This window comes from Ammospiza nelsoni, chromosome 20, assembly GCF_027579445.1.
Source record: "Ammospiza nelsoni isolate bAmmNel1 chromosome 20, bAmmNel1.pri, whole genome shotgun sequence".
In the NCBI taxonomy this organism is placed as follows: Eukaryota; Metazoa; Chordata; class Aves; order Passeriformes; family Passerellidae; genus Ammospiza; species Ammospiza nelsoni.
The window spans coordinates 9,787,060-9,857,183 of NC_080652.1; the positions used below are offsets into that span (position 1 = coordinate 9,787,060).

Consider the following 70,124-nt stretch of genomic DNA (forward strand, 5'->3'; position numbering starts at 1 on the left):
TGATAGCCATGTGCTGCCATAAGGACAGGAAAATTTCATGCTTCAAGGACTGTAGCTGCCCTGCAGAGAGGACAGGAAGGGGCTGGCAGGAGGGGGAATGAATGGTGGGCACGCAGGGAAGGGCTGGAGGAGTTTTGGTCTCTTCCTTCAAAGCACCAAAGCAGCAAGAACCAAGATCTTAACCTCTGGTTATAACTCTGTGTAAATGTCTAATTCTGCTGCAATCAATGGCAAACTCTCGGTGCTTTCAGCAAGGTCAGGGTTTCACCTTGTTTCCTCTCAAACAGACCTGCCTTTTCTTGGGGAAATAAATAAGCCAGTTGAAAGCAAAGCCTGGAAGGTCAAGTTGCAACACTCAAACCTACAGAAGATGCACAATGTTTGTGTCCTGTGTCACACAAGAAATACGAGGGCAGACCCTGAATTCCCTCATTTCAGGCCCCTTCTGTGGGATTTTTCACCTCCTCTGCTGTAATTCCTGGGTTGTGCCCCTTCCTGGCTGGTGCAAGGGAGCAGCCTGGGATGGGGAGAAGGTGAATTTGCTTTTCCAATGTCAGGGGTTGAATTCAGCCCAGGCGTGCAAGCTGCGCCTCCCTGGGGATCCAACAGCCCCCAGCATGATAAGAGAGTGGTTTGGAGAAACCACCCCAGTCCTGCAGGCCCTGCTGGGCCCCCAACATGGCTTGAGCTCCACACTGGTGACAGAGTGCAGCGAGGCCACCAAGGACAGAGGTGGGCAATGAGCAGCTTTGTTCAGGAGGAATTTCTGCACAGAAAGGGTTGGAAGAGGCTGCTCAGGGAGGTGGTGGTGTCCCCACCCCTGGAGGTGTCCAAGGAAGGGCTGGATGAGTCCAAGGAAGGGCTGGATGAGTCCAAGGGAGGGCTGGATGAGTCCAAGGAATGGCTGGAGGTGTCCAAGGAAGGGCTGGATGAGTCCAAGGAATGGCTGGATGAGTCCAAAGGAGGGCTGGATGTGTCCAGGGAAGGGCTGGAGGTGTCCAGGGAAGGGCTGGATGAGTCCAAGGAAGGGCTGGAGGTGTCCAAGGAATGGCTGGATGAGTCCAAGGAAGGGCTGGATGAGTCCAAGGAAGGGCTGGAGGTGTCCAAAGGAGGGCTGGATGTGTCCAAGGAAGGGCTGGATGTGTCCAAGGAAGGGCTGGAGGTGTCCAGGGAATGGCTGGATGAGTCCAAGGAAGGGCTGGATGTGACACTCAGCGCTCTGGGCTGGGTGACAAGGTGAGGAGCACTCCCAGGTTGTCTCTGCGGTCTGGGAGGGCTTTCCCAGCCTCGGTGCTGCTGGGATTCTGTCACTCTGCTCACAGCACGCCCATGACCTTGAGCATCGTTGCCCTCCTTGCAGCGCATGATTCGGGGGAGCGCAGGGGCGGGGGCGGCGGCACCGGCACCGAAACGTTTGTTCAGCAATTGCTGCAGAAAGAAAAACTCGCTTCAATCCGCAGAGATGCCAACTGAATTTTTGTTTTGTTTTGGCGCTCTGGAGGCGAGCCAGGAGCGGGATGTTGTGAAGTCTCCGGCAGCTACTGCCTGCTTGTTCCATACCAAGCATAACTCGGGCTGTATTTTTATCGGCAAACTCGGTCCCACGCGCGGGGATGAGCGAACGGAGCCGGGGCCGCTCCCGGGGCTCATCCCGGGGCTCATCCCGGGCACAGCCGGCCCTGCTGCAGCCACAGATCCCTCCGGAGGGTATCCCCTTCCCTGCCAGCTCCAGCAGGAACAGCGGGTGGGTTTGTTGGGAAAAGGGGAGCAGAAGCAGCTCTGTTCCTATTGGGTTTGTTGGGAAAAGGGGAGCAGAAGCAGCTCTGTTCCCACTGAGGTCCCTGATCCCCTTGAGGTCCCTGTTCCTGGGTCTCGGGGCAGGCTGCGTTTATTGGGAAAAGGGGAAAGGGAAGCAGGAGCAGCTCTGATCCCATTGAGGTCCCTGTTCCTGTTGAGGTCCCTGCTCCTGGGTCTCAGGGCAGGGTGGGATTGTTGGGAAAAGGGGAGCAGAAGCAGCTCTGTTCCTATTGGGTTTATTGGGAAAAGGGGAGCAGGAGCAGCTCTGATCCCATTGAGGTCCCTGCTCCCGTTGAGGTCCCTGCTCCTGGGTCTCGGGGCAGGGAATTTCTGGGATTGCTTTTCTCGTTCCACGCGGGCCGGGGCTGTTTGTGCTTTGTCAGCAGAAGGGCCCCGCTCTCTCCCTTTCACAATGCAGTATAAATAGCCTTTCCTGGCTGTCACCTTTACCAGCCATGCCCTGATTTATCCCTGCGTCCGTCCGGAGGATGCTTCAGGTGTGTGTGCGCTCCCCCCCGGGACCCGAGGCGCATTTCAATGAAACAAACGCCTGTTTAAGATGCTCTGCTGAGCACCGGCACTCTGAGCCCGGGGTTTTAGCGTTTCCCAAGCCGGGATGGCACAGAGGGGAGAACCGAGGCTGCTGCCGCTGTTTAAGCGCTACAACTGTTGCCTTCACAAAGGATCAGCGCTCAGAACGGGGAGACATCTTAAGGATGTCTGACAAATATCAATGTACATTCGGGGACTGTGAGCCTCGCAGCCGGAGCCTGGTGAATGGAATTGAACATGACAGAGCTCCAGGGGGATGGAGCCGATGCTTTACCTGCCTCCAGCACCTCGGGGGTGGGACAGAAGGGAAATGGGGGCTCTCTGCTGTCCCCCTGCCTCTGTGCCCAGCTCCACACTTGCTCTCATCACTGTTTTACACACCACAGCCCCAGCGTGGCCTGGGATCAGACAGTGTTATCAATATATGATTTATCTCAGAGCGTTGCAGAATCCCAGCGTGAGTGGCAGGAGAGCTGTGGTGACATCTGACCAGGTGGCCCCGTCCATGCCTCACCCCTCGGCCTTGCCTGCGCCCTGGCTGCCCCTTTGCTCCCAAAGAAAGCCCCCGAGGTGACTATGGATGCCTTTTGAAATGCTCATCGGCACATTATCCATCAGATACATATTTACAATCATTCATTAAATTAGGATGTACGTTTCATTCTTCTTTCTTAGAATATTAATGCCTACTCCTGGCTGAAATGCCATATGAATATTCATTAAAAAATCAATCAATTCCTTTGCCAGGAATGATGTCATTTGAGCAATAACTGAAGCTGTAATCGAGCATGCTATGAAAAAACGATGAATGCCATCAGATCTAATGTTTATTGAAGCCCGTGTGGGTAAATCACAGCAGGTTTTTTCCCATGCTTTTGTGTGCAGCCACTGAGTGCCAGGAGCCCAGCCCGGCCCCAGCAGGAGCACCTGGGAACAGGTGGGAGAATCCCACAGGGATGGATGGGGCTGGGGCTGGGCAGGACATCACATCCCTGCCCAGCTCCTCGTGAACAGTGCCTCAGAAATTTGTGTTATAACAATGGGACACAAAAGCCTCCCAAAATTGTTGTGGGAAATCTGGGAAATTCATGAGCTGAAGGTTTCTTTCCAATAGATCTTTGGCTGGCAAAGCTCTCTCCCCTCTCTTGTAGCGCTGTCCTGGGTGGGCTGAGGTGGTGGCATTTCCTGGGGTGCCCTCTCTGCTTTAGAGGTGCAGCCACCAGGGCAAACACAGAACAAAGAGTCACAATACGCTTCAGGGGGGATCATTATTACTCTCAATTTCCTCAGACCAGGACTTTCTCAACAATAGCAAAGGAGCTCTGCCAATGCACAGGCCCGACTGCAGCTCCTGTGATAAGATCACACTCGAGTTCTGTGGGAAACATGAAGAGATTTGGCTTAACTTCAGCACCAAGAGTCACTCAATCCCTCACAATAAAAACCCCAAACCGCTTTGTGTTCAGGAACAACATTCCAGGAGACATCTGGGATGCTCCATGCCCTGCCTGGTCCACTGCAGTGACCAGGACAGGAGCTGTGCTGGTTTGGTGAGCGAGGAGAGCCCTCTCTGTGCATGTCACCCGCTTCCCAGCGGGGACAGGGACAGCAGCACCTGCCCGTGACACCGGATCCGAGGAGGAGGAGGAGCAGGAGCCAAGGTTACCCGCTCCCACCCCCAGCACTGCAGCAGACTCGTGAATCAGGCTCTGACAGCGCTGACTCGCTGCATCAGTCACATCACAGACACTTCAACCCAAAATACTCCTCTACAGAAAGGAAGGGGAAACACAGACCGATTATGCCAGTCTCATTTACATGCTCAGCTCGGAGGAATCAAACGCCTGACTCTGTCTCTGGCAGTTTCTCATCGTCACCTGCAGAGCACACACGTGGCCGCCTCCTCCCCTTTCCACCTGGCCACAGCGACCTGCCCTGCAAGGCTGACCTGAGCATCTCGATTTAAAGGCATCTTGCCCGGGAGCCTGAGCACCCACATCAGAAACAGTGAGGGGTGTAGGAGGGAGAGCCTGAGCACCATTTGCTGCCTCAGCAGTCAACTGAGTGGCCAGCTTTAAATGTATTACAATTAAAAAGTGGTGGTTGATCATTTTCTCTGATCAAAAAAGCGATCAGAGAAATGAGCCACACTCTGTGAGAGTCTGCAGGGAGTTTGGGCTGAGATAAATCCTGGGGTGTTGCTTCATGTCCCCAAATCCCCCAGGCTGGCGCCTCCACATTACAGAGTTGCCCAGAGAGCAGCTTTACCTCTCTGCCAGACCCAATTTTCCAAACTCTTTGGAGCAATCCCTGACTCCAGTGCAAAGCTGCAGCAGGAGTGAGTCCCTTAGCGCTGCCCCAGGGCTCCTGGATCCAGCACTGAGGGGATGTCTGCTCCCACAGCCAATGCCAGAGCGTTCACATGGGGAGCAGAAACCACGGGCAGAGCCCAGACAGGGAGCAGGCAGCCAGAGCAAGGCTGGTGGTGTGCTGTGAATTGCGCCAGCTCGGCTTAAATACCATTTCTGAGCTTCAGAGGCAATTAAATGTCAGCATCATTTACCAGACGAGGCTCCATCCACCAGCATGTGGAGTCTTTAAGATGAAAGCAGATACTTTTATGGAAATTTATTTTAATGCTGCTCCTGGGAGCACGGTCTGTGTCCAGGGAGGTCAGAGGCTCCCAGGCCTGCAGCTCAGGCTGTGAGCACCTGCCACCAATTAACACAGGCAGAAAATCCTCCCAGGGCTGGGCTCTCTCCTCTCCCACTTGCACAGGCACCACAGCATTATATAATAAATAATTACTAAAACAGGCCAATGATACATGATTTTCTGTTGTTGTCCTGCTCTCACCTCGGGGGACCCAGCTGGAAACAAGCAGTGCCTTGAGCTTCTGGAGCAATTCCCCAGCAGGATCTGAAGGATTTCTCTATTTACTAACAAGCAAAGCCTTTTTACACACAGCCTTGTGCCAGTTTGGGCAGGACAATGCAGCTGCCTCGGAGACATCTCATTTCTGTTTGTTTTAACTTATTCCTAATCATTTTAATGTAAACCAAATAAGCCTGGCTGGAGTCAAAGCAATCCACATCTGCACCGTGTCAGCTGCGTGGCACAGGGCGATGCTTGAGCTTGTGTAGAGGCTTCATGTGAAGAATTCAGAGATTTATTAATGGTATTCATAAAAAATAACAATTTAACTTCACCCCATCCCTGGAAGTGTCCAGTGCCAGGCTTGGAGCAGCCTGGGATGGGGGAAGGTGTCCCTGCCTTGGATTGGGGTGGTTTTTAAGATCCCTTCCAAACCATTCTGGGATTCCAGGAACATCTGGGTCCATCCCATCACCCCAGGGGTGACTCCATGGTGCTGGTGATGGGGGAAAGCCCTGCCCAGAGCAGGGGGGTGGCAGAGGCTGCCTGCAGAGCTTCCCTGTGCTGGCTGACATCAGGAGCTGGAGGATGGAGGGCTGGGAGAGCTGGAGCCGTCACACCCCTCTCAGAGCTGGGAAGGAGAAAATGACAGAGCTGAACAGCCACCAAAGACAACAAACAAAGGCTTTCATGGCTAAGGAGTCATCCCCTGGGTGCTGTGGCTTTGGCTGAACAGAGATTTCAGGGGCTTGTCCCAAAATGTGGTGTTAGCACCTCATCCCTTGTCCCATGTGTGGCACTGGAGGCTGTGGGGGACGTTCACTGTCCCAGGTGCAGTGGCAATGGCTCTTGTCACCAGAGACCCCTCAGGGTCACAGCCAGGTCCGGAGAGCCCAAACACCATCAAAATGCCAATTCTGAGCCTCCCAGGGGAGCTCTGGGGGCTGGCATGGAAACATTGCTGGGCTGGAATGAGACCCCCCGTGACCCAGGAGAGATTTACTGCAGCAGGGTTGGAGCTTTCCCAGTGAAATCCACCCCAGGCAGCTCCTGATGGGAGCACAGAGAAATCCTGCAGCTGGAGGAGATGGAGACACCACAGCAGGGGAGGCAGGGCCACCAAACCTCTAATGTCCATTTTCCAGGGGGAAAGGTGGTGTAAGAGCTGCCTTCAGCCCTGATTTGAGCTTTGTGGCTGACCTGGAGGGTCCCTGCTCTCAGTGCCAGAGCCTCTGCCCTGCTGGTTGCCACAATTCCCCACAGAACCAGCTCTCCCCTCACTCATGGTGCTGTTTGGTTTTAAATATTGTCTCTGTTCCTGCAGGAGGGAGCACCACAAGCAGAACTCATCACCTGGCAAAGTTCACTGGGCTGCTGTGAGCACAGAGGAAAAGGCAGATCCCTCTGGCATGAGGTGAAGCACAGAATGGAGGGTTCTGATACGTTTAATTTTGTTGTTTGCCACCATTCTGGGTGTGATGCTGACCCCTGTAACAGAGCCCTGTGTCCTCTCCTCCCTCCATGAATATCAATTGTGCTAACTGGGCCATCCCAGGGAAGCTTTCTGGAGATCCTCTCCACCTTCCTCAAGGCCTTGCAGCTCACAGCCCAGCACAAATATTGGTCACACCTTGGGCTGGGGACCTAAAACTTATTCTACCTACAAAGCAAACTGCAAAAATCCTTCCTAATGTGGCAGTTGAGGTCCTCTGAAGGAGTGCTGCAGGATAAGGAGTCTCTGGAATTTTTGCAGGTCTTGCAGCACCTGCTCAGGGTGATCCCAGCACCACAAAGTGCTGGGAATCACTCCAGGGGCATTCCCACCCCAGCACCTCGGGGGCAGGAAGATTAGAAAGACCTTTTTGCTTTCCAGAGTTTGCTGGAAAGTCACGTCCCTGCACAAAATAAATCAGAGATTGGTGCAGCGATTGCTGCTTTGACATGGGCTGGTCCCCAGCCAGCCTGGCTCCCTCACCCAGAAATCCACCTGGAAATCAAGCTATAAAGTTTATTTTAGCCACCTGCAGTGGCCTTAGAGCCCAGAATTTGGAGAAGGAACAAAAATCCCTAAAGCTTTGCAGGGAACAGCGAAAGTTCAGCTGCAGGCAGAAGGGGTTAAAGGGACGTGGGATGCTGCAGGATTGTTTCTTCTGCATCACTAAACCACTGTTCAGATGGAAAAAAAAATAAAAAAGTTAGCTGTTCTCCTGCAAGAATGTAAATGTTGGGTATTTTATCAAGTGATTTCTTCAGCCCTCAAGCCATTCTTCAATTTGAAATGCTAGATTGAAAAAAACGCAGGCAAGAGAGAGAGAGAGAGAAAGAAAATATTTCCGCAGCCCAGGAACACTTTGCAGACATTATGGAAAATGTTGCCTGGTTTGTTTCCTCTACTCACTGAACCAATCTTTCGCATTAAAATCAGCAGAGTAGTAAATAAACATGTTTTCTCTAGCCCCGGAGCCATTCTGAGACATCAAATGGTACTTAAGAAATGTTTCTTTCTCCATCACAGAACATTTTTAAAATGTCCATGGCTGAAGGGAGGGAGATGCTCCTGCTCTGGAGCATTAAGGGCTCTGCTGCCTCTGCAAGCTGGGGAGGCCCTGGGTGAGCCTCAGAGCTCAGAGCTCCTCTCCTGTTGGAGCACTGCAGGAGGAACTGGAGTTTTCCAGCTCTGCATCTCCCTGCGGATGTCTCTGGATTTTCTGAGCCCCTCAGGGATGTGCTGGGTGCTCCCAAACCCCAAATCCCTGCACTGAGCTGCTCAGTGCAGCACCTTGGGGCCACAGGGGCGCCCTGAGCCGTGTCCCCGCATCCCGTGTGACACAGGGATGCTCTGATGTGGCTGTGGGGCTCAGTGGGGGGACAGGGGACAGTGCTGTCACCCCACAGAAGTGCTGTGCCCCACAGGGTGCTTTGGGGCATCTCTTGGGCCAGGGAACTTCTTGCAGGAGATATTTCTCATATTCCACCTCTCCCTATGCCAGGTGGCTCCAATCCCTTTCCAGGGACACTTGCAGGGGTCCAGGGGCAGCCACAGCTGCTCTGGGCATCCCCACCCTCCCAGGGAAGGATTTCTTCCCAAAATCCCACCCAACCCTGCCCTCCCTCAGCCGGAACCATTCCCCCTTTTCCTGCCACCCCTTCCTGACGAGCTGATGTGGAGATGCTGCAATGGAAACCGAGGAAGAGGAGCTGGGCTCTCGCGCTGCTCTGCTCAGAATGCAGTTGGGGACATATTTCTCATGCATCATTTCTAAAAAAAAACCCCGAATTTATCTTGAGCAGAAAAGCAAAATGTGTTTGTCCTGACCTGACACTGTTTTTTTAAAGTGTCAAGTGCTAATGAAATTCCTCAGCCTTGAGCAGTTCTAGGCATTCAATGCTGATTTTTAAAATATGGGGATATTTTGCTGCAGATTTTGAGGCAGCCTCGAAATGATGAATGTTGGTGAGAGTGAGAGGAGAGAAACTTCCAGATCCAGAGAAGTTCTGACATAATCTCGCATGCAAAGCAGACAGCAAGAGGCTCCTGCTTTAAAGAGGTTTTTTGTTACTCCTTTGAAATTCCTTTAGCAGACGTAGGGCCAACGCTGCACACTTTCATCATGCAAATTTGCTGATTTTAATATTTTGGGCTTAGGGAGGCAACAAAGCAAAAGGACTTTTTAAAATTTTTTAGGCTGTAGGATGAAATTTGGAATGGAAATGTGCCCACAAGGCTCGAGCAGTCCCACCTCAGATTACTCTGCTTTTTGTGATGCTTGAGAGGCTTTTTCTGCAGGAGGAGGGTACGGAAAAGGGGCAGCCCTGGAGCTGGGGTTCAGCACAGGGCACCTCCCTGTGACATCCAGTCTGGGCTGGGATAAACACCAAAACTGGGGATGGAAGCTCATTATATAGTGAAACAATTAAGGTAGTAAGTGTAATTATAACTAACTAACTAAATAACTAACTAACTAACTAAATAAATAAATAACAGGAATGAGATTAAATGAAAAATATATTAAATGAAGCGAAAAATAAAAAAGAAAAAATAAATTATCAGGTAAAAGAAAATAAATTAAAAGGAAATTAGGAAGGAAATAATGAAATTAATTAAAAAGAAAAATTAAAGCAAATAAAATATAAACGGACAAAATAAATGGAATTTAAAAAGTGAAAGAGGAAGAGGAAATTAAAAATATAAACAGCAAAAAAGAAATAATATAAAATAAAAAAAGGGCTAAAATGAGATGAAATATTAAGCGAGAATAAAATAAAATAAAAACAAAATAGACTAAAGTAAAAACAAAATAGACTAAAGTAAAAACAAAATAGACTAAAAATAAAATAGACAAAAAATAAAATAAAAATAAACAATAAAATTTTAAAAATAGAATAGAATAAAATAGAATAGACAAATAGAATAGGATAAAATATAAAATTTAAAAAATAAAAAATAATATTAAAATAGAATAGAATAAAATAAAAAATAAAATAATATCAAAATGGAATAGAATAGGATAAAATAAAAATAGAATGGAATAAAATAAAATAAAATAAAATAAAATAAAATAAAATAAAATAAAATAAAATAAAATAAAATAAAATAAAATAAAATAAAATAAAACAAAGTAGAACACTGGGAGCCGCGGGCAGCAGCCCGAGCCCCGCGGTTCCCGCCCCGCTCCGGGCCGTGCCCGCCCCTCCCGGGCCCTGGGCCGGGGGTTCGGCCCGGGGGGGTCGCGGTGTCCGCGCCGGTGCCGCCCCCCGCGGCTCCTCCCGGGCCGGTGCCGCCCCCCGCCCGCCCCCGCCCCGCGGGCGGCCCTGGCGCGGAGCCGCTGCCGGTGCCGGTCCCGCCGGGCCGGTCTGTGCGGCGGCTGCCGGCGCTGCTGGGCGAGGTCAGGGAAAGTCCATGTGAGGAGCGGCTGGAATCACTTCCTGCCGCCGCCCGGCCCCGCCGCGTCAGGCCCAGGGCAGCCTCGGGGGCCGGCGCCCCGCAGGTGAGCGCAGCCCCGGGACCCCGGACCGGCCCCGACCCCCGGCCCGGCCCCGGCCCCGGCCCCGGCAGCGCCCGGGGCAGCGCCGAGCCCGCATCGCCCCCGGGCCGGGCTGTGCCGTGCCGGGCTGGGCTATGCCGGGCTGGGCTGGGCTGGGGACGCGCACATCGCGCCCTTTACCCGCGGGTCCCGGGGGTCCCGGCCGGGGGAGCGGGAGGGGAAGGGCAGGGCAGGGCAGGGCAGGGGGGACCGGCCGGGCTGTACCCCCGGTACCCCCGCGGGAAGCGCGGTTCGGGGTTCCTGGCGGTCCTGCGGCAATGCGGGCTTGGGCTGTGCGGGAACCCCCTCGGGGGCTGCGGGTTAGGGGTGAATGCAGCCGCAGGCTCGGACTTCGGCTCGCAGGGGAGGGGAACGCTGCGAAACGGGAGAGACTGCAATCCAAAACCCGGCCGAACCCCGAGACTGGGGTCTGGGGATGGACCCCGAGCCGTGGGGGCTCAGGGGGTCCCCTGGCACGGGTGGGATGTGCCCCACGGCAGGGGGACCCCTCTGCCGGTGTGCGGGAGCGGGGCCGGAGCGCTCCGTGCCCGCCGCAGCCCTGCTGTAGTTACAGCGCTCAAGGACTTCTGCAAACATCTCCCCTGCCCTAGGAGAAGCCCGCGGTACATCGCGTGCTGCTCCGCCGGCCCGGCCGACGGCGAAGTGCACGATCACTTCCAGCCAAGTCTCCATTACCCGCCGGCTCATTAATTTGAATATTCCCTTTTTTTTTTTTTTTTTTTTTTTTTTTCCCTCTCTCTTCATCTCTCTCCCCCCTCCTCCTTTCCGGAGGCATTTGCGAAGCTTGTGGGCAGCTTGATGTGCTCGCTGCCTGCCAAGTGTTTGCCTCTCGCCCTGCGTAATTGAGGGGCTGGCGTGCCGGCTCACCTTCTCCAGCTGAAATATTAAACAGCAGGAGAAGCTGGGATCGGTAAACAAAGCGGGATGATTGCTGCTGCTGCTGCTGCTGCTCCGTGGGGACGCTGCCCCTGGGGTCCTGGGCAGAGCAGAGCTGCTCCAAACTGCAGCATCCCAGCACGCCTCCCCCCCAAACCTCCTGCCAGATTCACAGCCTGCTCTGAAATTCTGAAAGCTTTTAACTAAAAAAGAGCAAAGCTGAGCTGTTCCTCAGCAGCTGACTTGCTGTGGCTTGCCCAGCTGAGGACAGCAAGGCTGTGACCCCAAGGTGAGGATGATGGGGGTGATAATGCTTGGATTTGAAGTAAGTGGCAAGTAGAAAAAAAATTAGGGATCTCATCCCTCCTGAGAGTAAATGTCCTTCTGTGGCTGTAACTGCTGTGTTTTGGGGTTTTTCCTCCTGCAGAGGCCTTTTAATTAAGGCTTCACTGGGTAAAAGCTGTCCTGTTGGGACAGAGCAGGGTGGGGATGGATTTCTGAAACTTTAAATTTGTCAAAAAAATCTCTCCCAAGGCGGCTGGAATTACAGAGAGCGGAGTAAAGCCAGGCATCAGGGCAGGAGCAGGGGTCCCACGGGGGCCAGAGGGTGGTCTGTGAGTTTGTTGGGCTGTGGCTGTGCAGGGCAGTGCTCCAGTGCTCCCAAAATGTTTTCCAGGGCTCCCCAAGCTTTTCCCAGAGCCCCCCTCTGTTGTGAGAGATGGATGCCATTAGCCAGGATGCATGTGCTGATGCTGGATCACTTTGGAGGTGATATTTTTGGAGCCCTCTGGCAATATAAAAGCCTTTTAGCTCCCCCAGCCATGACTGTGCTTTCCTGAGGGAGCCTGCTGGAACTGGAGGCAGATTTTGGCTCCTCTTGGCTGGTGCCAGTGACAGGGCAGCATCCCCACGCTCGACGGGGACACGGAACATCCTCACTGCTTGTAAGTCCAGGAAAGGAAAATTCCCTTCTCCTTGAACTTGAGCCTGGCTGGAGCGTCCAGGTGAGTCCCTTGGGCTGGGCTCTGGCTCAGATCCCAGCTGGAGGTGTCAGGAGGAGCGAGGCCAGGGGAGAAACACCAGCAGAGCTCCTGCCAGGGCCTGATCCACCCGGGGAGATCAGGGCTGGCTTGGGAGGAACCTCCAGACTGTGCTTTCCTGGCTGGGGACGTAGCCCAGCTCACCTTGGAATGGAAATATTTATTTCAGGCTGTTGCACAGCCCCTGGTCCTGCCCAGCCTCCTGGAGGGCTGTGGGGTGGGCAGGGATGGGGTCAGAGCTGGCTCTGGGGTGACAGGGATTGGGCACAAACACCATGGAACAACCCGGGAAACAGTGCTGGGACTCAGCTTTGCTCTGTGTTTAAAAATACTCTGACAAAATGGGGTTAGAAGGAGGGTTCAGCCATGGCTTTTGAGTTTTTCCAGGTTTTCTGAGCCAGCAGCTTTTCAGGTGGGGAAATAGGGTGGGATGTGCTGGGCCAAAGGGAACTGCTCCGAGACAGCTCCAGGGATGTGGGGAGCAGGGGGGGCTGCCCTTGAGTGGCTTTTCCCCCCTTCTCTCTTTTCTAACCTTTGAGTTTACTTGAATGCAATGAAAGAAATAAAACCCAGGCATGCAGCTGGAGGAAATTAAAGGGAATTGTGAGCTCCCTGCCATACCTAATGGCCAGAGCGAGCATCGAGCATCGGATCTTGCTGCAATTAGGCTTCAAATCGAGCTGAGCCTGGGCTTGGCATCCAAAGAGCAGAGCAGCATCCCAGCCCATTTATTCCTCATCCAGGGAAGTGGCAGCACATCCCGTGGCCCTCAGCACCCACTGGGATGGGCACACCTACAGGAGGGCGTGTGGGGTTTTTGTTATTTTATTCAATCAAGCCTGTAGAGCAATTGAGAAATAGGTGAAGCGTGCTTAAAAGAGGGTGAGGCTGTTGGTTTTCTCTACCTGACTTTATTTGCGGAGTGACAGGAATTTTGACAGGCTTTGTGTCTTTTTTAGCAAATCAAGTGTCATGCCAGGTTTGCCTGTGGATGAGATCATTTGCAAAATATGTTTCCCAGCTTGCTTCAGGCATAATTCATTGTGTCAACTGCAATTGCTCATTTGCTAGGAACTGTGATTCATTAGTGGTTTATTTTTTGTTGGGGTTTTTGTTTTTGTTTTTTTTTTTTAAGTTCAACTCGTTTGTGAGCAAATGTTTGGCGGCAGAACAGGCATCTGAAAAAAAAAAAAAAATTAAATCTTAGCAGAATTTGTGGCTACAAAGAATGCTGTGAAGGGAAAACTTGCTAAAATGCTGTGTTCCAGGGGAGGGAGAGGCAATCCCAGGCGAGCTCCCCGGGCAGGATTGCACTGGGCTTTGTCATGTGGTTACTCCTAAATGGGGATGGAGGTAATAAAAATCAGAGTGCTGGGGACAGAGGATGGAGGCAGAGTGTGGAGCTTCCTTCCTCCCGCTCCCTGGGGAGGATCCCATGGATCCAGGGATGGGGGATGCTGGTGCTGTTGGGATGCTGGTGCTGAGAGCAGTTCTGTGGTAGCTGTGACCAGGACCCCCTGAAAGCTGCTGGCTGGATGGATAAAATGAAGATAAATTGCCCTTGGCACAGGTTTTGTGCTGTGTGTGTTCCCGGGGCTGCTCGCAGCCGGCGCAGTTTGGCCTCGGGCTTTTCAGAGGTCCTCACGTCAGACTTTTCGCAGAATTTTGCGTGTCAAGTACATTTTTTGGTGTTGCATTTCCTATGAAGACAAGTATTTCAGTGAGGTTTTTTTTCCCCTAGGTGGGTGGATGGGGAGGGGGGGGGCAGGAATTGCAGCCACAAACTACCCAGCACTAACAGCCTATGTGGGCTGAATAAATTGATACACTTTTCACCAAAAGATTGAATTTATATATTTTTTTTTTCATAAAACACCTAAGTGATTATGAAATGTACATTTAAGCATAACTAACTTGACAGCTTGTTTTTTTTTTTCCCCCGTGCAACAATTCTCTATAAAACACTCTTAAATAAATGTTTTAGGGTTGGGTTTTTTGAGGATCTGCGCATTCTTTGTGGGTTTTGACTGATAAAAGGCTTTTTACAAGCCAGAAAAAATTGGGAAAGGGGGAGAGAGAGCACAGGAACGTGGTGAGTCTGCTGACTTGTGGCGCGCCGGCGCCGTGCCCAGGCCCTGCCAGTTTGCTGCGAGCCCGGTGCCAGCAGCCAAGGGCAGCAGAGCGTGAGCTCGGGGAGGTGGCTCCATCACAGTGACCATATATAGGCACCGGGACGAGATTAAACCCTTCACCTCCCTGGTGTCATCCCCAGGGCCGTGGAGCCGTGAGCAGGATCTGTGCATCACTCACGAGAAAATTCCTTTTTTCCCTCTGGGCGGCGATCAGGGCTGCTCTGTGTGATCAGGGCTGCTCTGGATGGATGGGCAGGGGGACAAACAGGTGTTTCTCATCCTGGGGGCTGGGTTTCAGCAGCACAGCCTGTGCAGGGGGCTGGGGTGGGGATACAGGAGGGTCCTGGCTCTGCTCCACGCAGCATTCCTGCCGTGGTACCCACTGGGAAGCATATGGCAGCCTGGGATAAATATATACATTTTGTGTGGGGGGACATGTTTTACATGCCAGTTCTCCCTGTCATAGGACAAACATTTACACTTGGATTATAGGAAGCATTAGGGAAGCAGGAGAGAACATCAAGGCTTGCAGGGAGGCTGGGCAGTGGTGGCAAAGGGGTGATGGTGTTTTGGCCCTCCTGAGCTTTGTGGGGTTGTGCTGCACAGAGGTGAAATGAGAGGCATCAACAAAGGGCTGGTGTGTCGTGGTGTGCCGTGCAGAAGGCAGTGGCCACGTGCCCAAAGGAGATGGGAGTGAGGGTTTATCCATTTGAAGGTGGATGAAAGGATTTGGTTTCCAAGGGAAGAGGCAGATGGGGCTTGCTGGGAGGATTCCAGTGGGATGCTCGAGCCTGGCTGCCCCGTGGGATTACAGACCCCTCCTGGCACAGGCTCTGCTCCATGGCTGAGATCCTGTGGGATGAAATCCCCACAAGCAGGAGTTACCTCTGTTCATAGCTGCCCCTTCACTAGAAACTTCCTTCAGCACCTCAGCAGCTGCAGAAACCTTAAAAGGTTTAAACCTGAGCAGGATATTGTGCATTTTGGTTATTGTGTTGTGGCTGGAGTCACATCCTCATGGCAAACCTAGGGATTATGATTTCCTCATGGACATAAGGAGGCTTTGAATCCCTCTGACTGGGTTTTCTCCCTTCTAAGAAGTTCTGATGGACTGGGAAGGAAAACTTTGTAGTTTTTGCATCACCCCTGCAGCTTGTGCAGGTGACAGAGCCGTATCTATCACTTATTTCTACAAACCAAAGTTGTTTAAAACTTCATCTGTCTGCTCCCCAATTATCTGCTCCTTCTGTGCCTCCATTTATCCATGCTAACATCATCAATACACGCCCATGCTTAATGAAACATTATTGCTAAGGTTTAATTGTCTTCTAATTAAGTAAAATAAAATTTTGCACGGCAGTTGCAGCAGCATCTTTCCTGTCTGGGAATTCTGCTGTGGCTTGAGGAGCCTGAGCCCAGAGAGTGGTGACAGCCACAGCAGTGCCATTCCATGGAGAGGGACATGGACAGCAGCAGCATCCTCCCCTGATCCTGCTGCTCCTCTCTGTCACCCTGCTTAAATCTGATTAATTGCCAGCAGTTTTTTTTTTTTTTTTTTATAAACTTCTGCATTTGGTAAAGCTGCTGGGGTTGTTGCTTTATGGTTCTTTTCATACAACTTGTAAGTGATTATGAAATGTACATTTAAGCGTAAGTAACTTGACAGGTTGTTGTTTTTTTCCCCCCTGAAAGATACAATGTGGGGTTGTGCTGAGCACCTGGGGAAAGGTGCCTCTGTTCAAAGGCAGGGCATGCAAGTGTAGGGCTGAATTTTTGACTCTTGTCTGAGCACAGTTTCTACTCTTAATGCATCATTAACATGGTTTTCTGCATTTCATTCAGTTCCCATTACAGCACTCAGTTCCGTCTGTTAATTTTGGTATGTTGATATTTTTGTTGTCAGCAGATTTTTTTTTTTTCTCTTTTCTTTCTTGAAGCATATAAAAACCATTAGTGTGAAAGAAGATTAAAAAGATACATTACAATTAAAATGTTAATGAAATCAGCATCATACAACTTTTGAAACCATTTAGGCATTAATCTTTCTTGGTCTCATGTCCATTAACTCGGGCGATTCTTATTCCACACTGACCCCTGCTGAGAGAGTCGTGCTATAATTGGATTTTAAGAACTGGGGGGAAGAAGAGCAGGGAGAGAGAGAAGCCTTGGAGAAAAGGGGAAGTTGGGAAGGTTGCCTTGGTGTCCATGGAAATGAAGCCAAAAGCCAAACCCAGCGCTGCTGCTCCATCACTCCCCAGTGCTGTGTCACACCTGGAAATGTGGGAATGTTGGGTCAGGGGCTGGGACAGAGCCCTGGGAAGCTCCAGAAGCTCCAGGCTGGGCTCCTGCTGGGCTCTGGCTGTCTCGGTGACCTTGGGCAGGACACGAGCACCAGGCTCAGCTTTGGTTGATCCCAGTGTAACGTGAGCAGGGCCAGGGCAGGATGGTGAGAGGCCTTTTTAAGGCCCTGGGAGGAAGGGAATGGCAGAGCAGCAAGGAATCGTTTGTCATTGTTGCTTCAGCTTTCCCCAGTTCCTCCCGAATAGTATTTCTGCATTTTAGCTGTTTGGGTTTGGTTTTGTTTTTTTTTTTTTTAGAGGCTCTCTTTCAGCTTACACAATATTTGAATTGGGACCAGCCCCCCTCCCCAGGCGAAAGAGGAGGATTGACTAATTCACAGGCTGTGTGTAGTGAATCCAGCATCAGGAACATCAGGACTTCTTGAGTCACCACACATCTCCAGGATCTGTGCCATGGCTGCATCAGGGCCATGGGCTGTGCTCAGCCCCTCATCCAGAACACTCTGTGCTGCTCAGTCCCAGCCTTGCACACTCCTGGACGCCTTCTCCAGAGCTTTACACCTCCTGTGGGACGCTGGATCAATTGAAGGGCAGGTCCTTTAGGGAAGAGCAGTGTCCTTGCCAGCACGGGAAGGGTTTGGGGTTTTTGGGAGCGTGGCTGTGCTGCTGTCCAGGCAGTGATGCACCTCAGGACTGGCTGAGCTGCGGCTCAAGGGATGAGCACATCCCGCCCGGGGAGGAGTGGAGTGCCAGCCCAGCTTGTGTTTATGCTGCAAGCATGAACTTTTATTTAGATATTAAAAAAAAAAAAAAAAAAAAAAAAAAAAGAAAAAAAGCTGAGCAGATTTGTGCAAGCCGCAGAGCTGCTGCCTCCCAGCAGGAGAACTCTGGGCTGGGGAGAGCAGAGCAGGAGAAATCTGAGTTGGGGAGAGGAGGAGAACTCTAGGATGGAGAGAACACAGCAGGAGAACTTTGGGGACAACAGAGCAGGAGAACTCTGGGCTGGGGAGAGCAGAGCAGCAGAACTCTGGGCTGGGGAGAACAGGAGACCTCTGGGTTGAGGAGAGCAGAGCAGCAGAACCCTGGGATGGGGATAGTAGAGCAGAACTCTGGTTTGGGGAGAACAGAGCAGCAGAACCCTGCTTTGGGTTGAACATAGCAGCAGAGCTCTGGTTTGAGGTGAACAGAGCAGCAGAGCTCTGGGATGATAAGAGCAGAATTCTGGGCTGGGGAGAGCAGAGCAGCAAAACTCTGGGCTGGATTGAGCAGCAGAACTCTGGATTTGTGTGAACACAGCAGCAGAACCCTGGATTGGGGTGAGCAGAGCAGCAGAACCCTGGATTGGGGTGAGCAGAGCAGCAGAACCCTGGATTGGGGTGAGCAGAGCAGCAGAACCCTGGATTGGGGTGAGCAGAGCAGCAGAACCCTGGATTGGGGTGAGCACAGCAGCCCAGCTCTGGGCTGGCAGAGGCCTGGGGCTGGTTCCTGCCATGGGCACTGAGCTGTGCAGCACAGAGCTGCTGCTGGCACCTCATCACAGGGACCAGCCCTGGGCACCCCGGCTGGGCAAGGGCTTCTTGGAGCTCTGCAGTGCCTCTGCACACACAGCACAGCCTGGGCTTTAATTGTTTAGCTCCCTTTTTATGTGGGTAGGAAAAAAATATAATAATTTATGGCGGTGTTGTTTGGCTGTCGAGGCGTCGCGTGAATTTATAACTGGAGAGAATTGGGGATGGGGATCCAAAATTGTCAAATAATGGCAGGGATGGGGGAGCCATCCTTGTCCCAGCTCAGCTGGTCAGATGAACTGGGGGTGTATTCTGCACCTAGGGGGTGGTTTGTGCCTTTGGGTGAAACCAGCAGCATTTGTGACAACTAAGCTACATGTCCTTAGGGGAAAGGAAAGTTTAGGCTCAGGAAAAGGGAGCCCTGGTCATTTCCAGTGAATTTTCTGGCCCAGCACACAGGTGGGATTTCTAGCAGGGTGAATTTCTGTGCTGCAAGCTGAGTGAGAAGCACACACCAGAATCAATATCTCAGTAGTCCAATAAAACCTGTGGGAATTTCATTTCAGCTCATTTCGAGTGATCTAATAACTGGCCTTTCGGATGACTGCTGGGTGTTTGGTTTCTTTGTGTGTCTGTAAAAATGTGGATGGAGCCCAGGGTCCTTGCAGTGCTCTGGTTTGCCTCCATCCCAAGGTTTGCTCTGGGGTCAGCAGTGAGGGCTGGGGCTTTGGCTCTGGGTGGTTTCAGAGGCTCTGGTGGGTTCCAGTTCCAGCTTGCAGCACTGATTTAGTGTCCATCCCACCTCTGCAGTCCCTTGGGAGCCAGTGGGAGCTTCAGCAGAGCAGCTGGAGGTACCTGAGCCTGGGGTACCTTCATGAATATTTCTGCAATCGAGTTTAGGAAGTTTCCTCATTTACCTTCCCTTTCAGGTCCCAAGCTGGCTGTTGCTTTGTTCATGAGTGCCTTAGGAGAGGTGTATCCTGCAGTAGTTGCTGACTAATCTGCATTTGGCAGGAGAAGTGATGCAGGAGGGAGGACTTAACTCTTTGCAGGGGGACAGGAGGGCAGCACAGCTTGGAGGGGGTGGAGGAACCAGGAGAAGCTGCAGCCTGTGTGTGTCTGCTCCAGGCTGTCACCCCAGCACAGCCTGGCAGAGCACTGAGCTGAATTTGTTGCCTGACCATCCTGAAAACCCAGAGAACTCCACTGGCACACAGTGATGTCCACAGTGCAAAGTGTTGCGGGTGATTTTAAACAAAAATACTCCAGTGGCTTTTACCACTCTTCTCTGAGGTTCTGTAGAGTGAGAGTCGTGATTTCTTGGTTCTTTTTCACTCCTCCCAGGTGGTTTTTCCCCACAAAAATCCTGGAAGCAGAGCTCAATTGCAGTGCATTTATGAAGCATCACAAGTGATGGCGGGTGCTCCTGCAGCCTGCCCTGGCTGTGCCTGAGGGATTGGTGCTGTTTGGCTGCCTTGGTGTCCCCTCCCCGCCCTGCAGCCTGCTCCTGACCTCTCCTGGGTGCCTCAGGAATGCTGTGTGAGACCCAGGGTGCAGCGTTAGCAATGGAAGTGTTTGGGGCAGGCGGTTCCCACACCCTGTGCCCGCCCCAGTGCACCTGCTGGGAGCTCTGGTGTTTACTGGGAGGAGTTTCCCCTCCTGCTGGCCAGGTGATGGCTGCCCAGGTGACAGCAGCTGGGTTGGGAGCTTAGAATTGTGTCTGGTGGTGGTGCCACCCACCACTGTGGATGGATGTGTCAGTTTGGGGGGAAAAAGGGAGGGATTTGCTGGCGGTTTTTGGAGGAAAGCCCAACCAACCTCCCAATGCTTGCAAACCCATCTGAGGGAGCCTGGGATGAGGTGTAGCCAGGAGCTGCTTGGAACCTGTTTGGAAAGGTATGGAAAGGGGATATGGGATGGATTGAAGGATTGTTCTGAAGTCCATGTGTTGGACAAACTCGCCAAGTTATCAAAGAATGATCTCATGGCTCTGGGATGGTTCCATAGCCAGGGCAGTGTCTGAGCTGCCTCAGCGAGCCCAGACTGACATCTCAGAGGTTTTTTCCTCCTTGCCTTGGCTGCTCAGATCTGGTATTTGAATTTTAGGCTTGGTTTTGTAGGTGGGACAAGAACCACCCACGGCAGAGGCTGAATGCTGCCCTGTTGTGTGTGTGACAGCCGTGGGTGGCACTGACTGAGCGTGCTGCCCACTGTGCTCCTGGGGCTGCCATGGGCACTGTGGCTCTCTGGGACACTCTCTGCTGCTGGCACTGCCCTCGGGAGCACTGCCCACCCCCTGGGTCCTGCTCCATGCTCCACCCCAGATCTGAGCTCCATCATTTGTGTGTTTGGTCCCAGAGCCCTCATCCCACTCCTGATTCCACCTCCTCCCATCTCGGGAACCTCCCTCTGTTCCTGTCACTTCAGGGAGGCTTGGCTCAGGCTTTAACCACTTGCCTGTGGCTGTTAAGGCTCAGTGACATATTAAGTATTTAATATCCAAGTGCATTAGCTGCCCACCCACATCCCCCTTTGGAGGGAAATCGCCCACATCCAGCAGGATGCTGCCCAGCTGCAGAGTTGTACAAATGGCTTCCTCCTGCTCCTCTGCTTTGATGTCGGGTTCCTGACCTGGTTATTTACCATGAGTGATGCTGTGAGCAGAGATCTCCTGGCTGCTCCAGCACCTTGTTCCTGTCAGGGATTTTGGGGAGATCCCTGTGGGGTGTCACAGCCTGAATTCCAGTGCTCCATCTGGGAGGCAGCTGGGCCAGAGCAGGAGTCACCCACCTGGTGGCAGGCAGGGCATGCCCTGGTGCTGCCACCTGTGCTGGTGGCACTGTGACAGAGGGGACAGTCCACCTAAATAACCACATCTGATGGCGTTACAGCTTCATTTCTGGGCCCTTGCTTAACCCCTGCAGCGCATCAGAGGCTCTTGTGAAATGTAAAGTGCCGGAGCAGCAGCGCAGGAAAAAGCTCTGCCTTCTGTGAAGCCAGACTGTTGCAGTGTAATTTGTTTTGTAAGATTTTGAAAGGCAGTGTTGCAATCTGTAACAGTAGAATAGTGGGAAGATGGTCAGGTGGTTCTTGGGACTTCAACAGACAGATTTCATGTCTGTGTGTTTTTGCAACACCTTTCTATAAAGGGAAACATAATTTAAAATATGATTACTTAGTGTTGTAACAGTCTTCTCAAACGTTTTTGCATTATGCAGAGATCATTATCAGAGGCTGATATTAACTTGCAAAGAATATTATGCAAATCATTCTCCTGTTCTTCTAAAAAGAAATTTCCTTCATAATGCAAAGCGTGACAAAAAAAATTGTGCAGAGGCTTTTGGCAAAATTACATTCAGAAGATGTAACAGTTTTTCTGCTTACTAGCACAATCCGTTTCTGCCTTTTGACTGGATTTGCTCAACTCAAGCTGATAAAGGCTGAATTTTAAAAGCAGGCTGGGGCTGGGGGGAGTGAGTGGTACCTCGTGGGTTCAGGGATGGGCAGGCAGGGGTTTTGTGCTTGGATCTTTGCTTCCAGTCTGCACTGATGGCAATGACAGGCTCTGATGTTCTGTTTGGTGCTCTCTGGAATTCCGTGGTGGTGCCTCATGGGGTGGGGATGCTCAGCAGCAGCTCCAAGAGCAGGACTGGGATGGACCCCACAGGGACAGAGCCCCCAGGTGCCCAGTGCCACCAGTGTCACCCTCTGGGTCACTGGGACCCGTCAGACCACCTTGCGTGGGGTTGGACCCATGCGATGGGGGTGGGATGGGTGCTCCTGCCCCTTGCAGCCTTCACTGAGGCTGGAAAAAACCTCTGGGATCATTGATCCCATTGAGCAAATGTAGCAATTATTAAATCATTTTAAAAGAATCAATCATTGAGTGCATCCTGTGCCCCGTCCCCACCTTGTCCCCGTGCCAGGCACCGAGTGCCACATCCAGGCCTTCCTTGGGCACCTGCAGGGCTGGGTACTCCTTGGGCAGTGCCTGGCCACCCTTTCCATGGGGAAATTCCTGCTGATGTCCAAGCTGGCCCTCCCCTCTCTCCTGACCCTGTTCCCTGGCCTGTCTCCCCTGTCAGGAGTTGTTGAGAGCATTAAAATCTTCCCTCGTCCTCCTTTCCCCAGCCTTGGCATCTCCCCTGTGTTTCTCCAAGCACGTTCCTGGAGGTAATCCTGGCCCAGCTGAAGCCATTGAGGATTTTGCCACTGACTTCATCCCTGCTGTATGTATTTTTTTTTTTTTTGTGTGTTACAAACTGGCTGTGTCAGTTCAGAGCTGCCCCTTTCTCAGATTGTGCTGAAATCCAGCTGATTGTTTTATGGGTATTGGCTGTTCTGCTCTTCTTATGGATTGATTGACAAAAATAGAGCCTGATAAATATTGTAAATGACTAAAATGCTTGCAAGCTGTGCATTCAGTCAGCTTTGGAGAGGCTCTTTTGCTGCAGAACCCCGTTTTCCAGGCACTTAACACCACTTTGAGAAAACGAGCTCCTGATTTCTCAATACAAATGTGATTGAGAAAAGTCAGTAATATTCAGACATGTAGATTGAATTAAAGCAGCAGGGAGAGTTTTCACTAACACGGGAAATTTTCAGGCTCTCCTTTTGTGTCTGGTTAGATAACTCAATATTTAAAAATCAACCCAAATTAGATAAATAAGCTGGAAGTCATAGTTAGCATTCGTCAAGCAACTTAGGCTGGATGTTCCGGCCCTGCCTGGCTCCACCTCTAGCTGCAGGGTTTCCCTGTTATGAATGGGTGAATTCTGATCCTTGTTGATTCCCTGCTGCAGAGAAATGGATTTGTCCGGAGTTTTCTGCCTTGAAAAGGAGCCCTGGGTGCAGGGGCAGGGGCGCCCTGGGGCGGGTGTGATGTGCCATGTGAGTTCCACCCTTCACACCTTCCTCCGACACCAAATCCTTCATTTCCGCGACACGGAGAGCTTCCAACACCCCGAAAGTGGCCCCAGGGTGTGGTTGTGACCTGAAAATCAGGGCAGTGAGGGGTGACATGAGCTGGCTCTGCTTCCCTGGCATCTCCTGGGCTCAGGATGGGAACTGCCGGGGATCCCTGCTGGACCCACTGGGTGAATTACAGGCAAAAAATGACTTTTTTATTTTTTAAACACTGCAAGGAAGGCTGAACCAGAGTAGGGAGGTGTTTTGCTCTGAACAGTGTGGCGGAAAGGAATCTTTTTATCTTCTGGGTTCCTTTGTTTCCGGAATGTTTTGCGGCACGGACTCGTAGCAAAGCAGTGTTAAGCACATTCCTGCAAATCTCTTTCTGGTAGCCTCTGGAAAAGGGTGATGCTGCCAAAATCAAATCAAATATTTAGCTCTAAACTCTTCTTTTTTTTTTCTCCAAAGGATGACTCTTTATGACTATTTTTTAATTTATTTTGTTGTATTTCTTAGAAGAGCATTTGTAGTGTTCATCACAGGAGAACTGTTCCTGTTCATCACAGAACTTCTGCTCTTCCAGGAGAAGCTGTGGGTGTCCCTGGATCCCTGGAAATGTTCAATGCCAGGGCTTGGAGCACCCTGGGACAGTGGAAGGTGTCCCTGCCCATGGCTTTGATAGGTTTTGATGTCCCTTCCAACCCAAACCACTCGAGGATTCTGTGATTCCCTTTGTTCCCCCCTTTTCCCAATTAACCTCGTTTTAAGCTGTGATCACCAGCAGTGCCTTTTACCCCCTGCTGCCCTTCTGCAGGTTTTCCATCCCCACCTGCCTCATCCAGCCCTGCTCTTAGCACCAGGCATTAATAAAACCAAAGCAGAGGCCAGCGTGATCATCCCCTGCCTCAGCCTGCTGCAGGGAAACCCTTCCCAACAGAGGGAAAATTGCAAGTGGTTATGGAAATTATGGGGCAGGGAAGAAATAGCATTCCAGCCTGGTTTAATTTGTGAGTGGATGTCCTGGAAATAAGGTACAGCAATGCATAGCACAGGTTGTTCCAACGTGGATGTTGGGCTTGCCCTTGTGTGAGCGTGATGCTGCCTCATGATGTGGGAGCAGATATTATAACCTTGAAGAATCTTGTAGGACATAAAAGTTTTAATTAAAAATCCAGCTTGGTTGAGGGTATTTTGGTTTAGTATGAATGTCTTCATTTCTTTTGAAAAAAGAATTAAATGAAACCCTTAGTATTCCTCTTTTTTTTCGTTTTTTTTTTTTTATTCCTGCATATTTATTCTTGAAGTTGAAGCATTAGAAAATAATTGAGTAAAACAAAATCCACAAGGCTTCAAATTACCTCTAGCTTAATGTTTTATTTAAAAGGTTTGCTAACTGACATTCTTTATAATGAATTAGGTCACGCGGCTCCGAGGAGTGTTGTCGGTTTTCTTTTTTACATTTAAATTTGAGGCTGCTTCCCTTGAAACTTGGGCTCTGCTGCCAGAGCTGTGACTCCCTGGCTCAGGGAATCTCACTCTAATTATTCTCAATCACACCAGTGCAAATGAATATATCCATGTTTGGAGGGTGGCAGCGGTGTTGTCATGGCAATCTCGGGAAGGTCATGAGAAACTCATGGATGTTGTTCTCTGCCCCTCCTGGGAGGCTCTGCCTCCGCAGCACTCGGGCTGTGGGGAAGGACTTTGAGGCAGGATCTCGTTGGGGTTGGCTTGGAAGGGTTTGCTGGTTCCTGCTGGGGTGGTGGAGGGTTTGTGGCTCGCTGCTCGTCCTCCTCTGGGCACCACATCCCCGGTCAGGCTTGTTCTGGAATGTTCTGGGATCCTCCTGAACCTCAGGGGCAGCAGGAGGACCTTGGGTTGGTGCTGGTTAATGGGCTCAGTGTGCTGGGGTGAGCTTTGGCTTGGGTTTTGTTGGGAGAGCTTCGCTTGTATAACTTAAAACTTACTTTAAACTTTCTTACGCTTGTTGGCTTTGTGACTTAAAAAAGCCCCAAAGCCCAAATACTAACGAGCCCCAAACAGCAAATAATAACGAGCCCCAAACCCCAAATAATAACAAGCCCCAAAACAACAACAAAACACCCAACTTTGTTTTTCTTTAAGGCCACATTGGGTGGAGCAACCTGGTCTAGTGGCAGGTTCCCTGTTCATGGCAGCTCTGATATTTTATAAATGTCTGGTGTGGAATGAAAAGGGATTCACTGAAATTACTAAATAGAATTCACTGAATTCACTAAAATTGGTGTTTTGCAAGTCTTGGTTGAGGCGATCCATGTAGTTGTGGTTTTATGGTTTTGTATTTCTAAATTCTTTTTTGCTTAAAAAAATACCAAAAGAAAACTTAACCAGAAATAAATGCTATTGATAGAGAGCCACCAAAGCATTTTAATTTGAAATAAATCCATGTTAAAACTGTAATTATTTTGCTAACCCAAGACATGGATACATATATGTATATAAATATAAATATATAAGTGTGTATATACATACACATCCCTACCTCTTTGAGCCTTCAGACAGCTCTAGCACATCCCTCTGCCAGTTTTTTTCGTGCGGATGACTTGGTCTGAAAGATCTGACATTATTTAATGATTGATACCAATATTCCACAAAAAAAACCCCAAAACTAAAGGAAAATCTTGCGCTTTGCTGTCTGCAGAGGAGCCGTGGCCGTGCCCGCAGGGTGTCGGGTGAGTCTCCTGCATTATTGGTGTTATCTGCCCTTAATTGCTTCTGCTTGCTGACTCTTTGAGCCTCTGTGATCCTGCCCTCTCACACCCAGCGTGTTCTCACGCAGCAGGGGAAGCAAACAGGTTTCCACAGGGTTTCCACCTGGCAGGTGTGCCCTGCTGGCCCATCCCTGCAGGGCCTGGCTTGCACAGCCCCTGCCCTGCCCCTTGTCTGCTGCTTGGGCCTCACTTTCTCTAGAGACTGGCACGCAGGGTGGGTCTAGGGGCTTCAAATTGGAATTTTGGGGCTTTAAATTGGAATTTTGGGGCTTTAAATTGGAATTTTGGGGTTTTAAATTGGAATTTTGGGGCTTTCAGTTGGAATTTTGGGGTTTTCAATTGGAATTTTGGGGTTTTCAATTGGAATTTTAGGCGGGCAGAGCTGAAGTGCAGGGATGAGTGGGTGTTGAAGCGCTCAACGGAGCACCGAGCAGGTGGAATTTACAATTAAAGACCTGCTTGCATTTAAAAATAATTTCAGTTGACCTTCTGACTTTCTCATTGGCTGTGGGCTGTCCATTTATACTTCCAGGGCTCCTGGGCTTGCCAAAAACGCTCTGAGCAATTTACCCTGGTCCGTTTTACCTTGCCCACCCAACGCCTGCAGGAGTGGCCAGTGAGCTGTGGGGGTAAAAATGTGTCTGAAGAGGTTAAAAAAGGCACAGGGGAGCCTTTAACGCTGGGAAAACATTTAACTGCAGCTTCTGCAGTATTTAACAGGGCTTCAAACCCCTCTGATTATCCCTTTTTGTCAATCCTTTGGTTGGCTAACGTGTCCCTTTCAGCTTTGGTGACAATAAAATGTGAGTAAGCAGAAAACTCGAATTTCTGAACGATGGCTCGTGGCAATTTCCTAATTTCCTGAGTGAGCACAGGCTTCTTGGAGTTTCATTCCTGTGCCAGAAAGACTATTTGCTCATACAAAGTTCTTCATTGTAATAGGAAAAAATCAATTTGATTACTTTCATGTCAGCATGCATGTCTAATGGCTTAGAAGTTATTGCAGCCATAAAATATACAGTATCATTTCTCTCTCACTCTGAAATTTGACAGGATTAATATAGTCAGCATGAAATCTTAGTCATAAAGTCGACCATAAGTGATGGTAAAATTAGCTGCTGAAATCGTCTGCTTATGGAAAGCATCTTCTGTTTTTCCTTCAGGGAAAAAATACCAAGGGGCTGCCGTGTGGATGGGAAGGAAGTGTTTGCTGTGATGGGAAGATGTCCATTTTATTTCATCTTCCTGGGTCTGTGATGTCCCTGACAGCCCCAAGTGTGGCTTCAGCACCCGTTTATCCCTGCTGGTGCTGCTGGGCTTTGTGTGCAAGCCATGCCCTGTGTGGGACACAGTGCAGCTCACACAGGGCCTGCAGAGCACCATCCCTGCAGGGGCTGGGTTTTGGGTTGAAATCAGGGGTTTTTGGGGTGTGTGCATCGGTGCTGGGTGCTCCCCAGGGCAGGCTGGAGGGTGCTGCTCTGATTTATCCCATGCAGAAGGAGCCTTGTGGTGGTTGAAAGGTGTTTGTTTTTCCTTGGCTCAGTGAGGTGAGGTGCAGGTGAGGTGGTTCCACCCATGGGATTGAGTGGATGCTCTTCCTCCTGGTGCTATCTGCTGCCACCTTTTTGGTCACCCCCTGTCCTGCTCACGCTGTCCCCTTGGGAAGTGGCTGAGCACCTTCATGGGGCGCAAAAGGGAGCTCTGAGCTGAGATTGGGAAAGTTAAAGCTGAGTTTCCCTCTGTGAGGCTGCCCTGGGAGGCACAGCAGCCTCTCCTTGCTGCTCACCCAGCTCCAAAGCTGCCCTTGGAGGTGCAGAGGAAGTGCTGGCTTAGGCAGGGGTGTGATCCTGCCCCAGCCCAGCCTCTGAGCTCCTTCTTAATGGTTTTGTGTCATGATGTCTCATTTCAGCTGCACTGGGTGAGGTGCCCGTGCTGCTTTTTCTGCTTATGAGGCTGATTACAGAAGGAATTAGGGAGCTTGGTATCTTTAATAGCAACGAGCTGCTATCTTTAATACCAACTTTAAAATTAAACCAAGGGAAGGCATCATCCTGCTGATGGACATTAATTGCCCGCTCCAGAAGGTCCCAGAGCTGGGGTTTCTGGCCAGCTTGGCTTTGCAAGGGGAAATTCCTCCTGTTCCTTGAGCAAACACAAAGTTTTGCTGCTCTGGGGGGGATCAGGGGTCCCTCCCGTTGCCTCCCCCCGGATGTTCCAGCCTGGCTGGGAGCTGTGTCCTGCTGGTCTCACAAGCCCTGCCTGCCTTGGCAGCCCCTGGTGAAAAGTTAATATCTGGTCATTGCTTTTGGCTGCATCTCCAAGGCAACTTCATTCACAGGCAGCCATGCCTGGGTGAGTGACTCCAGCTCCTGTTACATCCCCCAGGAGCTGTTAACCCCTTCAGTGCTGCAGGGACAGGCACAGAGCAGGTGGATGCCAGGAACTCCCAGCCAGTCTGACCTGCTCTGTTTGCTTTCCTTCCCTTTTTCAGCGTGGAGAGAGCGAAGGGCTCGTTGCTGTCTGAGATCCTGCTCGGTGCAGAGAGGGCTCAGACTAAGTTTGTTTCTCCTGGAATTATTTTGCTTGGTTATCCTCTGGTTTGGGCAGAACGTTGCCTTTGGGATCTGCACTTACTGCACAGTTTCGCTGGGGAAAAAGGAGCTTGGCTGCTCTCTGCAACACAGGAACAAATGGAATCTTGCATTTCATGCAGAACCAAGGGAGGATTTTCCCCCGAGGGGCAGGTGATGGGGTGACACCACCACGTTCCCAGGTGTGCTCAGGATCCATGAGTTCTGTGGGATGGAGGTGTGCAGGTTAAACATGGACATGTCCTGGTCCCTCCCTGCTGTGCCTATTTCTGTGTGAGCTCTCCAGATCCACATTTGCAGCCTCCAGAGACTGCTTCAATTCTCACCAAAAGATGTAGGAAGGAGGAAAAGGAGCCAAACTCTGGGCTTTTTGCTGTTTGTTTCTCTCACAGCAATGCAGAGAGGTGCTGTTCCAGGAGATGATGATTTGTCCTTAAAATCCTCAGCTCTGGCTGGGATGGATCCTGAAGCAGCAGCCCCAGGAAGGATCCATCTCCAGGGAGGAATGGGGCAGGAGAGGGGCAGAACAAATTCAGCTCAAACCAGCACCAAGCAAAGCTTGGCTTGAACTTGCTGAGCATTCTAAAACCATGGAATTTGGTTTGGAGGAGACCTTAAAGCCTGTCTTGTTCCATCCCTGTTCCAAGGGCAGGGAACCTTCCAGTGGCCCAGGGTGCTGGGCTGTGCCTCTTGCATTGAGATTTGAGTCCATGCTCCCACCCTGGTGCTCCTTGGAGGCCCTGGAGGGGATTTGGCAGAGGGGACAGGCAGGAAGAGCTCCCTGGGTCTCACTGGACACATCCCTGCAGCCCAGCAGGGACCAAGGTCAGGCTGGCTCGGGGGACAGCTGAGATACACAAACCTGGCAATTAAAAATGAGCCCTGGTAATTTTTTAATGCATTTTGGGAGATGTGTTACGCTCAGGCAGGGAATGGGACACGCTGGGGCTCAGGGTGCTGCAGTGGGACAGGGACCTGTGGAAAAGTTCATTAGCCATGGCACAGATGATCCCAAGGCCCTGGGGTGCAGCCTGGGTCCCCTAAAACCTGGCCAAGCTCCCTGCTCCAGGTGCTGCTCTCCCTTCCCAGGGAGCAAAACCTGCTCTTGGACTCCTGTGGAGCTGCTACAACTCTCAAATTTTAATAATAGATTACCATTAGTATCAGCCTTATATAATGCACAGCTCATTATTGCTTACTCAGAATAATTTTGCAGCCTCCTTATAGAACCTTGGAACTTTATTTGCTGAGTATAAAATATGCAGAAATGCATGAATAGTTTTAAGACTTGGTACCCTAAACTAATACAGTGTGCTGCTTTTTTTTTCCCCTGCACCATGATTGAAGTCAAATTAACATATTTACCTTCAGTGCTCCCAGGAGTAGCATTAAAAAATTCAAGAGGTGATTCAGAATAGTCTCCGATTTACTGTGTTTAAAGCTGGATTTCATTCTCACTAAAACCATGCAAACACTTGACTCCCTTTCAGCTTTGCAGCCTCCTTGCTCCCCGTGCAGGTCCTCAGACTTACCAACAGATGGGAGCAATATTATTACCAGTATGTTCCCAAAAGGAAGCTTTTTATTTTATTTTATTGGCTTTTGGGATGCTGGAGAAAGCAGGGGCAGAGAGTAAGGGAGGAAATGAGTTCTAACAAATGGCACAGAAGTGTGGCTGCTGTTTCAGGCTGGGCTGAGCAGAAGGATGCAGTGTGGTTTCTGTCTTTCCTAGGGCGAATCACGGAGCCTGATTTTGGCTCTATGTTCCAAATTTCCCAGGAAAAAAAGCTGTGTAATTCCAGGATAGGAAATGGAATCTGTTGCTTTATTGCTCAGTAGTTTATTTATTTTTACAAATGACACCTGTGTGCTTTGATTTGTCCCTGCAGCTGTAGGGTGCAGCTCCTGTATCTCCAAGGATTTCAGGGGTGCAGGGATGCAAATCCTGCTCCAAAGCCCTCATCTCTGTCTTCAAAACATGGAAGTGCTGCAGGAAAACCTTTGACCTGAACACTTTTCCTGCCCCAGGGAATAAATATTCCAGGGAGAGGGTCTGTGAGAGGAGGCTGGGTCTGGTCAGACCCCTCTGAGCAGTGCAAATCTGCACTAGGGAGACTGCAATGGGTTTTTTCCATGCCTGCTGCTAGATTAGGAAGTTGTTTCAGCAGATGTTGTTTCCTAAGAAAATGGGTTAATGCTTGGTGGTTAGAATGGTGTGGCAAAAAAGCTTATTTGTGTGAGGCTTTGGCTAATTGCCTTGCAAGAGTTACAGAGCGTTGCAGCAAATTTCCTGATTTCGCAATCGCCACGGTTCTGGTTTAACTGGCCAGAAAGATTTGCAAAAATACACAAATAAATGGGAATACAGAGGCAAAAATCACTGGCTGGCTTGCTGCAAAATGCTGGAGGGCCTTGTGAAGAGGTCTCGAGGTGTGAGCAAGTGGCTGAGGCTTGGGACAGAGTGGATCTCGGGGTTTTATAGAATTGCTAAATGATTTTTTTTTGAAAAGGGCCTTAAAGCTCGTCCTATTCCATCCCCTTTCCACTGTCCCAGGTTGCTCCAAGCCCTGTCCAGCCTGGCCTTGGACACTTCCAGGGATGGGACAGGACTGCTGCCTCAGCTCGTGGGACTGGTCCCGGCACAGTGATGGAGCTGGGAGCTGCTCTGAGCTGGGATCACAGGGAGGAGTTTCCATCTGCAGGCAGGGATTTGGTAAATTGGGCCAGGAAAATGCAAATCAAGTGTTGCTGTTTCTAAGGGCATCACCGTGAAAAGACTTTCACTGCATCAAAAAGCACCACAGCAATGAACTGGGGGGGACCTGGGGGGCTCCAGGGAAGGGTGGCCACTCCTGCCATCCTGTGCCATGGGTAAAACCCTGTCTGGGATTTGTTAGAATTCCCAGAGCCACGTGCCAGCACAGCTCTGGGCTGGGGGCTGTGGCGTGGGCCAGCTCTGCATCCCCCAGCGCTGCTTAAATCACTAATTCAGTTCTGTCTGAGCAGCAGCCTAAACCAGGAATAAATGGACTTGGCTCCATAAACTTAGCACTTAAATATTTTCCCAGGCAGGGGAAAAAAAAAAACACCAACATTTGCTTTCCATGCAAAACATATAAATCTTGGCAAAGTTCCCAAAGTTGTGTGTTTAACTGTTCATATCTGTGTGCTTGTAGGAGACAAGTGGTTATTCCCCAGCATAATTATTTTCCTTTTTTAAAAGGAAGCTGGAATGTTTGTGAGGAAGACATTTTAAGCCAGTGGTGGGGATGAAGGAGAGTGAGGTTGGATGGGGAAAGGAAGCACCTTCCCCTCATTCCCTCCGTGCCAGGACTAACCACAAATTCTGCTTTGACTTGCTGTGTTTTGGGGCTGTTTCTGCTTGTCTGATGAGCTCTAGTCAAACACGGATCTTGGTTTCTCTTTAATCTTACCCCAGTACAAGAGCTGCTAGTGGAGTTTATTTAAAGTTAAAATCGTGGATGCTGCATAAAACTCAGCTCTTCCCAAAGCCCTGCAGCAGGTGGATGCTCCTTTATTTCCTGCTGACCACACTGTCATTATTCAAGCAGAGATAGATTTATTTTTGTATAAAATCCCTGTTTTTCAGAAAATCCCCAAGGAGATGCTGAGGAGACCCTTCCTTGGGGCTGGGGTGATGCACAGCTCGCCCTGTCACCATCCTGTCCCCATCCTGGGGGTGCAGGTGGCACTGGGAATGGGGACAGGGGATGGAGGACAGGCTCTGTCCTGCCCGCAGGTTGGAAATTTTCCAGCCCACTGACCCTCCATGAGCCCTGAGTGCACAGAAACTGGGGAATGAACGCACTGTGAACACAACAGTGCATAGAATCTGGGGGATAAACCCACCCAAATCTCCTCTGCAGAGGGAAAAAAACCCCCAAAACCATCCTGCAGCTTCTCCCCAGTGCACTCTGTGCCTTGCTGTCCTTGCAGTCCCCGTTCCAGAGCTGGAGATGTTGAATTTATTTGTGTTCTAACACCTCTTGTGTTTCATAACAGGAATCACTCCTGGGTTTGGCCGGGAGGCAGCGGGGCTCCCTGTAATCCAGGAGTGAATCAAAGCAACTTTTTACAAAACAAGATTCTCTCTCGCTGTTGCAAAAGAGCTTTGGGGAAATCTGGTTTTTGTGGTTAAGGATCTTACTCTTGATGCACAAGGAAAATTATGTGTAGCTTTTATTTGGCCCAAAGGATTCTTACAACATTATCCGTATTTCCTTTAATTTGTGGGATTTCTAGTAAATGGGCTTAAAAATAGGTCTGGGCAAGATGCCAGGGTACATAAGAAGAGCAGAAAAGCTTTGCAGGCTGTGAGCTGCTCGCTTTCACTTCTCCCTGGGTGCAGGCTGGGGGCACGGGGCGGTTGCTCACCTTTTGGGGTTAAATTTAATGATGTCTCTGGAATCCTTTGGAACTTGATATGGCAGGAAAAAAGATCTTTTAACCCTTTCTTAGAACTAATGCAGTGTAGTTGCTGAGCTGGAATCCAGTCTGGGAAGGGGCAGGATGAGCTGCAGCACCAGGGGAGGGCAAGAATTGGGGAACCCTGGACCCATTTACTGATGGGATTTAGGGACCCTGGAAAACCAGCATACAAGTAGGAGCAGAATATGGCAGGAATGCGCTAATAGCAATTTTTATCCATGGATATTGAGGTGCTTTGCAGGTATAAAGTCTTCTGGTGTCTCTATGAGCTGGGGGAAGTGGGATCAGTTCATCTGTGCAGGTGCAAACACCTCACCCCTGTTTGCCCCAGGGGTGCAGCCTCGGCTGATGCCACACTTTTCCCTAAAAGCTGATGAATTGGGTGTTGTTGTTTTCCCCTAAAAGCTGATAAATTGGGAGTTGTTGTTTTCCCCCAAAAGCTGATGAACTGGGTGTTGTTGCTTTTCCCTAAAAGCTGATAAATTGGGTGTTGTTGTGGACCAGTCCTCCAGGGCTGTGGTGGTTGGACTCAAGTCCAGGAGCCCCTGCCAGCCCCACATCATTCCCCAGGATCCTTTCTGGGGGTGGCAGGTGCGTTTGCTGCAGCTGCCATACAAAGGGCTGATATTTGGGATGTGTCTGGAGAGAGCACAGGGCTCACTGATGCCAAACCTTTCCCTGGCAGGGGTGGAATGGGGTCTTGAACCTTTTCCACAGGACTGGTGTCCCATTGTGAGGCAGCTCCTGCCTCTGAGGGCTCTTCCATGTTCCAGGAGAAAGCACAGCAGAGAGGAACAGCCTGTGCTGCCTCTGCCTGCTTTTGGTACATTGTGAGCAGGAATTGTTTGTTTCCTTCTGGACACGGAGCTGCTGAGTGCCAGCACCCCAAAACTTCCCTCATTTCATTAAACCCGGAGACTGAGCAGCTCCCAGCCCCAGGGCTTTCTCCTTCCCTCTCCCAAACCCAAAGCCTTGACCTCCAGCCAGCCCAATTAGCACAAGTTCAGGTTTGAGCTGATGTCTCAAATTTGCCTCCTTTGCCTGAGATCAGCTTTCCCAGGCACCCCGGAGCAGAAGGCTCCTGGTGTTCCTCCAGAGAGCAAGGTTAAATGGGCAGCTGCAGCCCAGCCCCGTGGGAAGGGCAGGGCAGGGTTTTGGGGTGGTTTTGGGGTGGTTTTGGGGAGATGGGCTGAGTCCCTCACCAGGGCTGGGGCTGGGATGTGTCAGCTCCTCTTTGAAAACAGACAGCGTGAGCCCCTTTGATTTTTCTTTTTAAAAATAATTGGGTTTGTGAGCATGATTGGGGAGGGGGGGTGTTTAAAAATTTTTAACTGAGAGCCAGCAAATTTAATATTTTCTGTGTCTTGGCTGTGTTGTGATTTACATTTGATTTTAGGCGTAATTAGAAATGCAAGTGGAGCGCTTTGTGTTTTACCTCTGCTCCAACTATTTATGGCATGATATGCAAATGAAGCAAGCTATGAATATTAAAGATTAGAGTGTGTTACAAAGTATCACTGTCTTTAATGAGTTGGGTAATGGGCACAGGCTCTGGAACATGGAGGGATCGGCGCTGCGTGCCGGCTCGCCCGGCTCTGGTTGCATCCCAGGAGAGCAGGGCTGGGATTTAAAGGCTCTCCAGCCCCTCTCGGCTGCAGTAGGTAGGTGAGATTCCCCAGCGTTCCCATGACAAAGGAGGCTGCAGCTGAGGGCTGCTGATGGATTATTTCAGCGAGGCTCTTGCAGTTCTTGTCTAGGTCAATCCGTTCCGTCTGCGGCAGCGCCGGCGATGGATGCGAGAATATGAAAGCGCTCGCCGACCTTTCAAGGTGCTTTGCAGCCATGGGAGGGAATCTTAAACACAAATCCTGCCAAAATGGAGCTGCTGCTCCCCCGGCACTGCCACCCCAAGGCATTCCTTCAGCTGCTCCTCTGGGGTTAGGGAATTATTTGGGGGGTTATTGACACGTCTGAAGGAGCATCTCACCCACTGGAGAGCAGAGGGTGGGAATGGGGCTCCTTGGATTAACCCCTTCTGGGGGTAGGAGTCAGGACAGCCTGCTTTGAGCTTTAAATCAGTGACTGGGGTTAATTCTAAATCAGCAACTGGTTTTAGCCCTGAATCAGTCACTGGTTTTAGCCCTGAATCAGTCACTGGTTTTAGCTTTAAATTGGTCACTGGTTTTAATTCTAAATCACTAACTGGCTTTAGCCCTAAATCAGGCACTGGTTTTAGCCCTAAATCAGTCACTGGGTTTAATTCTCAATCAGCAACTGGTTTTAATTCTAAATCAGTTACTGGTTTTAGCCCTGAATCAGTTACTGGTTTTAGCCCTAAATCGGTTACTGGTTTTAACTCTAAATCACTAACTGGCTTTAGCCCTAAACCAGGTACTGGTTTTAGCCCTAAATCAGTCACTGGTTTTGGCCCTAAATCAGTCACTGGTTTTAACTCTAAATCACTGACTAGTTTTAGCTTTCAATCACTAACTGGTTTTAGCCCTAAATCACTAACTGGTGTTAGCCCTAAGTCACTGATTTGACTTGGCTCTAAATCAGTGATTTTATCTCTAAACCAGTGACTGATGTTATCTCTGAACCAGTGGCTGGTTTTATCTCTAGAGCAGCCTGGAGAGCTGTGAAAGGGGAAGGGTGCTGTGTGTTCTGGGGTGCACACAGAGGCTCCATCCAGGGCTGCCCTGCTGGGATCCCTCTGGGATGCTGGGGGGCTGCAGGAGGGGGGAAAACCCTGCCAGCTGCAGAAAGCAATGGGTTTTATTCCAAATGGGGCTTGGGGAGGGAGAATGAAGCATGCCCCAGGGAGCGTGCTTTTCAGATTTGAGGTATTTAAATTACAAATTTTGATGAGGAAGATTGTCAGCAGTATTCAAAACAGTGCTTAAATTCTTTTGAAACACTGTCGAGCTGTGCTGTGGCAGTTGAAAAGTTTGGCACACAAGAACTTGGCCCAGAAGTTGCTGCTTGGGTTTTTTTTTTTTCCTTTAAAACTCAATTCATCTGTATTCAAGTATCCCACATGCTTAAGGAAAAATAACCCCACCAGGCTCATGCTGGTTTGAGACAGACCCTTGCCTGCAGGAGAGGCTGCAGAAGTGATTGATCTCTAATATTAGAGGCTTCTGTGTTGGTTAATCAGCATTAATAAGTATTTATACTTGGAAAGAAGAAAGGGTTTTGCAGCGTTTGTGTCTGCTCATGAAAACAACCAGCAAACTAAACTGGGGTTTGGCATTTTTTGTGTTTCACTGGATTTTGAGTCCATATGAATTACATAGACATGTTTATATTTTTGGGGGTTTGTTGGTGTGGGACCAGCTCAGGTTGTGAGCACTGGGGAGACTTTCTCACTCCAACCTCTGACCTCTCTCTGCTGCAGAGATTAAAAAAACCAGATTTTAGGGGGCTCTCCCAGCAGCTCAGGACTTGTCAGATATTGGTGGACATAGTTTAGCATATAATATATATATATAAAACCAATATATTGATCATACATCATCTATATTATAACGTTTCATATCTATAATCATCAGCAGTGCATATATAATACAATATTCTGGGCTGCAGTGTTGTCTGGGGGTGGTTTAGGGTGTGATACAGAAATAGGCACATTCTGAAGCTTTGGGCACAGTGTGTTACCCCCAGTGAGGGGTTTTGCTGCAGGAGGAGAGGAGGCAGAAATGAAAACTCATGTACTTAATGCTCCTGGAAATAGGGATCAGTCTGGTTTTCCCCCCAGGGAAATGGGGGACAGGGAATTTTTTGCTGCACTACAAACAGTAAATGCAGTATATAACAAAAGCAGATTTTTAGCACTGTCTGGGCAAGATGGGTGTCAGGCTGGGGTGGCCAGCTCGTGTCACCAATTTTGGATTTCTCAGGGGTTTTGCTGGATGACCAAGCCCCTCATTTTTGAAGAAGCTTCTGTGCAGTCTCGTAGTTGCCTGTCTGAGCCCAGAAGTGCAGAGTTAAATTTCTGCAGTCTCCAACTCCCCTTGTCTGCAAGCTTCTCTTTCCATTAAAGATCAAGCTCAGATGCAATTGTAGCTTTGCTTTATTGAGTATTAAAAGTTTAATGCATAAATGTCTCCCTTCACCAGAACTTTTTGGCAGCCCTGAAATTCCTGCAAAACCACAAAGATCCCAATTGCTGCTCGGGCTCAGCTGCCCTTGAAGGGTTAATTATACTATGTCTTTTTTTTTTTTTTTTTTAAGCAGGGAGAATAAGCTGTAGCCAAAAGTAAAAGTCATTAATTTTAAGACAGAGATGTAAGCAAAGTTTCCTTCCCCTCTGCAGGTTGGTCAGGGTAGGCTATGCAGTAATTGAAAAGTAAAGGCAATTGAATTACAGGCTCCTGTCCAAACCGAGTGCGATTTCTTCTTCTTCTTCTTTTTTTTTTTTTTTTACAACCTCCATTGCATCAGAACTAGGCAGTATTCCTGATGTTCTCATGTGTGTTAATGCTGACTCACAGACTAACTTGCACAAGAAAAAAAAACACACAGGCAGCTCCACCATACTAGGTAATGAGCTCTAGCGAGAAGCAGCGTCTGATGTTTTGTAAGCTTTTTTTAATTGACCTTTTAAGATATTTACTTTATTTTAAAGCTTTCTGTTCCGTAGTGGCACGGTGCTAGGACTGAGTCATGCATGTTATATATTGCTAGCTCTGCTGTTGTGTACCAGGAGTGAGGAGAATAGGATTCAGCATGGCACTTGTCTTTTTTGATGTGTTACGGATGGGAATTAGTGCTTGTGATGGGATGCTGCAGGCAGGGTGATGGGGTGCTCTGTGCTTTCCTGTGGCCATAACTTACTCGGGGTCTTGACTTTTTATTAGATGGCAAAATACTCCGTTCTGCAGAATAATTGTATTTTCTAGCCATGTCTCTCTCCCTTCTCCCTTCCCCTTGCAGCAATCTGAGAGAGAGAGAGGGGAAAAAAAAAATTAAAATGTTGCATTTTCTATTTTTGCTTCTCTTTGCTTTGAGAGCTCTTAAGATCAGTGTTAGGGAAGGGGGAAAGAGGAAAAAAAAAAAAAAAGCCTAATTAAATAATAATGGCAAAAGCACGCTTTGCCTTGGCTGAATGACGGCACTTGGGGAGCTGCTGCCGGGTGGGTGACCTCGAGGAGCCGCGGTGCTCCCGGGGACGGTGACTCACCTTGCAGCAGGACAGACGGACAGAGCCGGGCTGCCGGGGAGGGACACGGGGCTGGGCAGGGTCCTGCAAAGAGACCCTGGGGACTGTGGTGGGGGACTGGAGAGACCCTCGGTGATGGGCACTGGGGACAGACCCCCGGGGCAGTGATGGGGTCCCTGCAATGAGACCCCCGGGGCAGTGATGGGCACTGGGGACAGACCCCCGGGGCAGTGATGGGGATTGGGGACAGACCCTGGGGACTGTGATGGGGATTGGGGAGAGACCCCCGAGGCAGTGATGGGGATTGGGGAGAGACCCTGGGGACTGTGATGGGGTCCCTGCAAAGAGACCCTCGGGGCAGTGATGGGCACTGGGGAGAGACCCCCGGGGCAGTGATGGGGATTGGGGACAGACCCTGGGGACTGTGATGGGGGACTGGAGAGACCCTTGGGATTGTGATGGGGATTGGGGAGAGACCCTCGGGACAGTGATGACGGATTGGGGAAAGACCCTCGGGGTAGGGATGGGGTCCCTGCAGAGAGACCCTCGGGGCTGTGTCAAGGATTGGGGAGAGACCCTCGGGGCTCTGATGGGGAACTGGGGGGGGACACAGGGCTGTGCAGGGTCCCTGCAAAGAGACCCTCAGGGCTATGATGATGGGGAACTGGGGGAGACCCTCGGAACTGTGATGGGGATTGGGGGAGACCCTCGGGGCTGTGCCAGGGACTGGGGAGAAACCCTCGGGGCTGTGATGGGGAACTGGAGAGAGACCCTCGGGGCTGTGCCAGGGACTGGGGAGAGATCCTCAGGACCTTGCAGGGGACTGGGGAGAGACCCTCGGAGCTGCGCTGGCACCAGGGGGACACTGGGCTGTGCGGGGTCCCTGCAAAGAGACCCTCGGTCTTGTGATGGGGATTGGGGAGAGACCCTCGGGGTTGTGATGGGGAACTGGGGGAGAGACCCCCGAGACTGTCATGGGGTCCCCGTAAAGAGACCCCTTGGAGCTGTGCAGAATGACTAGGAGATACCCTGGGGCTGTTCTGGGGTCTCCACAAAGTGACCCTCGGGGCTGTGCCAGAGGATTGGGGTGAGACCCTCGGAACTGTACCAGGGTCCCCATGGAGAGATGCTTGGGGCTGTGCCAGGGTCCCTGGGCAGAGACCCCTCAGGGCTGTCCTGGCATCCATCCCTGTGCCTGTGCCAGGATCTTCAGAGAGACCCCTCAGGGCTGTGCCAGCTCCCCACGGGAGATGTTTGGAGCTTGGTCCCCAGGGAGAGCCCCCAGGACAGTGCCAGGGTCCCAAACTGAGCACCCAGTCCCCATCCCCTGGCAGTGGGGCTGCCCACACCTCCTGAGCTGCACCATCAGCAGGATTTTAATTCACTTTTCCACCTTTTCCCCTCCCTGTTTTCCCCTGCCCAGCCTCTGGGGCTGCACTTTCTGTGTGAACTCTGGAGCCGTGGTGGCTCCGTGCTGCGTGTCTGCTGCGTGGGGGCTGCCCGTGTGTTACTGAGTAATATTTGCAAATTCACTTTCTGCTCTTAATAAGGCAGAAATAATCTTCTTTCACCCATTGCCACTGGCTGCTACACTAAAAATAGGGTCTGTCCGCGCCGCTTGCCACTTGCAGCATTTCAAAAATAAATACTTTGGAGCTGCAGATACCAGTGCTGCAGGAGAGGAGGCTCATTGCCATTTGATTACTGAACTTAACCTTGTTTTCTCCCCCCTGTGCAGGAATCCAGACCCGTGCTCCAATCCCTCTCCCTTCCCCTCCTGGATTTTCTCACCTGGAAAGGGGATGCTCAGTTGTTGGGGTGGGGGTGCAGACTTTGCTTTTTGGCTGTTTGGCTCCCTGGCACAGCCTGTGATGCAGAGGTGGGGGGAATATGCTCAGCCTGGACCTGAAGTGCATTTTATTTGGCTGTTTATTTTATTTAACTCTTTAGTTTACCAAACTATTTTATTTAAGTCTCTATTTTATTTGAGGCATTACAGCATCTCCGTGCTCGGGCAATGATGACACTTGGCCACCGAGTTTGCAGTGAGCTGTTGCATATTTTCCCCTGGGCTTTTACATTTCCTTTGCATTAAAAAATGGGGAAATAACCCCCAAAACCCTGCAGTGAGAGCAGGGCAGGTGCCACCCCCGTGCCTGGGGGATTGGGTGGCTTTGGGGACCCCCTGCCAGCCTCAAATCCAAGGGTGGGATTTTCCCCCACTCTCTCCTCATTTACAGAAGAAAGGGAAGTTTCCTTTGACCCTTTGGGGCCTTCAAGGGCAGGACTTTTCAGCTCTTTTCTTTCCTGGGGCTTTGGCTGGGGGGCTTGGAGCCTTTGGCTGCTTTGTCTCCCACCCCCAGAGGGTCCCTGTCCCTTTGTCCCTGTCCCAGCTCACCTTCCTGGGGAGCTGCAGGATTTTTGGGGGGCTTTGGGGGAATGATTCTCCACCCAGTCTCTCTGTTGTTTGGCTGAGAAAAAAAAAAAAAAGCCAATTTAAATACATTATCTAATTATTTCTGATTACTCCTGGGGGAGCTCTGATGGCAGCATCTCATTCTAGGTCGATGCTTTTTCCCTTTGTTGCTGTCGCCTCGCCCTGACCTTTCAGGCCTCAGAGCAGGGAATTAGTTTGGAAAAGAGCAAACCTGCTTTTTTTCTTTCCCCCAAAGCAGATGAATGCAGAAACTGAGAATTCCCAAACTCTCCTGGAAGTTGTCTCAAATAACAGCTGCATTTTTTATGAACATCTTGTGACAAAGGCTATGACTTTACAAAAATCAGGCAGAGATGTACAAATTATCCTCCTGGAGAAAGAGGCTGCCATCAGAAAACAAAATGATGTTTTTGCTTGAATGGTCACATATGTAAAATGATCAAGGTGGGGGATGTTTGTCTGGTTTTAATCCAGTTTTATCCAGGTTTTCCCATTTGGAGATGTCCTGTTGATGGTCTGTCACCTGTAGGACACTCCAGGCCAAAGGGGACTGGATTTTTTGGGCTGTTGGTCATGCTGGGGGCTCCTCCTGCACCTTGGGACACAGCTCAGCTTGGGAGATGAGATTGGAAATATACAGTTTACATCTGTAATTGCAAAGGTCATTTCTCCTGCAGCACAGCTCTTCCTGTGTCAGATGGGCTGAAGCCATTTCAAACCCTTCAAAGGTCTCTTGGTGCTCTATTTAAAAGAAAAATTATCATATTTAATAGAGGGATTTTAAAGTTAGAAATTATCAAGCTTTATTGCATTTGCTGTCTAATCACAGTAGCTTTTTGTTGCTGTTGTTTTTAGGGAATGCGAGGTTTGGTGCTGAGCAGGTTCTCCTGGGCTTTCAAGACTGTTTTATTTTATTTCTTCACGATTTGGGGTTTTTGGTGGTTTTGGGTTGGGTTTTGGGAGGCTTTCTTGGTGTATTCTGGTCATAAAAAGGAAGGGGCAGAGGGAGGAAGAAGGGAATATTCCAGCAGTCCTGGCTGATGGTTTATTGGGGTGGTTTGGGCTTCTGCAGCTTCCTTGTGTGGCTTTGCTGTGTTCCTTGATGCTCTTCCTAAACCGAGCTGTTACTTCCCCCCCATTTCCCTGGGAACTGCATTTTGGGAGGGACCAATTGTGTGCAGCATCTCCTGAGAGGTTTTATCTGAGGTTTGCCAAAGATTTGGGATGCTGGGGCACTTTGTTGCTTCTCCTTGGCTTAAAACATTCCCTAAACCAGCCCAATTTGGTGCCTTTAGGGAGAAACAGGGGTTCCTCCAGACAATCCTGTTTGTTTATAGAGCAAATTCTAAGTAATATTAATAATTGATATTTATTTTAAGTTTGGCTTGTTGTGTGCTACCGAGCTGTCCTTGGCTGGTCCCACACATCCTGCCCTGCTGGGTCCATCCAAGGCCTCCCTGGTGTCTTCTCCTGCTCTGAGGGAGCCCTTCCTGGAAGGGAAGAGGAGGAAATCCTTCTCCACCCCTGTTCTTCCCATCCTCATGGAATTATGAGGCTCCCTTAGGTGCCTGAGCAGTGATGTTTTTTCTGTAACTCGGGTTTTCCTCAGTAATTTGCACAGACCCAGAGTGGATCTTTGTTTGCCCGGGTAGATTCCATTTGCACAGGTGAGCGCTGTCGTGCCTGGGAGAGGTTTTGGCCTCTCAGCTTGGTTGTTGTGGTGTCACCTCTGATCTCCTCGTGGGATGTGACCTTGGTGCCCTCTCAGCAGCACCAGGCAGGGACCCCAGTGGCCTCCTGAGGGGTTTGGGTGAGGGTGGTGAGCATTCCCAAGGCGGGGAATGGGAGCATGGGGCTCTCCAGGCTCTGTGGGGCTGCAGGTCCTCTGGGATTTGGGGCAGTTTGGGGCAAATCCGGGAGAGCAGCACTTCCCTGCCCTGGGCTTGAACCTCATGCACCAAACATCCCTGAGGGTGTGGAAGTGGAGCTGTGAGCAGGATCAGGAGGGAAGGTCAGGCTGGAGCATCACCAGCCCCGTGCTCCCTGCAGTCATCCTGCTCTGGGGATGGCCTCACCTCTCATCCCTGGGATTTTAACTGTGTGTGACCATCAGAGCACAGCAATCAAACCAAACCCGAGGCCAGTGGCACAAGGAAAAAATGCTCTGGGCAAGGGAGAAATAAGCAAAGGGAGGCCCCACCCTCTTTCCCAGAAAAAAGCACCAAACATGCTCAATAAATGCGAAGGTAATTTAAAATCTGAATCCAGGAGACAATGTGACTGGGATTTCATTACTTAAGCAAATGGATTTGCTTTTAGTGGATTCAGCCACAGACTGAAAGAAGCTTTCCCCAAGGGGTAAACATTTTTCCTGCATTTGAAAGGCTTTCTTGTATTGGGGGGTGTGGGGGATCTGGAGGGGGGGACAGGAAGCAGGACTGTGGCTGCCCAAGAAGCACCTTGATTTTGGGCAGATTTGGGCATTCCCAAAGCTGTGCTTTTGGGCAGGTGCTCTTGGGGTGGGATGCTGGGCCAGGTGGGAGGATGCTGGGGGGTGCAGGGGTTGTTGAGGGGTTGCAGAGGATGATGGAGGGATGCAGGAGGATGCTGGGGGCATGTGGGGGTAGTGCAGGAGGATGCTGGGGGGGTGCAGGGGTGATGCAGGAGGATGCTGGGGAGATGCTTGGAGATGCAGGGGGATGCTCAGGATGCAGGAAGATGCTGTGGGGATGCAGGGGGCACAGGAGGGTGCTGGGGGGGATGCAGGGGATGCTCCCCAGCCCTGCTCCCTGCCTTCCCCTGGCCGCAGGAGTTAACCAGCAGCAGTGCCAGCTCTGCAGACTGTTTGGAATAGTTTAAATGCTTTGACACTCTGGATGTACTAGATGGCAGGGGAGGCAGTTTACAGCGTAATTCATATGCAAAACTGCACTATAAATTTAAAACCTGTCTCAGTTGCCGTGGCACCACTAAGCATTTCATCAGCATACAGTACAGTATTTCTGCCATCTTTGTTTGCATTGCAGTGACTCATCAAAAGTCTGTCTTGTACCAACACTGAGAGCATTCCTCTGGCACTGATATTTCTCTGTTTTTAAAGCTTCGGTTTGAAACTGGCATTTACTTCAGGTCCCTAATCAAAGGGCTCTATTCATTGCAGAGAGCAGCCTGAATGTTAATCTGCATCCGGCCTATTCATTTAGATGCTGTGCGCTGCCGGGGAGATTTGACTTGGTAAAAGCTCGAGCTCCAGCAGATACAAACCTAGCGCTTGATACTATATTTTATTTTCCCCCTCCCCCGGGCTCCGGAGCCCCTCGGCAGCGGCCGCTGCTCAAGGTACGTTCGTGTTCGCTCCGGGCCAGGCGAAGGCACCGCGAACTTCCTCGCTTGGAAGAATTTTTTTTTTTCCTTTTTTTTTTTTTTTTTAACCATGCAGATACAATTAAATTGGCTCCGAGTGTGTTCCCTTTTCTTCCTGTTACCCCGTGGCCTTGCAGATAGGACTGTTTTTTTTTTTTTTCCCCTCGGCAATGGGAACAGAGCAGCTCTTTGTGGGTTATTATTTTCTTTCCAGAGATATTTTTTTTTTAATCTTTCTCAGATAAACTTCTAATTTTTTTTTTTAATTTAAAAAAAAAAAAATCGTTGTTCTGCGCTTTCAGTATTAGTTAAAGGTAGTTTTTTTGAGTGGTGTTGCAGGATTTTGAATCTCCGGGACTGTTTGGGGAGGCGGCGCGGGGGGGTCTGGGCTCGGTGCATCCGCAGTGATTTGCTCCGCTGGAGTTTCGGCTGCACCAGCGTTACCTGCTCGGGCTCTGCGCACTCCCAGCGCCCTCCCAGCGCCAGGCTCTGCTCCAGGGAGCCGGAGCAGCAATCCTGCCCATGGCCAAAAGGTACAGCTGGCCCTGGAGAGCGGCCGGGCCGGGCTGCCGAGGGTCCGCGCTGCCGGTACCGGCGGCACCGGGGGCCGGGCTGGGGCTGCCCCTGCCCCGCTCGGCGTCTGGGGGAGGAAAATAAGAAGACAACTTGGTAGGCGGCTCGCTGCGGCAGGCACGTTGGTTTGTTTTATTGGGGCTCAAATATCTGGCTTAATTTGCAGATAAGCCTCGTTTTGTTGGAGGATAAATCTGTTGAGAAGGGGTTTAACTGTTGAAACGCTCCCTCTTTCTGGTGCAAATGGGAAGATTGCTTTTCAAAGTGCTTTTTCCTGGGAGCTCTCGCTCCGGCAGAATCCTGTATTTATTTCGGGCAGAATGGCACATTGTTTTATAAATATCTTTTCTGTAGTTTCAACATAGCTGCTGGTTGTTGTGTTTCTTATATAATGCTACCGAGATCTGTGTGACTGCCTTTCGTTTGCTTTACTGTTCTCTCCCATTATCGTTCAGATTTTCCTGCATGAAGTAAAAACCCCCGAGGGAATAAATCAGTGGTGCTTATTTAAACAGACCACAACTTGAAGGAAATACTTGCTTTTTTTTTGAAATATCCTTTGCCATCCACCAGTGGCATTCCCAAGGCTGCTCAAAACCATCGATAAATGATTTTTGCAAGCGATCGCTTTTCCGCCTTGGCTCTGGGAGCTCGCCTTGGAGCCTTTGATGTCGGGTGAGGTGGGTTCCTGTGCTCCTGCCTGCCTTTGGTGAACTGTCTAAAAACCTTGTTCCTCTCTCCCCCGCCTTCTCCGTTTTTCAGATGTGCCCTACTTTGGATATTCCTGCATTGAATGTCTGAGGAGCTCCGGCCGACCCTGAGCCATGTCGCAGATGTTGCACATAGAGATTCCCAACTTCGGGAACACCGTTCTGGGCTGCCTGAACGAGCAGCGCCTGCTGGGGCTCTACTGCGATGTCTCCATCGTGGTGAAGGGCCAAGCCTTCAAGGCTCACCGGGCGGTGCTGGCCGCCAGCAGCCTCTACTTCCGAGACTTGTTCAGTGGGAACAGCAAAAACGCCTTCGAGCTGCCGGGCACCGTCCCCCCGGCCTGCTTCCAGCAGATCCTCTCCTTCTGCTACACCGGCAAGCTGACCATGGCGGCGAGCGAGCAGCTGGTGGTGATGTACACGGCGGGCTTCCTGCAGATCCAGCACATCGTGGAGAAAGGCACGGACTTGATGTTCAAGGTCAGCTCCCCGCACTGTGACTCTCAGACCACCATGATCGAAGACCCCAGCTCGGAGCCGCAGAGCCCCTGCAACCAGCTGCAGTCGGCCTCTGCGCCCTACGTCATGTCCCCCTCCATGCCCATCCCGCTGCTCACGCGCGTCAAACACGAGAACCTGGAGCTGCAGGCCCTGCCCGGCCTGCCCGGCAAGCGGCCCCTGGAGCCCGGTGCCCGGGACGGGCCCGGCGGCGCCGGTGCCAGCGCGGGGCCCCTGAAGCTGTCCCGAGTCTCCTACTACGGGGTGCCCAACCTGGCCACGCTGCTGCCCAACGTGCAGCAGGTGCAGTACTCGCAGGGGGAACGCACCAGCCCCGGCGCCAGCAGCATCCCCACCACCGACAGCCCCACCTCCTACCACAACGAGGAGGACGAGGAGGACGACGAGGCCTACGACACCATGGTGGAGGAGCAGTACGGGCAGATGTACATCAAGTCCTCGGGAGGTTACTCTGGTAATGGATGGCTCTCTCTGCTTGGGTTTTCTGCTCCCTTTATGGGGTTATGTGGGCCTCGTCCAGCTACTGTGGGCAGATTTGGGTTGGTCACCGGGTTTTGGTCTTTGGGGGTTTCATTTGTTGGTTTTTGCCCATGTGGTGGGCTTGGTACTGATGTCTCGGTGCCTCTCATTCTTTAGATGAGAGGCTGCATCATCCACCAGGCTCAGCTCAGCCTTTGCTTTTTAGCTGAGGCCGCCAGTGAGGAGCCTGGTGGCTGCATGAGCCCTGTGGTGGTGGCATCCATCCTGAGGTGATGGCTGAGCAAACCTGCTGTGGGTCATCCTCTTGGCCCAGGGCCAGGTGGTCACTCTGGGAGCTGTCTTCTGTCCTGGGTTTTTAGAATGAGAGTTTCCAAAAAAGTGATGAGCACGGGATATTTGGAGGAAGGGAGAATATAAATGAAATAATTTTTGTTGAAGTTAATTAGGAATATCTGCAACAGGAAGGAAAGATGGATTTTTCTCCCCACTCCCTGAAGTGCCCCTCTCTTCTTGTCCCACACATCACTGTTAGAAATGAAAAAGCATTTTTGGGGCTTCCTGTTCTTTTATTTCCCCATTAGTGCCCAGAACTAAGTAAAACCCTGCTGTCCTTCCAGAATTTAGGATTAAGGGCTGAGTGTGAATCCCTTGACGGGCCTCAGACAGAGGAGGCTGCTTCTCTTTGGTGCTGCTTGGCTGGGAGCTGCTGCTCAGCCCCAGAGTGGGCACAGGGACACGAGAGCTCCTTTCCCTCCCACTTCCTTGGGCACACAGCCTGTTTTCCTGGCGCCTTGCAGGGCTCAGACCCTCCTGAGGAGCCAGGACAGGGCTGCAGGTCCAGGGGCACAGTTCCAGGGGGAGATGCCCCTGGGTGCTGTCCTGTGAGCATCCCCTGTGGAAGCAGCTCCCAGCACCCCACACAGGTGGAGCTGGCAGTGTCCCCCATGGAAGCTCAGCCTCACAGAGGCCTCCTTGTGGGAGCTGCAGGTGTTTGTGGCAGCAGCTTTGGTCCTCAGGAGCTCCCCAGGGAGGGACATCTTCCCCCTGGCTGTGGCTGCAGGCAGCATCCCCTCCCCTGGAGCTGCTTCCCCTGCTCTGCCTCCTGGGATTGCTGCACTGATGCTGCAAATATTTTAACTCTGGTTCATTGACGAGCTCTCCTCAAAGCCATTTGACTTTAGTCTTCACCAAGGAACAAGATTTGGCAAATAGGACAATTTTTGTTGCATAAAACAGGTAGGCTTCCTTAGTACTGAGAGTGGGCTCACCCCAACACACTGTCCCATCCCATCCCATCCCATCCCATCCCATCCCATCCCATCCCATCCCATCCCATCCCATCCCATCCCATCCCATCCCATCCCATCCCCTCAGCATCCTCTTGCCACGTCCCCTGCCAGACAGTGAACAGATAAGCAGAATTTTCCATGGTGTTTTTTCACTAAGCCATATGAAAAAGGAGGAAAACAGTGAATTTACTATTTTAATATTAGAAATATTTGTTAGGAGAAGTGGACAAGCAGTTGTAGGAAATTAGCCTCAAATTAGCCTCTCCCTGTCCTGCTTCAGTGGTTGGGATGGGGCAGGAGAGGAGTGGGATCCGGGGTTGGACAAGGTCAGGTCTCCTCCATGGCTGCTGTTGGAGCCAGACTGAACAGGATTGTGTGTTGCCCACTTGTTTTGGGTTTATTTTGCTTTTCCCTGTAGAACCTGTGGTGAGCAATGAGTGTTTGCCTTCAGTTGTTCCTCAGAGCAGTGGGATCATGCCCTTGGAGTGTGTTTTCCATCCCTGTCACGGGGCCAGTTCCTGCAGGAGCAGAACAGAACCAATTCAGAAGGCAAGGACAGCACCAGCCTGGGGATGGTGCAGCAGCAGCTCTGAGGCTGCCCCTGATCCATGCTGGACAGGAATCATCCCAGCTGGAAAAGTGAAAATCCAAGCAGCTTTCTCAGGTGTCACTGGAGATGCTGCAGCCCTTGTGCCACAGCCAAGTTCTCCTGCTTGTTTTCTGTAGGGGGAAGCAGGTGGTGATGCTGAGGCCATGCAGGGAAGAGGCAGGTTGTAAGGCTCTAAATATCCCACATTTCTGCTGAAATTCCTCTTCCCCACCCGCACCTTTCGGGGGAGTTTCCTGTTTGAAATAAGGCAGCTATAGGTATCAGGCTTCCTGGAAAAGAGGGCATGCAAAAGAGAGATTACAAAAAGTAAAACCTAAGCTGTTCCATTATGGTTGGGACTTGTAGAGCTAACTGTGTTTTAATTACTCGGGATAAACTGTACCCTCTCAAAAGGTGCAGAATAATGAAACTGTGAGATGGAAGAGAGAAGGCAGCTAATCCTGCTCCTGGCATGGAGATCCCACAGCCTCACAAAGCCCTGGGGGAGGGGGAGCCCTTTAAACCAGGCATTGCCAAGGTTTCCAAGAGCCCTGTTTGTGAAAACAAAAACAAAGCCAAAGAGGAGCAGAGCAGACGAAGCTCTGAATTTCAGAGAGGGTTGCTGGAATTTTTTCCTTCTTTTTCTATGCATTTTTATTCCCCATCTGAAGCTGCTGAGGTGGACTGAGCTCCTCACCTGCCTTCAGCATCACCCACCAGCCTTGGAGGGGTCACCAATCCTCTTCTTGCCCCAAAGCTGGGGGTTTTTAATTTATTTTCTTCACCCCTTTTTGTAGTCAGAGCCATTCTGAATCTCCAAAGCTGGATCAGATCCTCATCTCCAAATCATTAAGGTTGGAAAAGGTCTCCAAGATCAAACTTTGACCAAACACCACCAAGAGCACTGAGTGTCGCATCCTTGGGCACGTCCAGGGGTGGGCACTCCAAAACCTCCCTGGGCAGCCCCTTCCCATGCCTGAACACCTTTTCCATGAAGAAATTCCTCCTTTTGTCCAACCTGAACCTTTTCTGGCACAGTTTGAGGCTGTTTCCTCCTGGAGGAGCCCTGGGAGAAGAAGCTGGTGCCGCCTGCAGCGGTGGCACTGCTGTGAGGGACCAGGACAAGTGTTGGACCTGCAGAAGGAGCAGCATGATAAACACAGGAGGGTCAGGCTCAGGTGTTGGCAGGCAGGGCGGCAGCTGGCAGAGGGGGAAAGCTGCCTCAGTTTCCCCCCAAGCTCTGGGCAGGTTTGGTGGCCACGTTTGCCGTGCCAGGCTGGGAGCACTGCGGTAAAATGGCTCCTTGCTCCAGAACTAGGTCTGGGTGTGGAGAACATGTGGGCCTCGAGAACACGAGCGAGACTTAATGAGGTTTCCAGCATCTGATCTGAGGAACGCACAACTCCAGAAAATATTAAACAAAAGCAAAGTATTTTTATCCCTGTTAATTACAGCGTCGTGGGCCCGAGCTGAAGTGGGTTTCAGCAGGACTTGCAGATGCTCGGCGCTTTTCTGCACTGAGCCACGTTCTTGTCAGTCAGCTCTCTGCTGAGCAGATGCAGTTAATTTAATTTTGACAGGCACCAGCGAAGTTGTGCAAGGGTCCGTCCTCCTCCCCTGCTCCTGCTGCACCGGTTTGCAGGGAAAAGGGAAAATCTTGATGCAGCAAACGGCTGGAATGTAAAGGCTGGACTTGAAAGTTATGAAATCCTGAACTGACAAGAGCACACTTCATTAAAAATTCATCTAAAATAGCCATTATAGAATAGTTGTGGTAATTAGCTGAGAGAATAGTTCTCTCTCCTGGCCTCTGATTCCTGACAGTAAGGAAAGAGGGCAGGGAACAGCCCAGAATCCCAAATGGTGCAGCCCGTGCAGCATCCCGCGCTGCGGCCGCGTGAATCACAAATCACGGCAGGAATTGCAGCGGGATGGAGCAGCTGGCTGCCACTGCAGGGACAGCCCCTGCTCCTGCCAGCTCCCCCTGCTCCTGAGGGACCAGCCTGTGCACAGGAGGATGCTCAGCAGCAAACAGCTCGTGGATTTTTAGGGAATGAAGCGGTCGAGGGCTGTGTCAGTATCCACCAGAGCACTTTGGCTTTTGCGGAGGGATTCAGACACCTGCAAAGTGCTGAAAGCCTGTGTGTCTTCATGGGACAAGGTGGGGACTGGGCACAGGTTGGATGTGCTGGTTTTGGAGGTGTTTTCCAGGCTGAGGGCTCTGTGGTGGCAGTGCCCCATCCTGACCCTGCCACAGCCAGAGCTGAGCCCCAGGCTGGGGGCACTCAGCCTCTGGCCTTTTTTGGCATTAAACTGCCAGCCCCATTTTCCTCCCTCTGAACCACAGATGTTTAATTTTAGGCTGGCAGATGTTTCACTCCTGGCTGAGATCTGAGGCGAAGGCAAGATAGGGGTATTTATAAACCAGTAATATTTTTCCTATACTAATTCCAGATTACCTCCCTGTATAAATAGGTCACAAATCAAAGGCTACATTTCAGTACGTTGGTATAAATGTACTATTTGGGAAATGTAAACTCTCCCCGTTGGGACTCTGTGATGGATCTGTCCCAGGGTGCTTGCGTGTGTCCTCTGCTCCAGGTTTACATCTGCAGCAGATGCTGGGGATGCTGAGGCTGTGGAGGGAAGATATTTCTGAGGTGGTCCCACTGCCAGTGGAAAATAGGCTGGTGGGAGAGAAATGTTAAAATATTGCTGTTTGAAAAGAGACTTTTTGCTGTGTACAGAAAAGGATCATCCATGGTGGAGCAGGTGGAGATGGGTTCTCTCAGGGTTTGAGATGTGTGGTTGTATGTTGGGACTCTGTGAAGATCAGTTTTTGGGTGAGGCTCCATCACTCTGATCTCTCTGTATCTCCCAATCCCATTCCTAAACCAGCAGCAGTTGTTTCTTACCCACAGGAGCACCCTGATGTTTATGTGCCGTTTGGAGAACCCAAACTGGTGGGAATTGGGGTTAGTGACTCGTTTTGCTGTTTGGATTGTCAGGAAGTAAGGAGATGAGTGAGCGCTGGGGCCAGGTGTGTGTCCAGCAATCCCCAGGCACTCACCTGAGCAGCCCATCCCCAGCAAATCTCAGGTGGGACGTGCAGAAATCCCAATGTCACCCAACCATCGTGGGCTCAGCACTAAGGGGCTGTGAGGGATCTCTGGAGTTTGTTTTAGGGATGAGGAGGACACGTGCCCCAGCATCATGCACAGCCTGGAGCCATGGAGCATGGACCAGTGAGTTGGTTTGAGGCTGTTTCTTCGGCCCGAAAAATCCAGGAAAATGAGTTTTTCCATTCTGCACCACCTGTTGCAGCTGCAGCCTCCAGCTAAGTTTGGGATAAAAGCATACATCCAAATGAATCAAATATTCCAGTGTTTGGCTGGCAGCTCTGGTGGCTTCCTCTGTAATGATTTCCTGCCCCTCTCTGCTGGCTGGGAGCTCCTTTCTTGTTCAGGAACAAAACTGTATTTAACAATACTTCCCATTGTTTGCCCTTTCATTCAAAGGGAAGGAGCCGCTGCCCTCTGAAGACACAAATTAATTAGAAGCAAATACTCTCCTGTTCTGTGGAGCAGAAAGGCCAAACAGAGTGGCTTTCTGTGGAAACATGGCACCAGAGTGGCTCTTGTGTCCTGCTCCTTTACATAACTGATTGCTATCTGCTCAACTGAGGTGCCACTGAAAGCCCCAAACCTCTTTTTGTTTGGTATCGTTGATTTTCTGCTAATGCTTGAATGGAAGCAAAGCCCCCCAAAATGATTCATGGCTGTTTTTTATAAGAGATTTATGGACAGTGAGCCAGCAGGACAGATGTAACCAAAATCCAGCAGTAGGTTGAGTTGTGCTTGGTCTTTTTGGCTGAATTTTAGTTTGGTTTTTGAAGCATGGTGCTGTTGGATATTGTGGGTGCTTTCGACCTGAGCCATTGGTTAAAGTAAAAATGAAGTATTAAGAATTCAGTTTTTAATAATTTTTAATAATTGCTAATATTTTTAATATTTTTAGTGATTTTTTAATAACCTGGGCAGAGCCCCCTGCTGAGGTGGGATTGTGTAGGTCACATATACAGCTCCTAGGGGTTGTGTATTTAATTTTACCTCTGAGTAAAATTTTGCCTCTGGGAGATGACTGAGGTGTCCCTTCCTGCCCTGGTGGCCCTGCCTTGCCAGGGAAGGACAGCAGAGCAGGACTGGCTCCCCCATACCCACTGTCCCTTTGGTTTTGGTTTATTTAAGCTGAAAATATCAGTATTTAATGGGATATGGTTTGCTTATCACTCTAAAAGCCTCAAAATAGGGGTGATCTTTGAGATTCTCCCTCAGTGGGAGCTGAGCCCCATCTCCAGCTGGGTCTGGGAATGCTGGGGATATTGCAGCTGGGAGTGTCAATGCACAGATTTCCCACTGGTGATGGGGCTGTGATGGCACAAAGAGTTTAAAACCACCCTGTGAGTTGTTCTGCTGCTGTTGGGTTGTATATCCCTGAGCAGGGACCACCCTCCTGCCATTCCAGAACCCCTCCTGCCATTCCTCAGGGCCAGAGGGAGCCATCCAGCCCATGTCCTGAGGGTGGGGATGCCCCAGAGCCTCCATGGGATGCCCCAGCCCAGCAGGGCACCGTGGCCATGTCCTACTTAGAACAGAACACTGCTCCCTTTGTCCCCGAGCCATCACCCTGGGTTACTGAGCAACAGCTCTGCAAAACTTGTTATTTTATCTGCAGGGAGGAAAAGTGAACCCAGAACTCGGGGATAATCGCAGGGAAAGACACCTCTGGAGCAGGTTTTGAGTTCAGAAATGCTCCTTGCTGGGGTTTCTGCTCTCTCAGTGTGCATAGGTTTTGAGCACAGAGCTGGGTTGGGGTTTGTACGTGGCACTTGTCATGTTATCAAACAGTTTTGGGGGAAAAAGGTGGATCGTGGCAGAGCTGGGCTGCAGTTCAGCCCTGGGGATGTTCCCACCATGTTCTGAAGTTGATGTGCATGGTCAGCCCTCGTTGCTGTCAAAAATTGTCATTTTAAGCAATCTGGTGGTCTTGGACTGTAAATGTGCTTTAGAAACCAATCCCCTGTGTGCCCACAATGCCCAGGTTTGGAGGTGTTGGCAGGACAGCCCAGTATTTCAGCTTTTCCATGTTGCTGGTTGCTCCTGGGCAGTGCTGGGCTCTGGAGATGGTGCATCAGAGAGGGTTGGAAAAATCTGGTATTTTTGTTTTCAAGCTACCTCATAATAACATATTTTGCCTTGTTGATGGGGGCTTCTTTTGTTACTGAGAGGAAAAGCTGGCCTGCAGAGGCAGAGGAACAGAAGGTGGGCTGGAGGTGGCTGGTGGGTGCACAGAGAGGCTCTGGTGACCCTTCTCAGAGCAGAGGTGTCTGCAGGGTCTGGATTTTAACTTCAGCATGAAAAACCATCAAGGGAAGTAATGATGGAACTGCTGCAGGTGTTCATCAGTTCACTGTTTAGAAGCCCTGGTGAAATTCCTGCCACCCTCCTGGGATGTGTGGGGCTGCAGCTCTGCGTGCAGAGTGATGTCAGCTGAACAGAGCTGTCCATTTTCACAAATTATTGACCCAGGAGATGTTAAATCATAATTAGATTCTGAGGATCCCTTTCTGCAGAAGCTGAGGCTGCTGTGGAGGGGGAGACCAGGGGGTTTTCCCAAGTTTTCAGGTGTCACCTGCCCCGTGGGGGGAAAATTTCCAATTGCTGCGTGAAGAAATCAAAGCCTGACCTCCTGTAGCATCATGACAGGTTATTTTAATGGTTTTCCCCTTCCGTTTTGCAGTGGCCCAGGAGAAGGCAGAGCAGATCCCCCTGGAGAACCGCTCGTGCGTGCTGATCCGGCGGGACCTGGTGGCGCTCCCTGCCAGCCTCATCAGCCAGATCGGCTATCGCTGCCACCCCAAGCTCTACTCCGAGGGGGACCCTGGCGAGAAACTCGAGCTCGTTGCAGGTAGATTTTCCTTGGAGTACCTTGGAATTTCCTTGGAATACCTCTGGGTTGCTGCTGTTCCCCTTCTGGAGCTGTGCTCTCCGTCTCGTGTGCCCTTGCTGTGTCTTTCTGGATTATTCGTCACCAAGCGTTTTTTGGAAAGTTCCGAGTTTCCTCTAATTTGCTGACAGAAAAATGTGTCATTAACAGGATTTATTCAATTGAATTAATTTAGCATTTTAATTGAATTCTGCAGCTTGTGTTCTTCCTGCTTGGTGTGGCTGCAGTGAGTGTGTTTTCATTTAGAATCACAGATCTAAAAGCCCAACAACCCCCACTCAAAAATTGCCACATTATAAGATTTACAAAGCAAGGGAGATAAAATCTGTGTCAATGAACAAGCTTTGAAAAACCTGTAAAATTTCTTTATAAATTTACTAAGTGGTCAAAAACTGCAGCAGGAGGAGAAGGAATTGGGTTTGATCCTTTCTTCTTTGTTTTCATTTTGGGGGGAATTTACAATATTGGGAGAATTTACTCCTTCTCTAGGAAAGATTTCTGGCCAGTGTGAGGTGGAAGAAGTTCTGTTTAGAGAACGTAGAGCTGGAGGAGTGAAACCAGGTGGCTGTGGCATCCCAGGCACACCCAGCACTGCACAGAAAGTGTTTAACTGGAGTGACCGGGTCGAATTCCAGTGATAATAATCATAATAATCATAATAATAATATTCTGCTTTTAGAAGTTCCCCCCAGCTTTACTTTGCAGTGGGCTGGCTGTGGGTTTTTCCCTTAGATGTGGCTGTGTGGGGATGACTGGGCAGGACATCCCAGACGTGCCCAGGTGGGGAGGTTTAATTGATCCCTGCAAAGCCCCAAAAGGGACATGTGGCAGCACAGTCCATCCAAATCAGTTCTTCTTCCCTTGCAGTCATTTCTCTCTTGGTGAGTAGCATGACTTCATTTTCATTCTGGAGACGGAATCAGGATTTCAGGGGATGCCCACAAAGGTTTGCAGCTGATGGAGGACAGGACTTTGATGGAAGGCAAAGCACAGCTTACAACCACAAGTATTTATTTTGGATCTGGAATATTCATCTTGTACCCATTTCCATTTAATGTGAGACTTCTTAAAACCATCAAGTGGTGCAGTTATTTTCACAGTGAGAGCTGCAAATTGGTTTGAGGCAACTCTGCTTGATTTACATTTTTCAATCTGGAAAAAAGCAGATTAATATCACTAACCGATAGTGGCTGCCTGGTTATTTTTCATTTATTAAAGTGAAGTTCCCCTCAGTGATGGCTGGTGTTTGCTCTGATGCCTTATCTCTTAAAATACAAAATAAACTCCCCTAATTCCTGTCTCAGACCTGGAGGGGGGGGCCTGATCCTGCTGTGAAAGTTTTCCTCAACTCTCCAAGTGGGAGTGTTTTCCTTTTGTTTCTGGTTTTTCATGCTATAGTTGATTCAGCAAACTCAAGCAGCCCTCTCTGAAAAAGGTCTTTAACAAGGCTTGCAGTCAGCACAGCACATCTGAGGGAGGGGCTGAGGCTGTTACTCAAAAAAAAAAAAACAACAAAACAAGACTAAAAAAACTCATTAGATGGAAGAGAATACAAAGAGGATTTCTGGTGACAGTGGCATGGCCAGAGATGCAGAGGGATGCTGGGTTCTGGGCAGGAGCAGGGTCCTGGGGTGCCCCTGGTGCAGCCAGGGGAGGTGCAGAGGGTCACCCCAGGGGCTGCATCCACAAGGTCAGGGACAATCTCTTCCCTGGAAATCCAGGAGGAGATGTTGCTGCTCCAGCAGATGTTTTATATCTCCAGAACAGAGTGTGTTCTGGATCCAGCTATGACCCATTATTTAATCTTAATTAAAAGCAAACACGAAAACCTTCTGCTTGAAAAATGGGATGACCTCTCCCTGGAAGCAGTGCTGATGCAGGAGCAGGCTGGTCTGTGAGCTGAGTAAAAAGGTTTGATATAAAACCTGCTCTAAAGTACTGCCAGACCTCTGGACATGTCCAGCTGCTTTGCACAGGGTTCCTTTTTCTTCCAGAAAACATCCTTAAAGGCAGCAGCTTCAAAGGCAGCAGTTGCTGTGCATTAGAAGGAAAATTCCCTGCTCACCAGAGGTACCAAGAGGTGATGGGCTGGGGTTTTGAAAGCAGTTAGATTCTGTAACCAAGTACCTCTTTCTGTGCTGGATGGGCTTTTTCTTTCATTTCCAACTCTGTGTTCTGCAGCCTTGCACTGGAGAAAAAAAAAAAAAAAAAAAAAAAAAAAAAAAAAAAAAAAAAAGAAAAGGCCAAATGGATTGGGGTTTTCTTGCTTCAGAAAAAATAAATAATCTGATCTGTACATATCAAATCACAGTGCAAGCCTTGCACGGTGTGCATTGGTGAGAAAATAGGAATCCTTTCATTTGATTCCCATAGACCTCCTGTCTGTACAGATAAAATTAGGAGTTGTTATTGCCTGGGACTCGCCAAGGCTCCAAGGATTTGTCAGGATTCTCCAGGAACCCCTCTGTCCTTGTTGCAGCAGGTGAAGAGGAGGAGCTGTGGGTGCCTCAGGGGTGGCTCTGTGGCTGTGTCAGGGGCTCATTTTGGATTTCCCTCTCCCCCTTGCAGGCTCAGGTGTTTACATCACCCGGGGGCAGCTGATGAATTGCCATTTATGTGCTGGTGTCAAACACAAGGTCCTGCTCAGACGTCTCCTGGCCACCTTCTTCGATCGGTACGTCCTGTCCTGTCCTGTCCCGTCCTGCTGCTCCTCGTGCTCTGCCAGGGCATCCCTTCCCTGCTCCTTCACCTCCAGGGGTTTAACCCTGGCTCAGGAGTGCCTCGTCCTCTGCACTCAGCTCTGTGCATTTTCTTAGTGATGCTTGAGGACTTTATTCCATTTCCATGCACATTTCCCACTCCTCACATGAAAATCCTGGTGATGCCTCCAGGGTCTGAAGGGAGGAGGGCAGGGAGTGGCTGTGCCCTGGTCCCCTCTCCCAGGATGTCCCTTATAAATATAAATATAAATAATGAATCAGAAAGCTGATTTATTATTTTATGATATATATTCTATTGTATCCTTTGCCTCCCCGCAGGAACACTCTTGCCAACAGCTGTGGAACTGGAATCAGGTCCTCCACGAGCGATCCCAGCAGGAAGCCCTTGGACAGCAGGGTCCTCAATGCAGTCAAATGTAAGGAGAGGGGTGTTCTGCTGCTGGGGTGGGACAGCATGGCCCAGCCCTGGGCAGGGAAGGGCACTCTGTTGTGTGGTAATGGTGGAATTAAGTTCTAGGAAAATCAATTTATTTTTTAGTTTACATCGTTGCCCAGAGAAGATGTGGGTGGGATCTGCTCTCCATCAGCCACTTCCCACTCAGTCACCTGTAGTGTTTTGGGACAGGAGTTGCTGGAGGAAACCCCAAAGGGTTCAGAAAGATCTGTTTGCCATGGGCTTCAACTGCAGTGAAAATCACTGTGTTCTCTCAGCCTGGCTGAATTCTGGGGAGTAAATCTATGTGTAAATATTACTGTGCTGGAGAACAAAACTCTTAAGCAGTTTTTCTCATTTAGTTTTTAAGATTTGGGAGAGAAATCTTTCCCCTCCCTAATTGTAAAGTGCAGGGGCCTTCCAGCTGCCCTGGCAGATCTGTGGCATCTGGGGGAAAGGGAGAAGAGGGCAGATGTTCAGTAAAGTGGTTGAACATGGCGGAGTCAGCTCCCTGTTGGCAGTTTTATCCTAGAGAGTCCCAACTCTGCACTTTGCAGCCCTGATCCTTCCTGAGAGGGGCTGGAAGGGCATTGCTGCTGTGTGCCAGGGTATGGGATGGGTTCCTCCTGCCTGGATTTGTCCCTGTGCAGGAGCTTTAGCTGACAGTTATTCACCATGGCAGTTCCTTGGATGCTGCCCCACAACATCAGGTGCTTGGCTCCTGCAGAGAGCAGGGCACGAGGGATTGCAGGGCTGCTGCAGCTCCCAGGGCATGTGCCAGCACTGGGATGGATGCTGGAGCAGCCAGGGCCACACAGGGATGGTGTGAGGAGAGGGACAGGCAGAGGACATTCCCTGGGGCAGCCCCTCAGCTCTGACATTTGCAGTGCTGGGGGTTTAGGAGCCATTAACGGGGAGTTTGTGGGATCTTTTGTGTGTCCACCTCTGGTTTGGCCATCTCCTGTGGCTGTGGGGGTCCCCATGCAGTGAGGGCCCTGTGGTGGTGTTGGTAGGAGAAGAGATGAGAATCTTGACTCTGTGTTTCAGAAAGCTGATTTATTATCTTATGATATATATTATATTAAAATGATATATTAAAACTATACTAAAGAATAGAAGAAAAGATTTTGTCAGAAGGCTAGCAAGGAAAGGAAAGGAATGGAATGATAATAAAATCTTGTGACCGAGCGGAGAGTCCGAGACAGCCAGACTGTGATTGGCCATTAATTGAAAACAACCACATGAGACCAATCACAGATCACCCGTTGCATTCCACAGCAGCAGATAATTACTGTTCACATTTCATTTCTGAGGCCTCTCAGCTTCTCAGGGGAAAAGATCCTAGCAAAAGGATTTTTCATAAAACATATCTGCGACAGGGGCCATTCTGGGGTGTTCATACCTTCCTGGTTCTCCCTTTTTGTTCCTGATTGTCCCTTCTTGTTCATACCTTTTTGGTTGTTCCTCCTTGTTCGTACCTTCTTGGTTGTTCCTTCTTGTTCATGCCTTCCTGGTCCTTCTTGTTCGTACCTTCCTGGTTGTCCCTTCTTGTTCCTGGTTGTCCCTTCTTGTTCATACCTTTTTGGTTGTTCCTCCTTGTTCATACCTTCCTGGTTGTTCCTTCTTGTTCATACCTTCCTGGTTGTCCCTTCTTGTTCATACCTTCCTGGTTGTTCCTTCCTGGTTGTTCCTTCTTGTTCACACCTCCTGGTTGTTCCTTCTTGTTCACACCTTCCTGGTTGTTCCTTCTTGTTCACACCTTCCTGGTTGTCCCCTCTTGTCCGTACCTTCCTGGTTGTCTCCAGCCGAGGAGCTCTGTCAGTGTGGAGAGCTCAGGCCCGTGGGTGAAGCCGTGCTCTGTCCAGGCTCCCCTTTGTGTCCCTGGCCCCGAAGGCTGAGCCCCGTGTCTCCCTGTCTTTGCAGTGTACTGTCAGAACTTTGCCCCGAGCTTTAAGGAGAGCGAGATGAACGTGATCGCGGCCGACATGTGCACCAACGCGCGGCGCGTGCGCAAGCGCTGGCTGCCCAAGATCAAGTCCATGCTGCCCGAGGGGATGGAGATGTACCGCAGCGTCATGGGCTCCTCCACAAACACTGTCCCCCTGGAGCCCGACTTCCAGCCCGGCGCGGCGCAGCCCTTCGAGCAGCGCATCTATGCAGAGAGGAGGAGCGAGGCGGGGACTATCGTAGCCCTGAGAACTAGCACGGTGAACGTGGAGCTCAGCAACGGGTCCAGCCAGTCCTTCGAGCAGGGCGAGGACGCCGAGGGCGGCGGCTCCGTCATCCAGGAGGCGGCTGCCACCGAGGCCGTGGCATCAGAAACCCAAAGCACCCCCCAACCCTTCGAGCAGGGCTCGGGCTCCTCCAGCCGGCCCGAGACCCCCGTGAGGAGACAGGATGGTACTTACGGAGGGACTTTATAGAGAGAGCAAACATTTCATCACCTATAAGGGATCTGTAATACTAAAGCTGCTTGCATGCATTACTAATATGAAACAAACAAAAAAAAATGTGATCAAGCCACTTACCTACTGAACTGCTACTGTTGCCTGAAAAAAATGTGATTTTTATTCTGCTTGTATTTAAAATTTATGAAGGAAATAATCGCATTCGTTATACTGTAAACGACTAGGTCTGTGGCGACCTACTTAAAAAAATATTGGGCTCCTTTTTTGATATTCCTGAGGTTAGTCTATAAGATTGTAGCTTTTTCTTTTTTTTTTTTCCCTTTCCTTTCCTTTTTTTTTTTTGGTTTTTTTTTTGGTTTTTTTTCTTTTTTTGTTTGTTTGTTTTAAGAAGGGGAGGAGAAAAGCTAGCCACCCCCCACCCACCACCACCCCGTCATCACCCCATCCATCACTCAGCTCAGAAGTAAAGCCATCGTTAACCTTGTCCTCCAAGGAGAGTTTTGTCACTGACCAGGAAAGCGAGGCGTGTTCGGGTGCAGGTGCTGTGACTGGCCGCGTTTGTCTCGGGAAGGGCTCGAGCCAAGTGGGACGGGCTGGGGGAAATCGTGGCAGTGAAATCGTGGCCAGGCCCCTCTGGAGGCAGGGGGGGAGCCCTGGCCGTGGGTGCTGCTGTCCCAGGGAGGCTCCTCAGCCCCCTGGAGCAGGGATGGTGCTGTGGGAGTTCAGGCTGGCGCGTGTCGGGAGGACTGTGTGGGATTGCAGGTGGAGAGCCTGGCTGCCGTTGTGGTTGTGGTCTGGTTTTTGCCCAATGTGGCTGGGTTTGGGTTTGGGTTTGGGTTTGGTTTCTCTCTCCCTCCTCCCTTCCTCCCTCCCAGCCCCTCCTTTTCCTTTGCTTCTCCGTGTTGGCACCTTCACGTCCCCACTCGTGGGGGACAGGATCTGTCACCCCTCTGCACCCCAGGGCATGCAGGTCCTACTGGGAGGGGAGGAGCCCCCCGTCAGCCTGTGAAGGGATTTAGGGAGGGATCTGAGCATGGAGAGCACGTTGTTCTTGCTCCAAAGGGCACGGAGTCTCTTGGTGCTGGCTCCTGGCAGCATCCGCACCAGAGGCAGAGCTCAGTGCGTGCAGAGCTCACCCTCTGCCCCTCCCTCCTCCCCTGAACAACCATGCTCTCACTATTTAATAATTTGGAATGTATTGGATGCAAAAATTAAAAGACAAAATGAGCTTTGAGCCCTTCTGTGAAGAGGTTTTGGGGAGGAGGAAGCTCTTTGCCTCCTGCTCACCCTCCCGTGTCCCTTCTGGGGAAAACCCGATGTGGAGTTATTTGTCTTTATTTTTCTTGTTGCAGGCTGATGTCCCCAGGCTGTGGTGGCTTTGGTGGCCTCGGGATGGGACTTGGGGGTGTCCCTGGAGCCTGATGGCAGCAGGTACCTCTCTGTCCCTCCCTTTCCAAACCCCAGAGTGAGCAGGGTCTGCCCAAGGGGACACTGCAGCTTCCCCCCAGTGCTGGGGGTCCCACGGGGATGGCACTGCTGGGGTGCCCCCAGGGGATGGGGACAGGGACATTACAGCCAAGTTTGGCTTTTTCCTTGTTTTTTCCTTTCCTTTTTTTAATGATGATTATTTTTACTGTGATTTAACGACCTGCTTTAATGACACTTGCAGCTTGTTCTCTAACACATTGGGGACGAGGAACAAGGTGCACAAAGAGTCACTTTTAGGCTGCTGTGGCTGTGCTCCTCTTTTCTTTCCTGCTTTGATTCCCTAATCCAGACAGCGCTTTGCTCAGGGTTTTCTTCCTTCTTTGTATTTCCATTGGGAAAGGGGGAGTGGGGAGAGGATAACCCAACTTTTGGCCATTTGTTTTGTTTTCTTTGATACTTGAAGCAGTTTTTTTTGCATCGTAATTAACGAGGCTGCCCAGCCTGTGCCACTGCTCCTGACACAACAATTCAGTCATGGGGGGGTCCTGCCCCACGCTGGGTTTTGGCACAGCTTTTTGGGGGGGACTGTGACGCCCCAGAGCAGGTTTTGGGGGCTGGTGCAGGTGCAGAGGTGTGGGATGCTTCCGAGAAGTGGGAATGGGCACGGCTCTATTTGCACTTTACCCACGTCACTGAACAAGCCCGGGGACCACGGGCTGAGCTTGGGGGCTTTGTCCCCAGCCATCCCTGGGGATGCAGCAATTCCTTGGCCCCGGGGACAGCTGCTGGAGGGCAGCTCAGCCAGCTTGGTGGGGCTCAGGTTTGGCTGAGGACCCTCCTGATCCCCGAATCTTTGGGTTTGCCAAAAGCTTGAGGCGAGCTGGGAGCGGCTCCGGGTGCCGGAGATCAAAAGTCGTCCCTTGTGTGTGTGTCTGTGTGCATATATATAAATATAAATATAGAGAGAAAAGATATTGCAGAGGATTCCTCCTCCTCCTCCTCCTTTTTTGGCACTTGCTGGGGGTGGGGAGCAGGCTGAGCTCCCCGGCTGGGGGCTGCACTTGGCTGGAGGGATTAATTCTGGACCAAACCTGTTCCCACACAGCCAGGGGGGCCACCGGGGGGGCAGCAGCAAAGTACTTGAATGGCTTAGGACAGAGAGTCTGGAGAGAGTCAAGTTGCACAGTGAAAATATATATTTTTATACCTAGCACAACTTCCTGTATATTTTGGCGTTTTTTCCTTTCTTTTTTTTTTTTTCTTTCATTTCCTTTTTTTTTTTTCTTCCTGATTTGGGTTTGTTTTATTAATTATTATTATTATTATTATTATTAGGAAGGCAAACTTCTAAAATGTGAAGGGCGTTGGGTTTTTCCTTATCTGGTAGATGAGGGCAAGCATTTTGCACTAATGTTTCCTGTGTGTGGAGGATTAATGATATGTTTGAAAATGTTATATGGTAATGATTGTATTCTTCCGAGAAAAAAAACAACAGAAAAAAAAGCAAAAAAAAAAAAAAAATAACCCCTTAAAACTGAATGTAAGGTGAGAACAGAGCAGTCCATCGATTGTATGCGGCTTTCCTGAGTGCCTTAGAATTTTTTGATCATTTTTTTTCCAAGGAAAACAGATTAAGAAGATCAGATCATAACCGACTCCTTCCTCCTCTTTGTTTACGACACTATTTTAAATTCTAGAATTTTGGGGCTGCTTTATAATGTGAATAGGAAACTGCATTCATCTAGGTCTGACAGTGTAAAATCAGAGCATCAGTATTTATGGTATGTCTGCACCTTTATTCTTATGCTTGACTATTAGCAATATTACCTGTATATTCTATATCTAAAGTTATACCAAGCACCTTTAACGAGCGCAGAGTGTAAAAGCACCGCCCGAGTTCCCCGCAGCTGCCGTAGCGTAGGACCAGCTCCTCTCCTCGTTAGCGCTAATTAATTAATTAATTAAACACCGCTTCGCACAGCCGAGGGGCTGCATGACCCTCCCTCCGCCACCCCCGCTGGCGCTCGGTGACACGGGGACATTGCCGGCCCTTCCCGGAGCTGCAGCGGCTCCCGGGGCTGGGAGCTCCGGGGGTCGGGCTGGGAACCGCGGGCTGGAGCCCCCAGCGCCCCAAAACTGGAACTGCCCGCGGGCTTTGGGGAGCGGAGCCCTCCGAGCTGTCCCGGGGCTGTCCTCGGGGCTGTCCCCATCCCTGTCCCCTGGGGCTGTCCCTAAGGCTGTCCCCCAGCCTTGTTCTCCAGGGCTGTCCCTGGGGGCTGTCCCCGTCCTTGTCCCCAGCCCTGTCCCCATGTGCATCCCCCGGCCCTGTCCCCATCCCTGTCCCCCGGGGCTGTCCCCAGGACTGTTCCTCGGGGCAGTCCCCATCTCTGTCCCCCAGGACTGTCCCCAGCCCTGTCCTCCATCCCTGTCCCCGGGGGTGTCCCCACCCTTGTCCCCCAGGACTGTCCCCATCCCTGTCCTCCAGGGCTGTCCCCAGGACTGTTCCTCGGGGCTGTCCCCCATCCCTATCCCCATCCCTGTCCCCATCCTTGTCCCCCTATCCTTGTCCCCCATCCTTGTCCCCCATCCTTGTCCCCCCATCCCTGTCCCCATCCTTGTCCCCCATCCTTGTCCCCATCCTTGTCCCCATTCCTGTCCCCATCCTTGTCCCCCCATCCTTGTCCCCCCATTCCTGTCCCCATCCTTGTCCCCCCATCCCTGTCCCCCTCCCTGTCCCCCATCCTTGTCCCCCCATTCTTGTCCCCATCCTTGTCCCCCCATCCTTGTCCCCATCCTTGTCCCCCTATCCTTGTGCCCCCATCCCTGTCCCCATCCCTGTCCCCATCCTTGTCCCCCCATCCTTGTCCCCCCATCCTTGTCCCCCCATCCTTGTCCCCCCATCCTTGTCCCCATCCCTGTCCCATCCCTGTCCCCATCCCTGTCCCATCCCTGTCCCCATCCCTGTCCCATCCCTGTCCCATCCCTGTCGCCCGGGGCTGTGCTCAGAGCTCTCGTTTTGCTGGCAATCGCTCGCTGCGAGCGGAGAAGGAGCCGTGGGAAGCCGGGATGAGCCCGGAGTGTCCCCAGAGTGTCCCCAGCTGTCCCCGCCGCCCCCCGTGGCCATCCCGGGACTCAACTGCTGTTCCAAGTGTTCCTGCTCTCCAAACCGTGCTGGGAGTGAGCGAGGGGGCGAGGGGGACACACTCACATTGGAAACCCCTCCACTCCTCCTCCTCCTCCTCCTCCTCCTCCAGTTTCTTCCACTGTTTAAAAGCGTTTTGCACACACACTAAAATCAAAAAAAAAAAAAAAAGAGAAAAAAAAATCGTGATTTTTATGTCAACGTTATAATAAATAAATTAAAAAAAAAAAGCCAAAACTTGCAATACTATTTTTAGCAGACAAGAATAAAGAAAAAAAAAAGTAAATGAAATAATTAATAAATAATAAAAAAAACAACTGAGTATAAATGTATAAATATTTTTGACTTGAACATTTGGATGGCACTTGATTCAAATAGAACATTAATCCTTTGGACAGAATGTTTGGGGAAAAAAAAAGGACTTAAAGTACAAGGTTGTTTTTAAAGCGTCTTCATAGGGTATTAAGTAGTACTGTAATTCATGACTGTTAAAAATACTTTCTGTGCTGTAAGGAAATCTCACAGTACCACTGAATTATGTTCCTCAACTGTCTCAGCCACGAACGATGCTAGCTTCTTTTTTTTTATTTTTATTTCATTTTATTTTTTACCGTGCATTATTCACTAGTATTTATGTGCTCTTACTCTGTATAGTTCAGACTGTTATTTTGTAGCCATGGCTGACACGATATATCAGTAACTAAAAAAAAAAAGAGAGAGAAAACATGAAGACCCCCCCGCCCCGAGCTGGAACTGTGCTCATAGCTGTTTTCATATGATGAAAAAATCCATTTAAAAAAAAAACAAAACAAAAACAAAAAAAACCCCAACCCAATGTGATCATTAATTGTAAAACGCTTTGTAAAATTCACATTTACAAAATAATAAAGTAAATTACAATTAAAAGGTTTCCTTTGCTCTGGTTTCTGTCTTTCTGGGTGGTGGGCAGTGTTAAGCAGGGGGTTGTTAAAAGATGCTGAGGGGGCCCTGATGGCTCAGGCTCCACTTCAAGGTATGAAACAACGCCCAGATTTGGCCAGTTGAAGGGGTTTGCCCAAATTTTGGGATTTTGGAGTTCCCTGCATTGCCCTGGGCCTCACCTGATGTGGTTTTTGGGCATCTTTTGGCTTTTTTACCTGGACACATCACACACTCCCTCCCTCCACTTATAAAAACCAATAGTTGTTGTTATTATTACTTACAATTGAATTTGCAGCGCTCCCAAGTGAATCTGGGTCTTTTCCAGAGAGTGGGGCCGGGACTGGGGGATGCAGCAACAGCTGAAATCCTCCTGTGCCCTGCTCTGCTGTGAGCTCCCCTCCTGCGCCCTGGAGAAAATCCTTCCCCAGGCTCTGAGAACGGGCAGGAGGCTCCTGTCACCCCCCAGGGGACAGTGTGACGGAATTGCCAGGCCTCAGAGGTGCCCCACGGCCATGGGGCAGGGTGGGGATGCTCTGGGGGATGCTCTGGGGGATTCTCAGGGTGGTGTCCCAGGGGATGCTCTGGGGGTGTTCTGGGGATGTTTGGGAGATGCTATGGGGATGCTCTGGGAATGCTCTGGGGGTGTTCTGGGGATGCTCTGGAGATGTTTGGGGGATACTCAGGGGATGCTCTAGGGATGCCCCAGGGGATGCTCCAGGGATGTTTGAGGGATGCTCAGGGGATGCTCTGGAGATGTTTGAGGGATGCTCAGGGGATGCAGCAGCGCTGCCTGCCCTGCTCCAAGGGGAGGTACCCAGGCACCAGCAGGGCAGATGGAGCACCAGGAGCTCCAAGCAGCATCCCAGGCTCTGCCCAGGATGGGGCTGTCCTGGGGTTGTTGTTGTCTTTAGGATGAGGCAGAGAGGGCTGGGGGTGTTGGTAATTCTCCTTTCTCAGAGTGGTAATTCTCCTCTCTCTAATCTTTACCCTTTTTTTACACCCCCCCCCCCCAACCCAATTTGCCATAAAATTGCTGAGAAGCTGCATTTCCTCAGCTTAGCAAAATAGAAGTGCCCAAAACCACTTGCATTTGGGGTTTCATTTAATCTCATCTCACTGGGAAGGAAAAACACAGAAACTCGGATGCTTGGCGTGCGGCGCATTCCGCCGCGTTACATAAACCATTTCAAACTGATTTATTCTAAATGAGTTGTTATAATCAGAATTTTCCTTATGAGCAGCTTTCTTGCAAACGTCAGTATTTCAGGGGGGGAAGAAGAGAAAAAAAAAGAAAAAACCAAGCCCAAGCCCAAGCCCATCGTAGGCCCGCTCCAATATTTCAAACTGATTACTTCTAAACACCAGCGCTAAAATTAGGGCTTTGGTGTGCGGCATTGTCAGAGTGGGTGTATTATGATCTGCAGAGAGTATAAAAAGATAAATGAGTTATTTAACCAAGTAAACGACGTTGCTGTAGAAATGTGCTGAGGGAAAATGCGCAGGGGGGGTTGGCTCAGGCCGGCTGGGCCCCGGGATTGCGGCAGCAGCGCAAGGAGAGAGGGGCTGGAGTGAGCCTGGGGGTGGAAAAGGGATTTTCTGTGCATTGATGATATTGTTTTTATTGCTATTGTTATAAAACAGGCGTTCCCCCCCCTGCCTGGGGTGGGGTTGTGATTTTGGCAGAGCCAGAATGAGAGGGAGGTGGGTGAGAGAGGCAATGGGGCACCCATGGGCGTGTTCCTCCCCAGGGCATTAAAAATTGGTTATTGGTGTGCTCTTAGGACTTCACCTGCCTTAACTTCCTTGGGATCTGCTCCAGAGGGGGAGATGCACTGCACCTGCTCGAACTCTCTGAGCCTGGCTCTTTATTCACACCCACACAGGTGCAGGTTGTGCCCATTGGGGGCCTCCAGGGAAAAAACTGGAGGGACACTGGGATCAGGGATCAGCAGCCCAGGGACAGAAGGGTCTGGGCATTGCAGGGGTGGGCATTTCACATATTGGCCTTTGCAGTGACACGGTGACAATGCAGGCACTGGCACAGGAAAGCTGCCACCAGCGAGGGGCTGCTCAGGTGAGGCAGGAACTCGAATTTTGGCTGGGCTGGGGCTGGGGCTGGGGTGAGGCAGGGTTGGTGTTTTGGTACCCAAATCCCTCATGGTGGGTCTGGTCCTTGCCGGGTTCAGGCAGGATGGTGAAGGACCAACCCTCATCCCTCTGGGAGAGGAATTATGTCAGCCCAATTCAGGGGCAGGGCAAAAATGCGGGAAAAAGAAAAGGCAGAAATGCCAAGCCACAAACCAAGGCAGATAAATGCAGGAGGGCAATGTAATCTCACTCACTGGGCCTCACCAGAAGTTACAACACATAAATTATTGCACCTAAAAGCATCTCTAATTTCACTTGTGAGTGATTCACCAGGACACACCAGGCTGCCCTCTGCATCTCCCCATCTGATTAGACATTTGTACCAAGACAGAGCTCACGCTTAAAATAACATTACTGGAATGGAGATGGACAAGAGAATTCATTTGAATGGAAATCAATTTGATTAGAAAAGTAAATTACCCGCAGTCTATGAGCAGCACATTGTGGCTCGGAATAATAATAATAAAAATAATAATAATAATAATAATAAAATAAATCAGTGGCAGCAGAGGATCTTAAATGCTTTTTTTACTGACCTCCCCTGTGCCAGCTGCGGTGCCAGGAGCTGCACACTTTGCTGAGTTGTGGCACCTTCCAAATAATCAATTGGTATTTAATTCCCATGTGATAACTGTCTTATTAAATCTAAATTTAATGTGTATTTGGGAAACCCTAATTTAAAGTGTTACTGCATGCACCATCTGGTGTGCTCTCTAAATACAAATGCAATAACATAATTCAGAATTACATCATAAAAGTAAGTTATAAGAGATTAAAATGCACAACTCTGTTCTTCAGTCAAGGCAGCTTTTATGCTTTTGCTCCTGACTTAGACACAAATCACAGCCAAAACATCCCTACCCCGATTAAGTGATTTTCTGCTGGGATTTTGGGTTCGATGGGGAGCAGGAGTGCACAGGAGGGAGATCAGGAGCTCTGGAGATGTGGAAATGCTGCCCAGGGAAGCTGTGGCTGCTCCAAGGCCAGGCTGGGCAGGGTTTGGAGCACCTGGGACAGTGGAAGGTGTCCCTGCCATGGCAGGGCTGGCACTGGATGAGCTTGGTGTCCCTTCCACCCAAACCATTCTGGGTTTCCACTAAATCCTCTGCTCCCTCATGCCAGGGAGGTTCAGGGCTGGGCACAGGGGGCTCAGTGACCCCCTGAGCTGCCTTTTGTTGAAAAATCAAACACAGCCCAGAGTTGGGTGCATCAATGATCTTTAACAGTGGCAGTAAATCTAATATCTTTGCAAAACCCCCCATTTTCCCTCTACGTTGAATGAAACATGAGATCCCTTAATAGAGAGGGAAATTAAAATCTAGCTTTATTGCAGTTCCTGTAACTGGTATCTAAGCTATTAATAATCAATCCATTCTTGCTTAAAAGCCAACATTTATCACCCCAGCTGAGCTGACGGGCACTGGGGGGAAAGTACAATTGACTGCAATTACACTTTGAAAAATGTTATCTGTGCCACTGACCACTGGGGATGAATGATGAGTTTCCAGCTGCTCCTCCCCTCTTCAGGTTCATCCCCCCAACTTTTATTTTTGGGTGGTTTTGCTTCTCTTTGAGGATGCCCTGGGGAAGGGTCTGAGGGGAGGGGACTGTCCCAAATTTGGGGGGATCCTCCTCACTGTGTCCTGCTGGGTGCAGAGGGACCCCAAACCCTTCCAGAGCCAGCAGTGGGTGCGGGAGTGTTGAAGATTGCAATGCAAGACGTTTTCAGTTACCATCTGTATGGCAGATTACCTTTGTCAAGTGGGCAGGTTGCCTTTGAGTGACCACATTCACACCTCCCTGGGAAGGGACATCTCTGATAACAGACTATTGAATGTCACTGCATGGCTGATAAGAACTACAGCATCCCATTGGGAGATGCTCCGCCCAGGGGAGGAGCCAAGCATTCCTACATGGATATAATCTGGAGGTTTTGAGACACCCGCACGGCTTCTCCACTGGATTCCCCAGAGGAGCAGCAGCTGTCTCTCCTTCCACTGGACCTTCAGAGGAAGAATCCATCCTTCTCTACAGGATCCCCCTTGCTCCAAACACTTCAGGAGGGCTGCAGCCACATTTCCAATGGGACTGGCACCAACACCCTGACCCACAGGGTGTCAGGTTGGGTTCTGACTCTGTCACTGTTGTTCTAGTGTGATGCATTGTTTATTTTATCCCTTTTTTTTTTCTTTTCCCTATTAAAGAACTGTTGTTTCCTCCTCCCATATTTTTGCCTGAGAGCCCCTTGATTTAAAATTTGTAGCAATGTGGAGGGGTGGGGAGGGTTTACATTCTCCATTTCAGGGGAGGCTCCTGCCTTCTTTAGCAGACTCCTGTCTTTCCAAGCCAAGACAAGGAGTGACTCCAAATCTATTTTAACAGCCCCAAACTCACGAGTTTATTGGTTTTACTCCTGCCCTGTCCAAGAGGATGGTGCAGGAATTGATTTCCTGGAGCTCCTGGTATTAATGAAGCCGCTGACCGCAGACAACATCCCTTCTCCCCACCAGAACTCTCCAGACTCCAAACTTTCCAAATGAGTTTTTGCAGTTTAAAATTAATAATTGTTCTGTCTAGAACAAGGATAATTAAATGCCTGTTCATCCTCATTATTGTCAGCCGTGTGATTTGTTGTTTTCTCCGTAATAAAATTAACCGGTTTAACTAATGGCTGCCAAAACTTGATAATTAAAGCTGAGCAAATAATTTGCAACAAATAATTTACCCAGTGGGTTTGGAGGGGTTTGTGGTGGGTCTGTTGATGATGGTGAGGGGCTGGCAGCCACTGGTGATGCCCAAACCCACACAGGGCACCCCAGGAACCTCCTTTTCCTTACAATGGTCATTTTTTAATGAAAATGTTTCAGGTTTTTTTTCTTTTTAAGGAAAAAGGTTCCCTCCACAAGCTTTTGCTCACCTGGAGCACGAGGCAGGTGTAGACTCACCTGTGGATGAAATCCCAGAGGAAGGGGCAG

The 70,124-nt window shown here is 50.3% G+C and overlaps 1 protein-coding gene across 1 annotated transcript; it reads left to right on the top strand.

Moving 5' to 3' along the window:
* The first annotated feature begins 10,043 nt into the window (after positions 1-10,043).
* On the top strand, positions 10,044-59,727 carry NACC2 (NACC family member 2). The gene is made up of 6 exons (XM_059486483.1): positions 10,044-10,211; positions 45,119-46,039; positions 53,743-53,910; positions 56,518-56,623; positions 56,988-57,085; positions 59,026-59,727. The coding sequence occupies exons 2-6, from the start codon at positions 45,181-45,183 to the stop codon at positions 59,523-59,525; spliced, it is 1,731 nt and encodes a 576-aa protein (XP_059342466.1). The 5' UTR covers positions 10,044-10,211; positions 45,119-45,180; the 3' UTR covers positions 59,526-59,727.
* Positions 59,728-70,124: the final 10,397 nt, after the last annotated feature.

What these genes read in the sequence shown, in the direction of transcription:
- NACC2 (XM_059486483.1), top strand. Translation starts at nt 45,181, where the DNA reads ATGTCGCAGATGTTGCACATAGAGATTCCCAACTTCGGGAACACCGTT. An exon ending in CTGGCCACCTTCTTCGATCG is followed by an intron (nt 56,624 to 56,987) that starts GTACGTCCTGTC and finishes GCCTCCCCGCAG; the next exon opens with GAACACTCTTGCCAACAGCT. An exon ending in GGTCCTCAATGCAGTCAAAT is followed by an intron (nt 57,086 to 59,025) that starts GTAAGGAGAGGG and finishes CTGTCTTTGCAG; the next exon opens with TGTACTGTCAGAACTTTGCC.